Genomic DNA, 72,089 nt, shown 5'->3' with positions numbered 1-72,089 from the left:
GTTTTAAGCATCAATGATGTTCAATTCACCTCTCAAATGGCAAAAGACTTTCTCATCAAGCAGTTTGGTAAATATATCCGCTAATTTCTTATCGGTGCAAACATGCTAAAGATCAATGTCCCCTTTGGCAACATGATCTCGAATGAAATGATGATGAACTTCAATATGCTTAGTTCGAGAATGTTGCACGGGATTGTGAGCAATCTTAATAGCACTTTCATTGTCACAACACAATGGAACATGTTTCACATATATCCCATAATATTTAAGAGTTTGGGTCATCCAAAGTAATTGAGCACAACATGATCCAGCAGCAATGTATTTCGCTTCAGCGGTGGATAAGGATACCGAGTTTTGTTTCTTGGAGGACCAAGACACAAGAGATCTACCAAGAAATTGACAAGTAACCGAAGTGGAGTTTCTATCAACCTTGTCTCCGGCATAGTCCGAATCAGAGTAACCAACAAGATCTAAAGAAGACCTCTTAGGATACCAAATGCCAAAATTTGGTGTGTGTATTAAGTATCTCACTATCCTTTTCACGGCCTTAAGATGGCACTCTTTAGGGGCCGCTTGATATCGTGCACACATGCACACACTTAGCATAATATCAGGACGAGAGGCACATAGATATAACAATGAACCAATCATAGAGCGGTAAACTTTTTGATCAACCGGTTCACCATCTTTGGTCAAATCAAGATGTCCACTAGTAGGCATGGGTTTAGACATACCTTTGCATTCTTGCATATTGAACTTCTTGAATAAGTCCTTGGTGTACTTTGTTTGAGAGACAAAGGTACCTTCCTTAGTTTGCTTGTTTGCAAGCCAAGAAAGAATTTGAGTTCACTCATCATAGACATCTCAAAATTCTCCGACATTAGCTTTCCAAACTTCTCACTAAAATGAGGGTTAGTTGAACCAAATATAATATCATCAACATAAATTTTGCACACAAATAGTTCTCCATTAACCCTTTTAGTAAAAAGAGTAGAATCAATTTTACCAATTTCAAAGCCTTTTTCAATAAGGAACTTGGTCAAGCATTTATACCACGCTCTAGGGGCTTGTTTAAGACCATAAAGGGCTTTGTGAAGTTTGTAAACATGATTAGGTTTCTTAGGATTGACAAAGCCGGGAGGTTGCTTAACGTAAACTTCCTCCTCAATTTCACCATTTAGAAAAGCACTTTTAATGTCCATTTGGTACAAGGATATCATGGTGATTAGCATAAGAAAGTAAGATGCGAATGGACTCAAGTCTAGCAACGGGAGCATATGTCTCACCATAGTCCATACCTTCGACTTGAGTGTAGCCTTGGGCGACTAGGTGAGCTTTGTTGCGGACGACTTGACCATATTCATCTTGCTTGTTGTGAAATAACCATTTGGTACCAATGATGTTGTGGTTGTTGTCGGGCTTCTCAACCAATTTCCACACTTGATTTCTCTCAAAGTTGTGTAGCTCTTCATGCATAGCGTTAATCCAATCGGGATCTTCCAATGCTCCTTCAACCTTCATAGGTTCAATGCTAGAGATGAATGAGTAATGTTCACAAAAGTTAGCCAAACGAGTTTTAGAGCGAGTGATTCTCCCGGTTTGGATATCATGTAGATTTGCTCGACGGGATGATCTTTAGCGATTCTTGCTCGAACTCGTGGAAGCTTTGGCTTGGCTCAGGGTGGAACATCCTATTCATCTTGATCTTCTTCTTGGCCTTCTTCATTGTTGACGTTGTCATTTTCTTGTCGTGGTGGAGAAGCAGGTTGTTGACGTTCATCTTCGTGTACTTCCTCGTTTTCTTCGTCTTGGTGTGCCCCACTTGTGGATGCTTCCGTATCAATTCTTGGTTCACCTTGTCGTGAGGTGGAAGCTTCCACTTGGATGGATGAGGTACACTCCTTCACCTCCGTTGGATGAATCTTGCCAATAGACAAGTCTTGGATTGCTTCCGAAGGGTCTTTCTCTCCTACATCAATTGGCAATTGTTCTACTTGCGAGCCGTTAGAATCATCAAACTTCACATCTACCGTCTCTTCAACCTTTCGGGTGAAATTGTTGTAGACACGGTAAGTGTGAGAGTTTGAGCCATAACCAAGTAGGAAACCTTCATGACATTTAGGAGCAAATTTAGAATGACGATGCTTATCAAGAATGTAGCACTTTGAGCCGAATACTCGAAAGTATCCAACTTGGGGTTTGTTACCGGTGAGGAGCTCGTGTGCCATCTTGCCGAGTAGCTTGTGAAGATACAAGCGATTTTTTTCATGACAAGCTGTCTCAACCGCTTCCTCCCAAAAGTGTTTTGGAGTCTTGTACTCATCAAGCATCGTTCTTGCCATCTCAATAAGAGTCTGGTTCTTCCTCTCAACAGCTCCATTTTGTTGAGGTGTGTACATAGCTGAGAACTCATGTGAAATCCCCTCTTCGTCAAGAAAGGTATCCACATTTGCGTTCTTGAACTCCGTTCTGTTGTCGCTCCGAACCTTCTTGATTTTCATGTCAAATTGATTTTGGGCCTCCCTAGTGAAGTTTTTGAAGATCTTTTGGACCTATGATTTGTCATCAAGAAAGAACACCCACGTAAATCTTAAAAAATCATCAACTATGACTAGACCAAATGAGTTACCACCGAGACTCTTGTAGGTATTGGGACCAAAGAGATCCATGTGAAGTAGCGAGAGTGGTCTTCTCGTGGTCATGATGTTCTTCACACGATGACTTCCTCCAACCTGTTTTCCTGCCTGACAAGCACTACAAAGTCTATCCTTGTCAAATATGACATCTTTTATTCCAAGGATATGATCACCTTTAATAAGTTTATCTAGATTTCGCATACCCACATGACCTAGTCTTCTATGCCACAACCAGCCTTTAGAAGATTTAGCAATTAAGCAAGTTCTAGGTTGATCCTTTTTAGTGAAATCAACAATGTAAAGATCACCTCTACGTATACCGGTAAAGACCATTTTATGATTGTCTCTACGAAACACTTGGCAATCTACCTTAGTAAATAGGACATTGAAATCGAAATCAGCAAGTCTAGATACTGAAAGTAAATTGTACCCAAGAGATTCACGAGCATGACATTTTGTATGGAGCTATCATGTGAGATGGCCACCTTACCTAGGCCAACCACCTTACCCTTTGAGTTATCACCAAAGGTGACATACTTTCGAGGGCCGTCGTTTTCAGCAAGCTCATGGAACATATCTTTATCTCCGGTCATATGATCAGTACATCCACTATCAAGGACCCATTCATTCCCTCCGTCCATGTAGCCGCAAAGATTTTCCATAAGACCAAAGTGTCTCATTGCATCATCAAGATCACAGTCACTATCATCATCCTCATCATAGTATCCATGTTCAACATCATCTTGCGACTGATCAACTCCTAGAGAGGGTAATTCATTAGATAAATGATCATTTCTATGGTTATCTTTATGAATTCTAATAGCTTTGGAAATGATATTGCTAATGATTCCAACATCTCCTTTGGCACTCGTAAGATTTGTAAGCTCAATAAGCAGTCACCAAATTTGGGATCATTGCAATTCATCTTAATCAAGGCAATGGACTTATGAAGAATGTCATCTAAGTTCTTCAAGGAATAGTTTGGAAAACGTTCCTCAAGAAATCTCCATATAGTGTAGGCACAATCAAGAGTAGGCAAACATTCAATCAAGTTTCTAGGTAAGCCTCTAGTGATAAGAATAACAGTTCTAAGGTTGCGGATCATGTCAATAGACTCATCAAGGGTAGGATGCAAAGGATCAACATGAGGTGCACAAGGGCTAGTAATGTACTTGTTCAAATGATATTCATCGAAAATCTCAAGAATTTCATTTTTCCACTCATAGAAGAACTCTCCATCAAGAATAGGTACTCTATGTCTATGACTCCCCAAAGTACACACATCCATCTTCCTCCAAAGGTGTTTAAACCAAGGCAATGGAGACCAATGCTCTGATACCAATTGAAAGGATCGAGAAGAGGTGTCTAGAGGGGGGGTGAATAGACTCTAATCAAGAAAAGTTGCAATTTTTAATTCTTTAGGTTCATGTGGAGTATTAGCACAAGTTTAAACATTCACAATACATATCAAGCAAGCATGCAAGCATACAAAGAGTATATGAGCAGCGGAAAGTAAAGCATGCAAGTTGCAAGAATGTAAAGAGAAGGGGGAGTGTGCAAACGCAATTTGGAGACACGGAGATTTTTGGCGTGGTTCCGATAGGTGGTGCTATCATACATCCACGTTGATGGAGACTTCAACCCACGAAGGGTAACGGTTGCGCGAGTCCATGGAGGGCTCCACCCATGAAGAAGCAACCTTGTCTATCCCACCATGGCCGTCTCCCACGAAGGACTTGCCTCACTAGGGTAGATCTTCACGAAGTAGGCGATCTCCTTGCCCTTATAAACTCCTTGGTTCAACTCCACAATCTTGTCGGAGGCTCCCAAGTGACACCTAGCCAATCTAGGAGACACCACTCTCCAAGAAGTAACAAACAGTGTGTTGATGATGAACTCCTTGCTCTTGTGCTTCAAATGATAGTCTCCCCAACACTCAATTCTCTCTCATAGGATTGGATTTGGTAGAAAGAATATTTGAGTGGAAAGCGACTTGGGGAAGGCTAGAGATCAAGATTTATGTGGTTGGAATGGAATATCTTGACCTCAACACAAGTGTAGGTGGTTCTCTCTCAGAAAATATGTATTTGAAGTGTAGGCATGTTCTGATGGCTCTCTCAACGAATGAAGAGTGGGTGGAGGGGTATTTATAGCCTCCACACAAAATCTAACCGTCACAATCACCAAATTCGGTGGGACCGATCCAGAGAACTCGGTCAGACCGATTTGGTTCATAATGTGACCGTTAGGTGTTTCGGTGGGACCGACTGGATCAACTCGGTGGGACCGATGTGCTAGGGTAGGGTAAATCCAAAACTCGGTTTGACCGATTACTGAAACTTGGTGGGACCGATTTGGGTAATAAGAAAAACATAGAGTTGGCCAAGTAAACTCGGTGGGGCTGATTGTATATCTCGGTGGGACCGAAAATATTGCAATAGGTAACAGAGAGTTTTCAAGCCCATCTCGGTGAGACCGAGATCCTATCGGTGAGACCGAACTAATTAGGGTTTCTGGCAGTGGCTATGTCAACTGAACTCGGTGGCGCCGGATAGAAAGAATCGGTGGGGCCGAGTTGGATATTTGGTGTGGGACATATTTGGAAGTGAGAAAGTGGTTGAGGGCTTTGGAGCATATCACTAAGCACTTTGAGCAAGCAAGCCATTAAGCAACACCTCATCCCTTCTTAATAGTATTGTATTTCCTATGGACTCAATGGGATCTTGGATCACTAAAATAGAAAATGTAGAGTCCTAAGCTTTGAGCTTGAGCCAATTCTTTGTCCTTAGCATATTGAAGGGGTTCCACATCCTCTAGTCCATGCCACTCCATTGTTGAACCTGTCTGAAACATACTAGGTAGAAACATTAGTCCAACAAGAGATATGTTGACATTAATTACCAAAATCACCCAGGGAGCACTTGTGCTTTCACAGGGTCCGGAACCTGACTAGTGGAGGCATGACCGGCAGGATCCCCGAACATAGTCCGGCAGACACTTCTCCTGATAGAATGCGGCGAATGGCATCACGATTTGATGTGGCGATCAGAAGATGGATTCTTCAAAAGAAAGCCTTACCTCTTTGACGAGGGTTCTCCCGTATTATCATTTGCCTTTCTCTTCGAAGATGTGCTCGGCGCAGGCGCCACTCTCCTCGGAGACGCTTCTGGTGCATGTTGTGACGCTGAGCGCCTCCCCTTTGGAACACGAAATAGTATGGTGGGTGAGGCATCGTAAGGAAACTCTTTTAAAGAAGGTGTCTTTTAAATTACTTACATGCAAAGCAGGAAGGAGGCCGGGGTAATCAGCGATGATGGGTAATTCTGTACCATCGTAGCTCGTCTGATAGAATACTCCATCCTCGAGCTCCACAAATATGTCCGGATCTTCTTCGAATCCAGGGTCAAGGTCCCAGTTGTGACCCACTAGCTGGGGGGCGGGGCTATGGATCCCCTCGATAGCCTTTCGCCATTCCTTTTGCGAGTGGATAGGTTACTGTCCATTAAAAATGATTTAGGGAGAGGAGTAAAATGGTGGGATGGGAGCCTACCCAGCTAGGAGGATTATACATGGCAAATCCATCTCGATATTGGAGATGAGTGAAATCCTCCTTCTCCCCTTTGTAAAGTTCAGCCAATATTTTGGCCAAAGCGGTGGGGGTTTTCGGACCCTTCCGACCGCAGCGTGAGGCGTCATCTTCCCCATTATAGTGCCACATGGGAAGCCCTCTGTATTGAAGTGGTTGGACCCCCCCCCCCCCGCACTATGGAGATCGCCATTACCTCGATTATTGACAATCCGGACTGGGCGAGAGTCTTAATCTTGCCCATCAACTGACTGACTTCTACGCTATCCTCCTCGAGGCTCTGAGGATGCCAACTGTGGCGTTTCTTCAACGGAGCGCTTGAAAATTCGGGGAGGCCCATTCGGACTGGGTTAGGAAGAGCGAAGTCATCAATGTAGAACCATTCGGAAGGTCACTCTTCGGAAGCCTTCTTCGACGTGCCGGACAGGTAACCGGTCCCGGTGATACACCACACTTCGGCTCCTCCCACCTCAAATATTGACCCCCCTTGATTACGAGGGACTAGGCAGAACAGTTTTCTCCATAATTCAAAATGGGCCTCACAGCCTAGGAATAGCTCGCATAGAGCAACATAACCCGCGATGTGCAGGATGGAGGCGGGGGTGAAACTGTGTAGTTGGAGGCCATAATACTCCAAAAGTCCTCAGAGGAAGGGATGGATTGGAAATCTGACGCCTCTTTGCAAGAAGGGAACAAAGCATACTCATTCCCCCCTGGACGGATTGGGAAAGTTTTCTTCCTGAGCCCCGCCATTGAAGGACGTCAATCCTGCTCGAATAGGGTCTAGATCCGTGAGAGGAAGAAAGCCATGTTTCTGTAGCTTCTTCAACTGACCATGAGATGCGGAACATCTCTCCCAATCACCCTTTTCGGAGCCGTGGGGACGAGAGGAAGAGCTAGGAGCACTAGCCATGTTGGGGTGGTTCCGCTTAGCAAGCTCTAGGGATTTTTTTGCAATGTGTGGAATGGATCTGAGATCTATTCTCTTTAAATAGGCACCTCTCTAGTATGGTCAGGGTGGTATGTGAAAAAATACCCCGACCTCTCGTATTCGCTTGCAACGTGGAAGCTAAAGTAAGGAAGGCATGGAAGCTGATGGGCGCGACATCAAATGGAAAAGCCGAATACCGCTCTTTAAGTCAGGGACTTTGAAGTAATCGGAGGGGGAACTCGCCTTGCAATGCCGAAGACAATCTGCATGTGGGACACCTCGTCATTGAAGTCTGGTTCGGGGGCTACTGAGGGAGTCCTGTACTAAGGGGTCCCCGAGCGTCTGGCATGTTGGACATGGGCCGGATTATTGGGCCATGAAGATACAAGATGGAAGACTTTTTCTCGTGTCCAGATAGGACTCTCCTTTCCATGGATGGCAAGTCAGGCGGTCGGATATACTATTTCCTTTCTATGTAACCGACTTTGTATAACCTAGTCCCCTCCAGTGTCTATATAAACTGGAGGGTTTAGTCTATAGGCACAATCATAATCGGACAGGCTAGACTTCTAGGGTTTTAGCCATTACGATCTCGTGGTAGATCAACTCTTGTAACCCCCATACTCATCAATATTAATCTAGCAGGACGTAGGGTTTTACCTCCATCGAGAGGGCCCAAACCTGGGTAAACATTGTGTTCCCTGTCTCCTGTTACCATCAACCTCAGATGCACAGTTCGGGACCCCCTACCCGAGATCCACCGGTTTTGACACTGACAGCCACCATGATGAGGAGGGAGTAGTCCACCCTCGGGGCTGAGGGTTTCTACCAGTAGCTATGTGTTTAATCTCTCTATCTCTCGTGTTCTTGAGATGGCACGATCTTGATGTATCGTGGGCTTTGTTAATATAGTCGGATCATATGGTGTTTTCCCCGCTCTATCTTGATGTGATGAATTGAGTCTTTCCTTTGAGATTTCGTTCTTATCTGATTGAATACTTTTATGGATTTGAGAGCACTTGATGTATGTCTTGCTATGGGTACCCGTGGTGACAATGGGGTATCATATTAATTCACATGATATGTGTTTTGGCACTCAACTCACAGATTCCTGAGGTGACATTGGGGTAGTCTATGCATAGGGGTTGATGCACGCTCTCGTCTTTTGTTTCTCTGGTAGAAATCTTGGGGGCACTCTTTGAGGTTCTTCGTGTTGGATTGAGTATTATGAATCTGAATTTGCTTTGGTGTTATTTTAGTACGAAATCTTGATAGATTGATCGGAAAGAATAACTTAGTGTTATTTTTGTACGAAGTCTTGATAGATCGATAGGAAAGAATAACTTGGTGTTATTTTAGTATGAACTCTTGGATAGATCAATCGGAAAGAATAGCTACAAACAATTTCTTCATATGTTCTCCGCTAGATAAGAACTTTGGAGTGATTCTTCATCGCATGTTGAGGGATGATTATATGATCCAATTATATTAGCATTGCTGAGATATTGCAGTAGCGAAAGTACGGATCCTAGGCCTTGTTTTCAAGCATTGCACTACCGTTTGTGATCACTTTTGTTACATGCTACCTTGCTTCTTTTAATTGTCACTATCACAAAAATCAATATCTACTATCATTACTACACTTGTATCACCATCTCTTCGATGAACTAGTGCACCTGTACAAATTACCATTGTATTTGGTGTGTTGGGGACACAAGATACTTTTTATTATTTGGTTGCGAGGTTGTTTGAGAGAGACCATCTTCATCCTACACCTCCCATGGATTGATAGACCTTAGGTCATCCACTTGAGGGAAAATTGCTACTGTCCTACAAAACTCTGCGCTTGGAGGCCCAACACGAGTCTACAAAAATAAAGTTGCATAGTAGACATCATACATCAACATATGTCACATCACGTCTTCACCATATCACATCACAACATGCCCTGCAAAAACAAGTTAGACGTCCCCTACTTTGTTGTTGCAAGTTTTACATGGCGGCTACGGGCTTCTAGCAAGAACTCTTCTTACCTACGCAAAAACCACAACGGTGATTCATCAAGTTTGTTGTTTTAACCTTCTTCAAGGACCGTCCGTAGTCAAATTCGATTCAACTAAAGTAGGAGAAACAAACACCCGCCAGCCACCTTTATGCAAAACTAGTTGCATGCCAGTCGGTGGAACCGGTCTCATGTGCGTGGACATGTAAGGTTGGTCTGGGCTGCTTCATCCCACAATATCGCTAATTCAAAATAAGACATTTGTGGTAAGCAATATGACTATCACCTCCCACAACTCTTTGTGTTCTACTCGTGCATATCATCTATGCATAGACCTGGCTCGGATGCCACTGTTGGGAAACGTTGCATGGAAAACAAAAAAAATTCTATGCACACGCAAGATCTTTCCATGGAGATGCAAAGCAACAAGAGGGAGAGTGTGTCCACGCACCCTCGTAGAACATAAGCAGAAGCATTTAGTAAGGTGGTTGATGTAGTCAAACTTCTTCGGGATCCAACCGATCGAGTACCGAACATACGACACCTCCGCGTTCAGCTCGGTGACGTCCACGCCTCCTTGATCCAGCAAGACGACAAGGTAGTGGATGAGTTCCGGCAGCACGACGGTGTGGTGACGGTGATGGTGATGATATCTCCGCGGGGCTTTCCTAAGCACTACAAAAATAAGACCGAGGGTGTAAACGGTGGAGGGGGCGTCGCACACGGCTAAGAGATTGTCGTGGTTATGTGTGGTGCCCCCTCCCACATATTTATAGGTGGGGGAGGGGAGAGGCCAAGGGGCACCCCAAGTAGGGCCAAATCGTACTTGGGATCTTTCCCTAGCTCCCCCCCTCTTACCATATTTACCGGAGGGGAAAGGAAAGGGGAGAAGAGGGAAGGAAGGGGAAGGTCGACTCCCCCCTTTCCTTCTCTCCCGAAGGGCCGCGGCCTTAGGAGGGGGGCGCCAGCCCCTTGTGGGCTGGTATGCCCCCCCCTTGGCCCATATGGACCATTAACCTCCCGGGGTGTCTGGAACCCCTTTTGGTGACCCGATTTCTACCCGGTACATCCAGAAACTCTTCCGGTGTCCAAATTTCATTGTCCTATATATTGATCTTTACCTCCAGACCATTCCGGAGCTCCTCCTCATGTCTGTGGTCTCATCCGGGACTCTAAACAACATTCGGTCACCAAATCATATAGCTCATTTAACACTATATCGTCAACGAACGTTAAGTGTGTGGACCCTACGTGTTCGAGAACTTTGTAGACATGACCGAGACACCTCCTAGGTCAACAACCAATAGTGGAGCCTGGATGCTCGTATTGGCTCCTACATATTCTACGAAGATCTTTATCGGTCGAACCTTATGACAACATACGTAATTCCCTTTGTCCATCAGTATGTTACTTGCCCGAGATTCGATCGTCGGTATCTTCATACCTAGTTCAATCTCATTACCGGCAAGTCTCTTTACTCGTTTCGTAATACATCATCTTGCAACTAAGCACTTAGTCACTTTGCTTGCAAGGCTTCATATGATGTGTATTACCGAGAGAGCCCAGAGATACCTATTCGATACTCGGAGTGAAAAATCCTAATCTCCATCTATGCCTACTCAATAGACACCTTCAGAGATACCTGTAGAGAATCTTTATGATCACCCAGTTACATTGTGACTTTTGATAGCACACAAGGTATACCTCCGGTATCCGGGAGTTGCATAATCTCATAGTTGAAGGAATATGTATGTGACATTAAGAAAGCAATAGCAATAAACTGAACGATCAATATGTTAAGCTAGCGGATGGGTCTTGTCCATCACATCATTCTCTTAATGATGTGATCACATTATCAAATGACAACACATGTCTATGGTTAGGAAACCGTAACCATCTTTGATCAATGAGCTACTATAGTAGAGGCTCACTAGGGACACGATATTTGTTTATGTATTCACACATGTATTTAAGTTTCCGATCAATACAATTCTAGCATGAATAATAGACCTTTATCATGAATAAGGAAATATAAAATAACAGCTTTACTATTGCCTCTAGGGCATATTTCCTTCAGAAACTCCTCCTAGCGGTCATGGCGGAACGACTTGACAGGAAAGACCAGTTTTGTGGGTGACGAGGAGAGGAACTATGAAGAAATTTTCGAGTGGGTAGTTTTGTTGGGAATGCAATATTTCAAAAATATTCCTACGATCACGCAAGATCTATCTAGGAGATGCATTTCAACAAGAGGCGGAGAGGATGTCTACGTACCCTCCACTACAAAAAATTCATTTCTGTGATGATACGTGTTTGTCATAGTAGGTCGCTTTTTTGTCATGCATGTACATCCATGACAAATTTATGACAGAATCAAGATAGTCATACCTGTGCTGTCGTAGAAGTGTTCCATGACATTACCAAAATTATCATCACGGAAGTGTCCACTTCCATGACGATAAATCGCGCGTCATAGAAGTGCTTTCGTCAAGGGTGACCGACACGTGGCATCCACCGTGACGGAACGCCGTTAAGCTATCGGGTCAGGTTTTGGATCCAATAACCCGTTAACAGCCCGGACTAATGGGTAATTTCCACATGTAAAATTCTTATTGGCCGGACGAAACACGTGTCAGCTCGTCAGTGGGTCAGGTAGGCGCCTATGATATGTCGACACATGGCACGGCCCAACAGTGGCCCATTTAGCTTACAAAGCCGGCCCATTTTACTTGGTCAAAAGTTAACGGGCTGGCCCATGAAAAGCCTGTTAACGGTCTCTTCGCAAATAGCCCATTTTACGGCCCATTAACTCATAGCCCGTTAGGCCCTAAAGGAAATCGGCCCAACAACATCATGTGGGCCGTCGAATATAATACCAGCCCATTTCACTTTCGGCCCATGTACGGCCCATGGCGTCTTTCGGCCCATATGAGGCCTTCGTATCTTTCGGCCCATTACAGGCCCACGGTGAGTCTAGCCCATAATGAACATTAATTTTCTTTATACCCGTTAATGGCCCGTGATTTACATGGGCCGTTTCCAGCCCGTGTTAGCTTTCGGCCTATTGACGGCCCATACGTTCTTGAGCTCCTTTTCGGCCCTCAATTACTTCCGGCCCATTATTGGCCTGTTCCACTAATGGGCCAAATTCGGCCAATGGCAAGAGTCGGCCCGTTACTGGCCTGTTACCCTAATGGGCCAAAATCGGCCCATGGCAAGAGTCGGCCCGTTTCTGGCATGTTAACCCGTTGCCCCGTTTCCAGCCCGTCCTATATTTTGGCCCATTAACGACCCGTTATGCCTGTGACAAAATTAAGCCTTTGTTGTCCTACGGCCTATTAACGGCCTGTTACCGTGCTGGGCCAATACCAATTACGCCCGATTATGGCCCATGTAGACACATTTATCCGACGGCCCGAGGCCCACCGATTACAGGCCCATTTATCGACAGCCCATAGGTGACCCATGGATCCTACGGCTTGTATATGGCCCATGGTAGTTGCGGCCACTAGCAAACCAGGGAAAAAGAAGACTAGGAAATAAATAAGGCCGAAACTAACACTAGGCTATTAAGGCGATTGCACAGATTACATCCACTCGGCATCAAAGATCGCCACCAGTGCAAATATAGGGAACACCCTACACTATACAAAAATGGCTTGCTGTTTTCTTCAGGCGGTGGCTACACGTTAAGAATACATTTTGTATCGCACCAAAACAAATTACAACTATATAACAAAAGGAAGGTTGGCATAAAACTTAACAGTCTAGCAGATAAATGCACCACCAGAAGTTCAGAAGCTCAGTTCATCTGACCTGACTGTTACGTTTTCATGTTGTATTGTCCGATGGAGCACCATAACCCTCGCCTTCATTTCCCCTAGGCTCCTGAACAACATAGCAAATGTTTGATAGTTTGGTTTCAAAACCATGCATATCTTGACAACATTGAGCAATGTTTCTCCTAGTTTCACAAAGGGTCTCTGTTAGGGAATGGACTTGTGTCTGGAGCGCAGATACAACATTGCTTTGAGCTTGCATATCTTGATCATGAGGCAGTTTGGACGATATTGCCTTAACAACCAACCCAGTATTACGTAGGAACGTGCTTTTGGCACTGTTAGTGGACAGGTACTGACCCACTGCAGCAAGAGCTGACATTGCGGTTATAGTTGCCTCGCCACCTTCAGAAGGTGGCGATTCCACCATTTTTTCCATAGCTCGCGGAAAAGTTGAGGTTTTACATTAGTAGTACCAGAACAAAAGATATTAAGGAGGCAGCAAAACCAAACAAAATAGCTTTGGTCTATATACAGAACTTATTCTGGTGAACCCATGTAAAATATTAGTTGTATTTTATTGCAAAGTACATAATAAAACCTGGTTTCAAACATATGACCATGTACCATTGCTAATGTATTGTCTATTTCTTCACATTGTATTGAGGGCTAAGGATGAAGAGACGAATTTTATAATACGGTAAGCATAGTATGACGTCATTCATATCACAAAACAACTGAGAACAGACAAACAGGCAATTGTAACGTTATGTGGGCAAGTCCAGCACGGAACTAGATTACGGGTCAAGATGAAAGGAACATCACTCCTCTCTTTTAAACCTTGTAAGGTGCAATGATACGCTAAGACAATTGTGTATAAAATTGAAAAGAGTAATAGACATTGGCTGCAAACCATGCAGTTCAAGGCACAAGTCACAGTAAGTAGTAGTTAAAAGGCATGAGGATTAAGGACTTACAATAGTGGCTTTGACTGGTGTAGTCATGCCCTTCTTCATGCTGGTGTGACAGTCCTTGAAGATTTCCACAGCATTTGGTTCAGGTACTTTTTGGTCCTTGCGGGCTTTCCTTTGCATTTGGAACAAGTCAATATAGATCTGATAATATGGTACAGCGAAAAGTGTGAAATAGCAGCTAATTACAAGAGCCTCGCAGTGTGCAATATAGCTACGAGATCCTGTCGTATGTTGGAATTTCACTTTCGTACGGTTGGCCTTGTTCTTTGAACAGTTCACCTACAAGAAGATAGATTTGTATGGCACATGCGTAAATAGGACTTCAACATGTGATCTGATGACATATATATAATGTACCTGATACTTCGGATCGGACCAGTGTTTAACGAGGCCTCTCCAGTCTTCATTAGATATATTTTCCACTGGAGATGTTTGGGCAAGTTCACTGTTAGCCTTGCCTTCAAAGTGAGTTTTCCTGAAGTTATACCGATAGTGTCGCAGAGCAGACTTGAAAACATGGGTGCAAGCTTGTCTGGTTGCATCATCTTGGCTATCCAACTTGAACCTCATCTGTTGAAAATTATGGGAGTCTCATTATCAGCAAACTAGAAAGTCTTGGACAGAGCAAGACAATATTACTAGTTTCCATACATAACCATACTTACAGATAAATGGTCGAGGAAGGTGTTGAACTGGGTTTCGTCTTTGTCATTCCTGTACTGAATCCATGTTGGGAGGATACGTACATGACACCTAACAGCAACCGCTGCCTCTGATACTAACTTGGCTGACTCTGTATGAAAGATGCTACAAATATCACTCTGCCAAATTAACAGTGTCTCATCATAAATGGCGTTTAAACAAATGTGAAGCAGTACAAGAAATAAATCATATGAAAGATGCAAACAACTTCACACTACCATGTTAGAGGTCTCTCGTCATTAGTGCCATTGCATATTCACAGCTTATGATGTGTAAACTAAGGAGAAGTGAAAGTGCTAGTGATCGACTAGAGGGGGGGTGAATAGGCAATTTTTATGTAAGTCTTCAAAACATGTGAGTTTCGAAGACAAACGATAGAAATAAACCTATTATCATGCAGCGGAAGGTAGACTACACTAGGAAAACCATAGTCATGTATTCAATGAAGTGAAAGCACAATGACAAATAGCAGCTAGGCAGTAAGGATTAGGTAGGAAGATGTTAAGAAGCCAATCAGTACATGTAATCACTTAGTGAAGTCAAATGGTGATGCTATCGTACAATGACTTCACAAGAACCAACAGTAAGTAAGGGAAGGGAAGGATGAAACCAGTGACTCGTTGAAGACAATGATTTGTTGGACCAGTTCCAGTTGCTGTGACAACTGTACATCTGGTTAGGGCGGATAGGTATTTAAACCTGAGGACACTCAGTCCCGGACAATTAGTCCTGAGCACACAGCTCAGAACACTTAGTCCTCTCCGTATTCCCCATGAGCTAAGGTCACACAGACCTTGCCCAATCACTCTGGTAAGTCTTCAAGGTAGACTTCCAAACCTTCACAGACTTCGTTCACTGGCGATCCACAATGACTCTTGGATGCTCAGAACGCGAGCCTAACCGTCTGGAGGATTCACAGTCCTCAAGTGTAATAAGTCTTCAGATCACACAGACAAGAAGACTTAAGTGATGCTTAACACTCCTTGGCTCTAGGTGGTTAGGGCTTTATCCTCTCAAGGAATTCTCTCTCAAAGGCTTCGAGGTGGGTTGCTCTCAAACGACAAAAGCCGTACTTTAACTCTGAGCGGCCAACCGTTTATGGTTGTAGGGGGTGGGCTATTTATAGCCACTAGGCAACCCGACCTGATTTGTCTGAAATGACCCTGGGTCACTAAGGAACTGACACGTGTTCCAACGGTCAGATTTCAAACACACACGACAACTTTACTTGGGCTACAAGCAAAGCTGACTTGTCCAACTCTGAACAAGATTCGCTCTCATAGTCTTCACTCGAAGACATAGGATTTTGGTTAAGCATCACTTCAGTCATTCTGACTAGTTTTCTTGGACCCCACTTAACAGTACGGTGGTTCCTATGACTCAACAAAGAAGAAAAAGAACTACGAAAGATCTAAGTCTTCGTGCTCCATAGTCTTCATACGATGTCTTCTCTTGTCATAGTCTTCAAGGTAATGTCTTCACTTACCGCCTTTGACTTCAATGTCTTCATACACTTTTAGGGGTCATCTCTGGTAGGAAAACCGAATCAATGGGGACTTCTACCTGTGTTATCCTGCAATTCTCACAAACACATTAGTCCCTCAACTAGGTTTGTCGTTAATACTCCAAAACCAACTAGGGGTGGCACTAGATGCACTTACAATCTCCCCCTTTTTGGTGATTGATGACAAACTAGCTGAAGTTTTCAATGGGGAATATAATATGTGAAATTGTAAAGGATAAGGAATTGTCTTCATAAGTTGCAAGGGCTCCCCCTGAAGATGTGCATATAAGTAATTTGCTTTTGGAATGCAAAAGCACATGGCAGGTTGTACTTGTGGAGATCCTCTTCAACTTATGATGACAATTCATCATGCATGAAGGGTATGTGAAGATAATGACATGCATAATGAAAAATGAACGTCTGCAAAATGATCTAAGTGCGGAATTTATCGTCGCACATGCGGGATTTATCATCGCATCACAAAATAGCAAATAAGTAGCAGACGACCATCGAGTTTAAGTGTTACAACTCAAAGAACGAAATGTATCAAAGCGAGAGTTGTAAACACTAGGCAAAACATAAAGTAACCGCCCATATGGACCTGCTTGAAGACTATCAAACTCATATGCTTCTCCCCCTTTTGTCAGTAGGACCAAAAAGGTTTGAAGACATAGAGCAGCTACTCGTTCCCATGAAGAGTAGGTGAAGCAGCAGGGTCGTCGGTCGTGTTCGGCAGTGCAGAAGAACTTGGGGCAGTGTCGAGGCGTGCAGAAGTAGGGGGTGGTGAAGTGGCATCATCTTCGCCCTCGATCACTCTAGCATTCACAGTTGCCGCAGAGGAAGAAAACTCAAAGTCTTCAAGAGATGGAGTTCGTCGCAGCACAGCCCTTCGGGTAGGTGTGGAGTTAAACTTGAAACGTTCAGAGAAGCCATCCTCTTGAAGATCATCCTCAGAGCACATAAGCGTCAGCCCTTTCCATGTACGCCGACAAGTTTCATGGGCAACAAAGGCATTCTTGGTGGCAAGATTGCGAATGCGGTTGACATCCACCAAGAGGCTTTGCATTTGGCACTTCAGCCGGTCATGATGCCTATCCTGTTTCTGATGAAGAGCAACCAGAAGCTGTCGGTCATTGAGAACACAAGATCGCTTCTTGGGTCATTGGGCAATAGTGCTTTCAGTGGCTTCAGTAAGAGCACGATGAGGTGCACGTGTAGTACCAGCCAGAGGATAAACACGAGTGACTGCTTCAACTCCTTCAATGTTCTGAGTGAAACTTTGATGCTCCGCATTCTGAAGACTAAGAGGTTCCTTGGCAGGCTCTAGATAAATGGCTTCAACGGACATGTCCACGTCAGGCAGAAAGATCTGATGATTGCGAGCAGATGGCTGATATGAGATAGCTGAGTGGAGTTTAATCAGCCGCATTATCCATGGAGCCTAGAAATTCAAGCCAAAAGGATCAGATCCTGATGCAGCAAGTTGGCGGATGAAGAAGTCTTGTGCATTGAAGCATTTGCCATGAAGAATATAGAAGACCAAAGTCTTCATTGCACCTTCCAGCTTTGCATGTGGAGAATGTCCTTTGATGGGCCAGAGAGTTCGCCTTATGATGTGATAGATAGTCCTTGGCAGATACTCAAGGTCTTCAACAAAGAACTCCTTAGGATATGCAGCATCTTGTGGCAAAGGCTTCATCATACTGAGCATCTGACTCATGTTCGGTTCAGGCTTGTGAAAGATGCTCTCCATAGCTTCACTGTGAAGTTAACATCCAAGTTCATAGAGATCTCCAGGAGTGGGCAGACCAGTGAGCTCAATGATATCAAAGGCTTTGGCTTCGTGATGAACATTTCCTGTCATCCACTCCAGGACCCAAGTCTTCGGATCTCTGTTGTAACCATGTATGTGAAGTGTGGCATAAAATTGGAGCAGCAACTCTTCGTTCCAGTGCTCTTGGTCGGTGACGAAAGGCAACAATCCAACCTCTTTGAAGCAATCCAGAGCTTCTTCCAGACAGGGCAGACCAGCTATTGCTTCAGTGTCAAGACGCATATGTCGGAAGATGCGACCTTGACTGTATAGAATGCAGGAGTAATAGCTTCGCTGCGGACAGCTCCAGAACCGATCAGAAGATATTCGTTCCCTTGAGTAGGGGTTCTTGGAGCTATTGAAGAAGGTGTTGTCTGCTTTGAAGCTGTTGTCATTGAATGTTCCAGGTGCTGATGCAGGACCTGGAAACCTGGGCAACCTTGGCATGGGCTTCTATACCTGAGGCCTATGCTCAATATGATAGTCAAACTGAGGACCAGCAGCAGGCGCGGGAACAGAAGCAGTAGCATCATTGGCTTCGCTGACTTCTGGTTCTTGGGTTGGTGCAGGCTCCACATTTGCTTCAGCCATGACAACGTCAGTGCCTTCATTGGTGTTGGTGGTGGCAGCCTCAAGATTTTCTACCTCCACTTGATCAGCTGGAGGGTCGGGCACAAACACGTTCTCCTCGAGAATAGCTTCTTCAGTAGTTGGGGGAGTAGGAACACGTTCTTCTTCTTGGGTGTCATCGGCTGATGTAGCCGGAATGTCTTCAGCAGTTTTAGCTTTAGACTCGGAGACTTGAGACCTTGGTCCTTTGTGAAGCCTGCGTAACGCAGGTGACGCCTTTGGAGATGGAGTTGGCTGGGCCTCAAAGTCATCTTCTTATTCTTGCCGGGGTGGTGTGACTTGTTGTTGTTGTGGGTGATCAGCCCATGTTGCATCCTGAGCAATTCGCGTCAGAGGATGACCAATGCTGATGAGTTCGCTGTGCGTAAGCACAGGCGATGATACTTGTTGGTGCTCGATCTGAGGAAGTACTACATCATCTTCAACATGGTCATGGTGACCAATGTCTTCAGTAGCAGTGGGATCAGCTGCTGGTATGTCTTCAGCTTCATTAGCCTCCGTGAAAGCAGGCTCATGGACAGTCAGTTGACGCTCTTGATGTTCAGCGGCAGGGCGAACCATGGAGATAGGTTCAACAATTAAGGGCTCTGTGGGAGCAGCCCATTCCTTCTTGGTCTTCCGCTTCTTCTTGGAGGGAGAAGCAGCAGAGGCTTCAGGATGTTTCCTCTTTCTGGCTTCAGCCTCAGCAGTCCTCGTCTTCTTCATATCTAAAGCGGTAGACCTGGCTTTTGGCTTCAAGCCAGTTATGCTGGTTGGGAAGACAATGGGATGTGCTTCCTGCCTTGGTGCGTTGGGTTCGGCCATAGCGGGCTTCTTCTTCTAGCTGCTGCTTTGCATCCATCCTGGGGTCAATGCCAGGGCACCCAAGGGCCTTGCGTTTCTCATCCTCATTGTAGGCTTGCACACACTTGTCAGCCAGGTTCTTCATGCGCTCACGAGAACCTTGAGCTTCTTCACGCTTCTTGAGAAAGGCTTATTTGAGCTCGTGCAGCATGATCTTGAAGTTCTTGACCTCTTGCATGCTGAGCTCGGCCATATGCTTCTTGAACTGAGCTTTCTCAAAGTCAATCTTCTGCTTTAGTTCAACGATGCGCTGGGCTATAGCTAACTCTGAAGCAATGGCGCCATGGAAAGCGACACTGAGGCCAATGGGAAGTTGCAGATCTTCAAAGCTTAGGTTGGGCATGTCAAACCACTCATCGATGAAGTCGCGGATGATTGCCACGTCAAAGAGAGGCAAATTGTTGAAGATTTCTGCTTCTTCTTTGCTCTTGATCAGTTGCTCAAGAGCGTCATCTGCAAGATCTTCATCACTGGACAGATCAATGGCATCGTTGCGCAGAATGGCGGCAGCAGTCAGTTCTTGGCTGGTGTGTGGCAGAGGCATCTTGACTCTCGGGGGCTTGGACATACGTGACAGATCTTCAGACTGCACACTGTCTTCAGGAGGTGCAGTAGCCAGTGGCTTCGCCCGTGAGATTTTTGGTGCTGAGGCAGGCTTTGAAGCTTTAGGCAACTTTGGCCTCTGCGGCTTTGGAGTAGGAGCTGGGGCTTCATCAGTGTCAGCATCATCATCAGAATGATCCACTTTGGCACCTTGAACAGAGATGTGGGTGATGAGGCCATCCAGGTTGTAGAATGGACCGACGACATTGGGTTCGGCATCGCGGGTGCCATCTGCACGGGGAGCAGAGGGAACAGGGTTGAAGTCTAGTCCTAATGACTTCTTGTTCTGCTTCGCCGAATTCTGGGCAAACTGGAAGTTGCGCTTGAATAGATTGTCGTCACGACACCAGAGCAGTGATGATGGGTCAGCATCCGCAGGCTGTGGTCCACGGACCATGCAGGGATATAAGCCTTGTTGAATGGCTTCATCTCTGGACCTGGGTTGAAGATTTTTGTATAGGATGTCTCCCCATGGTCGCTTGATGGCATTCTTCTCAGCATATTCCTTTGTTACAAACTTGTACTTGAACCACTGTTCTGCCCAATATCGTCGAATCCATTGGATTCGTGTCTTGCGCTGATTGTAATCCTCTTTTGGATCTGTCTTGTACAGTTCTGAGAGGTCATCAGGCAGATCTCTTGATGTTTCACCTCGACGCTTTCTGCCACCCTTTCTTGTTGATTTCTCTGCATCCATGAACTTTAAACTGAATGGCTTCAATACGTTCAAAGGCTTCAAGGGCTTTCGCTTGCTGGACAAACAGGAACTGGCTTCGGGAGAATTTATGTGATGCTGTAAGAATTCTGCAAATGAATGCAGACTATGAGAACCAAGGGATTCTCCCATGGACATGTACCTATGACAGCATTAAGGTGCGAGGGAAGGCGAAGATGTCATATGCATTCTCAGAAGATTTTGAAGATAAATCAGTTTAGAAGACATTGACCTCATCGTGCGAAGACATTCACTCATAGATAAGGAGTTGGTTCCAGATTTGTACGAATCCACATATCAGTACAAGTGAGGGATCTAACTACTTTGTGAAGCATAGGTGAACATACTAGGCATAATATGAGATGCGGTATGAAGTGGATCCAACTTGTGTGAACAGAAACTGCTTGTGGTAGAAAGTGACGAATCTATAGGATCAAAGAGGCCGTAAAAAGGAAGTTTTATTTACCACACAAGGAACTGCTAGACGGAGTGGAAGAGGAGGCCGAGCAGTTCGATTGTCCGTGCCCTAACTTGGCGATGGAGGACACCTACGGCGACGGCGGAGAAGACGATGTCCGCGGCCAGCGTGAAGACGGCGTCGGAGAGGTCGCGGCAGCTAAGCGCTTCATTGCCGGCGTCGTCGAGGGCTAGCGGTGGCGCTAGGGTTCGTGCGAGAGTGGAAGAGAGGATAATGACTGTGGTGAGGCATGTATTTATAGGGACAGGGATGGCACAGCATTATTACACAGGTGCCCCTGGCGATTCACCTCTGAAGAACACGTGGCCATCATGTAGCATATCAGAGGTTGTTCCACGTTCCCACGCACGCCTGGATTGTCGGGTGGTCATTCCCACTTCTTCGGGTTTCAGGTGAAGGAATTGGCATTGAAAACGGACTTAATGTTTGTCTCTGTATCTTCTGCTGACAAGGATGCAGAGAAGACATTCGACAGTTTCAATAGAATGCATATGATTTGGAGAGATAGAGTTTGAGATAGAAAGCATAGAGAGGTTAGGGTCCGATCACATTCACTTAGTTCAAAGGATTCAACAAGAAGACATAGCTATAAGTGAATGTTGTAGAGGACAGAACACTAGTATATATATATATATATGATCAACATAATGAAGATAATCATGAAGACATGTTGAGATTGAAGCCAAATCAAATGTGAAGACACAGCAAATGTAACACCATGGGTAAAACACTTCAAACAGACGAATTTTGTGGTGGTGTTACCCACCGTATAGGAAGTATTAGACCCAGACACGGCGCACAATTATCGTGGCGCTCCGAAGTCAAATTCCACATTAATGTATTCACACTTAGAATGTATGTCTTCATTGATTGAAGATATACTTTACTCCGTGTGTTGCACATCTAAGTCAACAATATGCATAAGTGTTAGGATGTGTGCCTGATCACAGGACATTTGAGGATTCCAAGATATTCAGCTCACACCGTAACTTGCAAAATCTCTTCTCATCCAAGGGCTTGGTGAAGATATCTGCCAATTGCTCTTTAGTGTTGACGTGTATGATATCAATATCTTCCTTCACAACATGATCTCTGAGAAAGTGATGATGAATTTCAATTTGCTTTGTCTTCGAGTGCTGAACTAGGTTGTTGGCAATCTTGATGGCGCTTTCGTTGTCGCAGTAGAGTGGCACTTGCTTCAGATGAATGCCATAGTCTTTGAGGGTTTGCTTCATCCACAGAAGCTGAGCGCAGCAAGATCCAGCAGCAATGTATTCAGATTCAGCAGTGGAGAGAGATACACAGTTCTGCTTCTTTGAAGACCAACATACAAGTGATCGTCCCAGAAAATGACATGTGCCTGATGTAGACTTGCGATCCACCTTGTCACCAGCATAATCAGCATCCGAGAATCCAACCAGATCAAACTCTAAGCCCTTTGGATACCATAATCCTAGAGTTGGGGTGTAAGCCAAATATCGAAGAATTCGCTTCATAGGTAAGTGATGCGATTCCTTTAGTGCCGCTTGGAATCGAGCACACATGCAAACACTAAGCATAATATCTGGCCTAGATGCACATAGATAAAGTAAAGAACCAATCATGGATCGGTATACCTTTTGATCGAACTCTTTACCATTGTCGTCGGGACCCAGATGATGTTTGGCTGGCATTGGCGTCGTGAAGCCTTTGCAATCTTGCATACCAAACTTCTTCAGGCAATCTTTGAGATACTTATCTTGAGATATAAAGATGTCGTTGCGTTGCTGACGTATTTGAAGACCAAGGAAGAACTTCAGCTCACCCATCATGGACATCTGATATTGCTCTTGCATCATATATCCAAACTCTTCACTGTATTTCTGATTGGTGCAGCCAAAGATAATGTCATCCACATATATTTGGCACACAAACAGTTCACCATCATATGTCTTCGTGAAGAGAGTGGGGTCGAGGGAACCAGATTTGAAGCCTTTGCTCTTCAGGAAGTCTTTGAGTGTGTCATACCAAGACCGAGGGGCTTGTTTCAGGCCATACAGTGCCTTGTTGAGCTTGTATACCATGTCAGGATGTTTTGGATCTTCAAAGCCAGGTGGTTGTGAGACATACACTTCTTCAATCTTGCCATTGAGAAAAGCGCTCTTCACATCCATTTGATACAGAAGTATGTTATGATGATTTGCATAGGCCAGCAATATGTGTATGGCTTCAAGTCTAGCCACAGGAGCAAATGTTTCATCGAAGTCAATCCCTACAACTTGAGTGTATCCTTGAGAAACGAGACGAGCTTTGTTTCTGACAACTTGACCATGCTCATCTTGCTTGTTGCGATATATCCATTTGGTGCCTATTATATTGTGCTTCCGAGGATCAGGACGCTTAACCAGTTCCCATACATTATTCAGCTCAAACTGTTGAAGCTCTTCTTGCATAGCTTGAATCCATTCAGGTTCCTTGAAGGCTTCTTCAACTTTCTTGGGTTCTATTATTGAGACGAATGCGAAGTTCCCACAAAAATTTGCTAGCTGTGTTGCCCTTGAACGAGTGAGTGGACCTGATGCATTGATGCTATCAATTATTCTCTCAATCTGCACTTCATTTGCAACACGAGGATGTACAGGACCAAGATTTTGCTCTTGCTGATCATTATCATTGTTAGAGGGATTGTCTTCAGGCTGAGCATTGTCTTCAGGCTGATCAGGTGCGGAGATGATAAGTTCTTCTTCGGGTTGAGCTTCAGAAGGTATGATTTCTCCAGTTCCCATAAGTTTGATTGATTCACTGGATGGAACTTCATCTAGCACATTTGGCAGTTGCTCTCTTTGTGAGCCGTTAGTTTCATCGAACCGCACATCCACTGTTTCCACCACTTTGTAATGAAAGAGATTGAAGACTCTGTAGGAGTGCTAATCCTTTCCATATCCAAGCATAAAGCCCTCATGTGCTTTTGGTGCAAATTTTGAAGTGTGATGTGGATCCTTGATCCAGCACTTGGCGCCAAATACTCTAAAGTAACTGACATTTGGCTTCTTGCCAGTAAGGAGTTCATAGGATGTCTTGTTCAGAAGCTTGTGAAGATAAACACGGTTGATGATATGGCATGCAGTGTCAATGGCTTCAGGCCAGAATTTTCTTGGAGTCTTGTATTCATCAAGCATCGTCCGAGCCATCTCAATAAGTGTTATGTTCTTGCGTTCGACGACGCCATTCTGCTGTGGTGTGTACGGAGCTGAGAATTCGTGTGTGATGCCCAAAGTATCAAGATATGTATCAAGGCCAGTGTTCTTGAATTCAGTGCCATTGTCACTTTTGATGTGCTTTATCTTGGCGCCATAGTTGTTCATTGCTCAATTGGCGAAGCGTCTGAAGACATCCTGCACTTCAGTCTTGTAAAGGATTATATGCACCCAAGTATATCTTCAATAATCATCAATAATGACAAAGCCATAGAGACAAGCAGTAGTAGTAAGAGTTGAGTAATGAGTGGGACCGAAAAGATCCATGTGTAGTAGTTCGAAGGGTTGAGTCATTGTCATGATTGTCTTCGAGGGATGCTTGGCCCTCGTCATCTTTCCTGCTTCACAGGCACCACATAAGTGATCCTTCTTGAACTTTACGCCCTCGATGCCTATGCCATGCTTTTTCCTTGCAAGGGTGTGGAGGTTCCTCATGCCAGCATGCCCTAGACTTCGATGCCAGAGCCAGCATTCAGAAGCTTTTTCTAGAAGACATACTGCAAGTTGTGGTCCTGCTGAGAAATCTACAACATACAAATCATCTTTTCGATACCCTTCAAACACTAGAGACTTGTCAGATTCCATTAGTACAAGGCAACGATATTTTCCAAACATCACAATCATGTTTAAATCACAAAGCATTGAGACAGACATTAAGTTGAAACCAAGGGATTCAACAAGCATGACTTTATCCATGTGTTGATCCTTTGAGATTGCAACTCTACCTAGACCCAATACCTTGCTTTTACCAGTGTCAGCAAATGTGATGTGACTTTTGTCTGATGGACGTAAAGTTGAGTCCATGAGAAGGCTTCGCTTGCCAGTCATGTGATTTGTACACCCACTATCAATAATCCATTCTGAAGCAGCTGGTGTCGTACCCTACAGTGCAGTTAGGGGGATAGGCTTCACGAAGAGAATTGTGAAGCAAAAACATTTGACGAACTAGTGGATTATTAAAGCTTAGATCAAGATTAGGACTGATAGGGCAGGCTGCAAGCGATTCAGAAACAAAGTACATAGTAGGACCATTTGGGCATTTGATCTTGCGCCCTACAAGATGTTTAAGGTCCCCAGCAATAGTGTCAGACGATTTTGGTTTTCGGCTGGAGACCTTTTCCTGCAAAAGAGAGTTAAGCTTTCTTAGCCACCCACATCTTCAGGGGTGGCTTCGAAGCAATAAGTCTAAACATCTGAGAACTTTGGCTTTGGAGCCCTAGCAAAAAGTCTTGCAGGTGGACAATAGTATTATAAGAATAAGCAGAATAGTTCTTGGTCTTACGAACATGGCGGTTTGTTGAACTGCGCTCATATTCATAGGCCTGAGTATGGCTTCCATACAAAACATTTGCGTTAGTTTGACTAAGGTGAGTCCTCTGTCTGTATGAAGCCTTTGGACCGTATGAGGCCTGTGGTCTGGGGTTTGTCTTCTTCACCTGTGGTGTCATGATGACATTCACAGGAAGATTCTCCAAACACCTTTTCGGCACCCAGATCTTCTTCATAGGCGGTCCATTCCTGCAGTTAGTACCAATATACCTGGTACACACTTCACCATTCTGATTCTTAAACAGTTTATAGTTTGCATCAAAGGATTCATCAATAATAATGGGGTTAGTACAAGTGAAGCCAAATAGAGTGGATGGATCTGCTGAAGGTTCTTTTGCAGCAACCCATGTGGTTTTGGGGTACTGCTCAGGTTTCCAGTAAGAGCCATCAGCATTCATTTTCCTTATGAACCCAACACCCTCTTTCCTAGGGTTTCGGTTCAGGATCTGCCTTTTAAGGACATCACATAGTGTCTGATGCCCTTTGAGACTTTTGTACATCCCTGTTTCAAGCAGTGTCTTCAACCTAGCATTCTCATCAGCAATAGCAGTGGTGTCCTCAGCAGAGGGGTTAGTTTCCACATCAACAGTTGAAGATATTGCAACAGTAGCAGCAATAGAACATTCAGCAACAGAAGTAGCATTATCACGCTCAATACATTTAAGACATGGTGGTTCAAATCCTTCCTGCGCTGAACTGATCTATTTGGCGCGAAGTGCCTCGTTTTGTTTTTGAAGATCTTAATGAGCCGCTCTCAATTTCTCAAGATCTTGCTTCCTTTGAAGATAATCATAGGAAAGCCTTTCATGAGCTGTTGAGAGCGTTTCATGACGACTTTCAAGTTCCTCATACTTAACGTGAAGATTTTTTATGTCTTCAATTAAGGACTGAGATCGAGTCATTTCAGCGTCTAACAGATCATCGCTTTTGTCTAACAGTTTTTGAATGTGTTCCATGGTTTTCTGTTGTTCAGTTGCAATTTTAGCAAGTGTTTTGTAGCTGGGTTTGGAAACACAATCAGAGTCATCGTCACTAGATGTTTGATAGTGGGTAGTGCGTGTGTTTACCTTGGCACCACGTGCCATGAAGCAGTAGGAAGGAGTGGAGTAGTCCTTGTCATTTGCATCGGTGTCGGTGATGAAGTCATTTTCTTCAGTGTTGAAGATGGACTTGGCAACGTATGCTGTAGCCAGACTTGCAATGCCAGAATCGGACTCCTCCTCAGACTCCACCTCCGCCTCCTCAGATGCGGACTCATCCTCAGAGTCCATTTCCTTGCCAACAAACGCACGTGCCTTGCCATATGAGCTCTTCTTGTGTGATGAAGACTTGGAGGAAGACTTGGAAGAAGATTTTGAGTATTTCTTCTTCTTCTTGTCATCAGAGTCATACTCCTTGCTCTTCTTCTTCTTGTTGTTCTCATTGTCCCACTGTGGATACTCAGAGATGTAGTGGCCAGGTTTCTTGCACTTGTGACATGTTCTCTTCTTGTAGTCATGAGCAGAAGCTTCATCATTCCTTGAGCTTGATCGTGAAGAATTTCGGAAGCCTTTCTTCTTGGTGAATTTTTGGAACTTCTTCACAAGCATAGCAAGCTCCCTTCCAATGTCTTCAGGATCATCAGAACTGCTGTCAGACTCTTCTTCATATGAGGAGACAGCCTTTGCCTTCAAGGCACGAGTTCGCCCATAGTTGGGACCGTAGATGTCTCTTTTCTCAGAAAGCTAAAACTCGTGTGTTGAGCCTTTCAAGTATGTCAGACGGATCGAGTGTCTTGAAATCAGGACGTTCTTGAATCATCAGGGCTAGGGTGTCAAATGAGCTGTCAAGTGATCTCAGGAGTGTCTTGATGACTTCATGCTTGGTGATCTCAGTAGCGCTGAGGGCTTGAAGCTCATTTGTGATGTCAGTGAGTCGATCGAACATGATCTGGACATTCTCATTGTCATTTCTCTTGAAGCGGTTGAAGAGGTTGCGAAGGACACTGATTCTCTAATCTCTCTGGGTTGAGACGCCTTCGTTGACCTTGGATAGCCAGTCCCAGACTAGCTTAGATGTTTCCAAAGCACTCACGCGGCCATACTGTCCTTTGGTCAGATGACCACAGATGATATTCTTGGCAGTAGAGTCCAGTTGAACGAACTTCTTGACATCAGCGGCAGTGACACCTTCTCCAGCCTTGGAAACGCCGTTCTTGACGACATACCATAGGTCGACATCAATGGCTTCAAGATGCATGCACATCTTATTCTTCCAGTAGGGATATTCAGTTCCATCAAAGACGGGGCACGCAGCGAAGACTTTAATTATCCCTGCAGTCGACATAGCTAAAACTCCAGGTGGTTAAACCGAATCACACAGAACAAGGGAGTACCTTGCTCTGATACCAATTGAAAGTGCTAGTGATCGACTAGAGGGGGGGTGAATAGGCGATTTTTATGAAAGTCTTCAAAACATGTGATTTTCGAAGACAAACGATAGAAATAAACCTATTATCATGCAGCGGAAGGTAGACTACACTAGGCAAACCATAGTCATGTATTCAATGAAGTGAAAGCACAATGACAAATAGCAGCTAGGCAGTAAGGATCAGGTAGGAAGATGTTAAGAAGCCAATCAGTACATGTAATCACTTAGTGAAGTCAAATGGTGATGCTATCATACAATGACTTCACAAGAACCAACAGTAAGTAAGGGAAGGGAAGGATGAAACCAGTGACTCGTTGAAGACAATGATTTGATGGACCAGTTCCAGTTGCTGTGACAACTGTACGTCTGGTTAGGACGGATAGGTATTTAAACCTGAGGACACTTAGTCCTGAGCACACAACTCAGAACACTTAGTCCTCTCCGTATTCCCCTTGAGCTAAGGTCACACAGACCTTGCCCAATCACTCTGGTAAGTCTTCAAGGTAGACTTCCAAACCTTCACAGACTTTGTTCACTGGCGATCCACAATGACTCTTGGATGCTCAGAATGCGACGCCTAACCAGCTGGAGGATTCACAGTCCTCAAGTGTAATAAGTCTTTAGATCACACAGAAAAGAAGACTTAAGTGATGCCTAACACTCTTTGGCTCTGGGTGGTTAGGGCTTTATCCTCTCAAGGAATTCTCTCTCAAAGGCTTCGAGGTGGGTTGCTCTCAAACGACAAAAGTCGTACTTTAACTCTGAGCAGCCAATCGTTTATGGTTGTAGGGGGTGGGCTATTTATAGCCACTAGGCAACACGACCTGATTTGTCCGAAATGACCCTGGGTCAGTAAAGAACTGACACGTGTTCCAACGGTCAAATTTCAAACACACACGGCAACTTTACTTGGGCTACAAGCAAAGCTGACTTGTCCAACTCTGAACAAGATTCGCTCTCATAGTCTTCACTCGAAGACATAGGATTTTGGTTAAGCATCACTTCAGTCATTCTGACTGGTTTTCTTGGACCCCATTTAACAGTATGGTGGTTTCTATGACTCAACAAAGAAGAAAAAGAACTACGAAAGATCTAAGTCTTCGTGCTCCATAGTCTTCATGCAATGTCTTCTCTTGTCATAGTCTTCAAGGTGAATGTCTTCACTTACCACCTTTGACTTCAATGTCTTCATACATTTTTAGGGGTCATCTCTGGTAGGAAAACCGAATCAATGGGGACTTCTACCTGTGTTATCCTGCAATTCTCACAAACACATTACTCCCTCAACTAGGTTTGTCGTCAATACTCCAAAACCAACTAGGGGTGGCACTAGATGCACTTACAAGAAGGCATTTCAACAAATTAGAAGCAATGAAAGCTAGACACCATATGAAATATGCAACGAATATCACTCTATCAAGTTAAAATTGTCTCGTCATAAGTGCCATTTCAACAAATTAGTAGTACAAGCTAGAAAAGAATGTGATATGTAACCTATATCACACTCCGAAGTCAAACGTGTCTTATGATAAGTGATTGTTCCAGGTTACACAATAGTAGTGATGTGATGTAAGAACATGGTGTGATAGACAGACATTGTATGTTCTAGAAACAGGAACACGTGTCTTACTCAAGTATAATGTGTAAAGTAAGCAGATGGAATTCAACAAAATTAGAAGCAATACAAGCTAGACATCACACATAACATGCAACCACATATAACAGTGCCAAGTTAGAGGGAGCACCGGTGATGCTTGTAACGCCCTCGATGCGGCTATATCTCCCACGTGTCGAAGCACGACTTAGAGGCATAACCGCATTGAAAGCAATGTCGCAAGTGAGGTAATCATCACACAACCCATGTAATACATAAGGGAAAGAGATACATAGTTGGCTTACAATCGCCACTTCACACAATTACATGAATAAAGCATTACATCATCCAAGTACAATCAAGGTCCGACTACAGAACCAAAATAAAAGAAGAACCCCAAATGCGACACGGTCCCCGATCGACCCCAACTGGGCTCCACTACTGATCAACTAGAACGAAACAACACAAAGGACAAGATCTTCATCGAGCTCCTCTATGAGCTTGGTTGCGTCATCTGCACGGTTCAACGGCACCTGCAAGCTGGTTTGGAAGTATCTATGAGTCACGGGGACTCAGCAATCTCGCACCCTCGCGATCGAGACTATTTAAGCTTATGGGTAAGGTAAAAGGTATGAGGTGGAGCTGCAGCAAGCGAGTAGCATATATGGTGGCTGACATGTGCAAATGAGAGCGAGACAAGAAGGCAAAGCACGGTCGATAAAAGTATGATCAAGAAGTGATCCTAGAACAACCTACGTCAAGCATAACTCCAACACCGTGTTCACTTCCCGGACTCTGCCGGAAAGAGACCATCACGGTTATACACGCAGTTGATTCATTTTAATTAAGTTAAGGTTCAAGTTATCTACAACCGGACATTAACAAATTCCCATCTGCCCATAACCGCGGGCACGACTTTCGAAAGTTCAAATCCCTGCAGGGATGTCCCAACTTAGCCCATGACAAGCTCTCACGGTCAACAAAGGAATAGACCTCCTCCCAAGACATTCCGATCAGACTCAGTATCCCGGTACTACAAGACATCCTCGACAATGGTAAAACAAGTCCAGCAAGACCACCCGCTGTGCCGACAAATCCCGATAGGAGCTGCACATATCTCGTTCTCAGGGCACATCGGATAAGCTAAGTGTACAGGAGCCGACGTAACCCAAGTTGCCAAGGGATGGCCCTGCACGGTGCTCTGGGTTGGACCAACACTCAGAGGAGCACTGGCCCGGGGCGGTTAAAATAAGATGACCCTTGGGCTGGCCTAACCCAAGGGAAAAAGAGGCTAGGTGGCAAATGGTAAAACCAAGGTTGGGCCTTGCTGGAGGAGTTTTATTCAAAGCAAACTGTCAAGGGGTTCCCATTATAACCCAACCGCGTAAGGAACGCAAAATCCGGGAACATAACACCGATATGACGGAAACTAGGGCGGCAAGAGTGGAACAAAACACTAGGCATAAGGCCGAGCCTTCCACCCTTTACCAAGTATATAGATGCATTAATTAAATAAGATATATTGTGATATCCCAACAAGTAAACATGTTCCAACAAGGACCAACATCTCCATGTTCCAACAAGGAACAAACTTCAATCTTCACCTGCAACTAACAATGCTATAAGAGGGGCTGAGCAAAGCGGTAACATAGCCAAACAACGGTTTGCTAGGACAAGGTGGGTTTGAGGCTTGGTTCAACAATATGGGAGGCATGATAAGCAAGTGGTAGGTATCGAAGCATACGCATAGCAAAAGAGCGAGCAACTAAGCAAGCAAAGATAGAAGTGATTTCGAGGGTATGATCATCTTGCCTGAAATCCCGCAAGGAAGAAGAACGAGTCCATGAAGAAGACAAACGTACGTAGTCGAACGAATCCTCACAACACGACGTTATCGGAACCAACCCGAAGAAGCAACACCGGAAAGAAGCAAACAATCATGGTGAACAAACATCACATAAGCATGGCACGATGCGCAAACAAGTATGATGCATGTCCGGTTTAATGAAGCATGGCATGGCAAAATGCACAAACAATCCTACAAATTAAGTGGAGCTCAACATGCAACTCCGTTGCATATTGATGAAACACCACATGACTTATTTAGTTCTCTCTCGTTAGGTACTCAACAATATTAAATGTTGTTTAAACATGGCAAGAGGTGAAGCATAACAAAACTATATCATCTAAACAATTTAAATGGGGCCGGACATAACAAATAACAAATCCGGTAAATCCCCATATGCCTTAGTAATTTAATGAACAACAATTTAAACATTTTAATTGTTGTTATCATGATGCAGACGACATGAACAAGTTTATGCAATTTTTTTATTAAAACTTGACAAGAGCATTATTATGAAGCATTTGACATCGTGGTGGAAAGGAAAAGGGTGCCACGACGACGAATCCGAAAATGATGCCACGACAACATATCGGTTATCCGGTAGCCCACAGGGATACCGGTGCAAAAGGAAGTGACGGGAGCGTGTCATGCCAGGATGGTGGGGTGCTCCCGATTACGGGGTTCCCACATGTCGGTGGCAAGGCAAAAGAGGGGCAACGTGCACCGAACAACTCCGACACGGAGCAAACATGAGCATTTCATACAACATATGCATTCGGTCCACGGGTCATCGTCTCGGCGGTTATACCTTCGAAGGGTGCATTATCGGAACGGATCAAGTTCGTAGAGGAAAGTAGGCATTCTCGCAATGGCGGTAGTGGGAGTAGTCATTCACGTTCGTTCGGAGAGGTACTTGATGACTCCAACGTCTTCGGAGCGACGGTAGTTATACACGGTCCACGAGACGTTGATCGTTCGGGGTCCGACTTGCGGTTCTTGCCGACATGAGTGGTACTTGGCATTTTCGTGTAGACGAACTTGGCGCATCCTAAGCGTCACACTCGTCGTCGTGGGAACTTGGTGAATCCGAGGTCTTCGAGCGTCGTGGTACTTGTCGGATCATCATGTAGACGTTTTTTTCAAAGAGGAACTTGTCGCGTCCCAAAGTGAGTAAGGCAAAAGCCCTCGTTCAACGAAGCTCGAACTTGACGAAATCCACAAACAGGACTTGGCGCATCCTGGTCTTGGAGAGGCCTATGGAAAAGAACTTGGCGAAAACCCCTGAAGGCGCTGCTCGTTCGTTGAAAGCGAAAGAAAACAACGGCAGCAGCAGGCATCGCAGACACCGGGCGTGGTCGCCTGTAGCCGGCCGGAGATGCAGCAGCAAAAGCAAAACAGCGGCGGCTCCCGAAACTTGACAGTGCGTGGAGGGGGGACGTCGAGGACGCAAGCAGGGCAGTGGTGCTGGCAACGGTCGAGGATGACGCCTCCGGTCAGCGAAGCACGGGTGCAGGAAAGGAGGAGTTCCTGCTCGGGGAGGCGCAGGTGATGGTCGCCGTGGTGCTCTGCTGCAGGGTGCCATGGCGGGGAGGCGACGAAGAGGATGGTGCTCTGGGCGCAGGACAGGAGGTCGAGCTGCGAGGCCATGAGAGACGCGGCGCGAAGGACTCGGGCTCCTGGCGCGAGCAGGGACGGGAAGACCGGCGCGGCTCCGGGGTAGCGTGCAGAGGAAGGAGTAGCTCCGGCAGTGGCGGTCGCTGGCCGGCGCAGCAGCGGCATGGGAGGTGAGGAGGCGGCGGAGCAGTCTCGTGGTGCTGAGAGGAAGGCGAGGTTGCGCGGCGGCCAAGGGGCAGCACTCGGCGGCGTTCGCGGGAGGAGCTGGGGATGGGGGTTGCGTGGGATCGGGAGGAAAAGGGGTCGAGAGGATCTGGATCGAGCCGAGGGCTCTGCTCCTCTCTCTAGAGATGTGTGTGGAGGCGGTGCAGGAGGGAGAGGTCGATGGGGAAAGAAGGGAACAAGCAGGGAATGATAGGGTTACAGCGGGGGTGCGGCTGGGCCATGGGCCACTGGCTGCGGGGAAGGTTGGGCCGAGCGTGGGAGGCCTTGTCCAAATGGGCCACGGGAAAGCAGGCCGCCTGACCGCTAGGATCTGCTCTCTTCTCTCTCCCTCTAATTTGCTTTAACATGAAAACAAATAGAGAGAAGAAAATAAATAAAGAGAGGGTTAGGGAAAGAATATTTCAGAAAAATAAAATATTCTAGGAGCGCCGGAACTTTGCACAAATATAATAAAATGGTTTGGCGATATTTTAGAGATAGAAAAATAATTCAAGTTTGAATTAGATTCAACTTGAGCCATTTTTTAATCCAACCAAAACAAGTCCAAAGGATCTGAAAATTGGAGGAGGTGGTCCTGGCACGGTCTAGAATTTATAGGAAAAGAATGGACATTAATAGAGAAGGGAAAACGGGACTAGCATAAGACAGGAAATAGAAGGAAAAGAGAAGGAGATGAGGCATGGGACGAAGGCATGGGGAAATATTTTGCAAGTGTGTTAAGGTAATTCCACATAATTGGAATATTGACTATAGCTCTCTAAATATCGAGAGGATATGTTGTAAAGAGAATCACCATGTGAATTCCCTCAGTTTAAATGGATCAAAGATCCATGCCATTTATTTAGTTGAGTTAAGAAAAGAAATGACATGATGGCATGATGACATGATGCAATGCACATGATGAAATGATGAAATGCAACGGAACAAAAGAAACACATGAAGAAACCCGAAAACCCTGGAAGGCATCTGAAGCTCCGGTCTTGGGGCATTACAACACTCCACCACTACGAGAGGATCTCGTCCTGAGATCTAGAATGGCACCGGGGAAAACGGAAAAGAAAGAGAAGAGGTAAAACCAAGTTGCTCCTTTGACAAACGAGTGAGACCAAAGAACCTTGAAAAGGTTAAGTCATTTCGAGAAAAGAATAAAACAGAGGTGAACGAACTTGAAAACACTCCGTTAGAAAAGAGGAACAAGGAAGAACAAATTCAGGCAGCACTCCGGTTGAAAGGAGATGCAAGGCTTGATAAGGCGAAAAGAACTTGAGCAAAAAGGCACAACACTCCGGTTAAATGGATAAGCACGAAAAGAACATGGTCTTTGACAAAAACGAGATGATGGGTTGAAAAGCGCAACATGACAATGCCTCCGGAACAAAGAACAGAAGATAGATAATTGAAATAGGGGAATGGAGAAGAAAAATGTCAACTTCTGCCACAAAAGAGCTAGAAAAGGCACCTTTATGAGAAGGGTTGAACGGAGTTATTGGAAAGCCAACAATGAAAAGAATAAGCTTGATATGGTCTTATGGAGTACATATCAAATTATGAGGTGACAACCTGCCACTCACGGAAAAAATTTGATTGGATTTATATTACAAGGAGACGAGAAGCTATTTCACTCGGAGGATAAACGAACTTGAGTCATTTATGAGCACCATAATAGCAACAATCCTTAGGGAAGGCTTTTGGTGAAAATATTACCCAAGATAACTCAAATGACGAGATTGATGGATTTAAAATATCTCATTCCTGACAACTTGCGAATCATGAAACACGAAAGAAATTATCAAGAATGACATAATACCACCTCCAATGATACGGTAGACAGAATAACACACCGGATTGCAATGATGAATAAAGCTTGAACTCCTCTGAAAAGAATCTTGATGAACACTTCGGAAAGGAATTAAATCCTTTATGAACCATCATGTAGAACCTCCATGAAGAACTTCAGTAAACAAAAGAATGAACAAACGGAAGGAAAGAGAAGTTGAAAACACAAGGTGAATCCTTGTACCGATTTAAATGAATCTCCGTGGTGAAGTAATTGAAAAAGGTTGGAACTCCGGGAAAAATAGAAGATGAAACAAAGAAACCGAGAATTTTTCAATGAACCTTCAGAATAAGGAATTAATCACTTGGATGAACAATAATAAGAATTATGTTATGCTTATCCTTCACCAATTTAAATTGATGACAATCCACGGATTTGGCATACTACTTATTCTCGTAGAAAGGATGAAGATGGATATAGCTCAACTTGAGAAGGTCTTCAACGATCCACCGGTAGAATTTGGAAAGCACGAATGCATTGATATGATAAACGAAGGAAGAAGAATCTTGGAAGAACCACTGTAAGAATTTAAAATGGACGAAGAAAAGATAAAGAAACACCGGGAAGAATTAGCAAATGAACAAAGATGCTTGAGATGATTTAGATACAAGAGAACGAAGGGATCACAAACTGATTAGAGATCACTTGAATGAAGCACCGGTAAGATTGGAGAACGATAACTGAAAGCTAGGAAATGAATAATTATGAGATGATGGGCTCCGGAGAACAAACTGAAAAGAATCTTGAATTGCTCCGGATGGGTGAAAAGAATTTCCACAATCGCAAATAATTATGAGAGGATGGCAACAAGCTAGAATCGCGAATCTTGAAGAGAATGGAGTAAGATTTACGGGAAACTCTTCTTCGGTCTTCAAAATCTGAGAATGACGATGATTACCACCAGTGAGAATTTTTTAGGCCCTCCAGAATGAAGAATGGAAAAGGTTGAGCCAAAGATGAAAAGAATTTTGAAAGATCTTGAAGAAAGACATTTGACTGATGACAATTCATTCTTACGTCAAACTTGAAAAAGAATTACAGAATAACTCCGGAAAGATTAGAAGAGTCGGGTAAGATCCTGGGAAAAGACCTGTGGGTTAGGGCCCACTCAAAAGAAACACCATTGAAAGATTTGAAAGAGAGGTTGCACCGGTTGAATTAAATGACTTGAATGTGATAACAACCTCGAAATAGATTTAACTGATCTTGAATGAAAAAAAAACGATCCTTCTGAGATATCTTGAGCACTTCGGGACAATAGAATAGCGAGAGGTGAATGATTAAGAATTGCACCAGCATGAGAAAACATTGAAATACGAAAAAGAATATGATCAACATCGAAAGCTTGAATTGGTTCCACCGGAGAAGAAAACGAGTGAAGAGTAACGAACTTGAAGCTCCATTAGAATCTTCCTGAGAATTACCGGATAAGAACATTGATAGAAAAGGAATGAAGAGGCCTCGAATCAATAAGATGAATACTTGATTAAGAAATATGAGTCCTTGAGGAAAAAGGGTGGGTTGGCGGGAAAAACAAAGGCAACTTGGAGATGGATGACACAAATACCGTTGAGATGAACTGATAAATGATCTTGCGAATGTTGAAGTGATCGGATCCACTTGAAGAGAGACACACCGGTTGAAAAGAAATTGGCATGACAATCTCGATTATCATGAAGGATTGGTATTCACATAGGAGTATGAGAACACCGTTTAGAGAAGGTATGGAATCAACATTTGACTTCAAAGGAACTCGAATACCACAACTGAACAGAAAACAAAGGATTGGCTTGCAGAATAAGCCGGAACAAACATATGATAGAGATTTCGTCCGAAGTTTTCGTGGTGGGGCCTACACGGGCTCGATTGTACAACACCATCATGTACAAGGCAGTGCACATGACATACGAAGTGTCCCCGAGTCGGCATAGCCAAGGACTCTTTAACACACAACGAGACCACTGTAAAACCGACCGTGAATAGGCGGACCACTAGACGTCGAACCCCAATTTCATATCATACATCTGTCGGGAAGATATCCTAAGAGCTACTTGAATTCCCACCTATGAAACTCCCGAAATTTTCCGGTTATGCAATCAGGTGTTGGGGATACAGGGGAAGGATAATATCTCACCCAAACCTAGCAAATCCTACATCCAGCTGTATCCATCCTTCAACACATAACCAAGAAACCTTCGAAAATCATCTACCTCAACCTTCGAAAAGCATCGGTTATACGAGTTATGGCAATACTCCCGAACTCCCGCCCCAGTACTAGGTGGCGTCGAGGTTATCTCACCAACGAACTGCATAAAAGAGATTTTCGATGTCGGCGAAACTACACTCAGGTATTCCAGAACTGCAACGATAAATTAAGACGACAACACCTCAGAGCTCAACTCCCCGGGACACTTCCACAAAACCCCTGACAGGAGGCACCAAGACAATGTTCTCATCATAAAACCATCGGAACGATTCCAAGATACCCGCGTGATCCTAAATTTTTTTAGTGAAATTTGAGAAGAGAAGAGTCAAAACTCTACGTCAGGATGCCTTACCAGAGCCATGAGGAGAGTGGGGAGTAAAAAGAATTCCTAAACTCTCCGATATATAATTCCTAAATGACTCAAAACATTTTTCTAGACACAACTCGGCTGCTAAAAATGATCAAGCAATGGGGCTCCTAAGGTCAGGGAAGGCTCTGATTACCAACTTGTAACGCCCTCGATGCGGCTATATCTCCCACGTGTCGAAGCACTACTTAGAGGCATAACCGCATTGAAAGCAATGTTGCAAGTGAGGTAATCATCACACAACCCATGTAATACATAAGGGAAAGAGATACATAGTTGGCTTACAATCGCCACTTCACACAATTACATGAATAAAACATTACATCATCCAAATACAATCAAGGTCCGACTACGGAACCAAAATAAAAGAAGAACCCCAAATGCGACACGGTCCCCGATCAAACCCAACTGGGCTCCACTACTGATCAACTAGAACGAAACAACACAAAGGACAAGATCTTCATCAAGCTCCTCTATGAGCTTGGTTGCATCATCTGCACGGTTCAACGACACCTGCAAGCTGGTTTGGAAGTATCTGTGAGTCACGGGGACTCGGCAATCTCGCACCCTCGCGATCGAGACTATTTAAGCTTATGGGTAAGGTAAAAGGTATGAGGTGGAGCTGCAGCAAGCGACTAGCATATATGGTGGCTGACATACGCAAATGAGAGCGAGACGAGAAGGCAAAGCACGGTCGATAAAAGTATGATCAAGAAGTGATCCTAGAACAACCTACGTCAAGCATAACTCCAACACCGTGTTCACTTCCCGGACTCCGCCGGAAAGAGACCATCACGGTTACACACGCAGTTGATTCATTTTAATTAAGTTAAGGTTTAAGTTATCTACAACCGGACATTAACAAATTCCCATCTTCCCATAACCGCGGGCACGGCTTTCAAAAGTTCAAATCCCTGCAGGGGTGTCCCAACTTAGCCCATGACAAGCTCTCACGGTCAACGAAGGAATAGACCTCCTCCCGAGACATTCCGATCAGACTCGTTATCCCGGTACTACAAGACATCCTCGACAATGGTAAAACAAGTCCAGCAAGACCACCCGTTGTGTCGATAAATCCCGATAGGAGCTGCACATATCTCGTTCTCAGGGCACACCGGATAAGCTAAGCGTACAGGAGCCGACGTTACCTAAGTTGCCAAGGGATGGCCCTACATGGTGCTCTGGGTTGGACCAACACTCAGAGGAGCACTGGCCCGGGGGGTTTAAAATAAGATGACCCTTGGGCTGGCCTAACCCAAGGGAAAAAGAGGCTAGGTGGCAAATGGTAAAACCAAGGTTGGGCCTTGCTGGAGGAGTTTTATTCAAAGCGAACTGTCAAGGGGTTCCCATTATAACCCAACTGCATAAGGAACGCAAAATCTGGGAACATAACACCGATATGACAGAAACTAGGGTGGCAAGAGTGGAACAAAACACTAGGCATAAGGCCGAGCCTTCCACCCTTTACCAAGTATATAGATGCATTAATTAAATAAGATATATTGTGATATCCCAACAAGTAAACATGTTCCAACAAGGACCAACATCTCCATGTTCCGACAAGGAACAAACTTCAATCTTCACCTGCAACTAACAACGCTATAAGAGGGGCTGAGCAAAGCGGTAACATAGCCAAACAACGGTTTGCTAGGACAAGGTGGGTTTGAGGCTTGGTTCAACAATATGGGAGGCATGATAAGCAAGTGGTAGGTATCGCAGCATAGGCATAGCAAAAGAGCGAGCAACTAAGCAAGCAAAGATAGAAGTGATTTCGAGGGTATGATCATCTTGCCTGAAATCCCGCAAGGAAGAAGAACGAGTCCATGAAGTAGACAAACGGACTTAGTCGAACGAATCCTCACAACACGACGTTATCGGAACCAACCCGAAGAAGCAACACCGGAAAGAAGCAAACAATCATGGTGAACAAACATCACATAAGCATGGCACGATGCGCAAAAAAGTATGATGCATGTCCGGTTTAATGAAGCATGGCATGGCAAAATGCACAAACAATCCTACAAATTAAGTGGAGCACAACATGCAACTCCGTTGCATATTGACGAAACACCACATGACTTATTTAGTTCTCTCTCATTAGGTACTCAACAATATTAAATGTTGTTTAAACATGGCAAGAGGTGAAGCATAACAAAACTATATCATCTAAACAATTTAAATGGGGCCGGACATAACAAATAACAAATCCGGTAAATCCCCATATGCCTTAGTAATTTAATGCAACAACAATTTAAACATTTTAATTGTTGTTATCATGATGCAGATGACATGAACAAGTTTATGCAATTTTCTTATTAAAACTTGACAAGAGCATTATTATGAAGCATTTGACATCGTGGTGGAAAGGAAAAGGGTGCCACGACGACGAATCCGAAAATGATGCCACGACAACATATCAGTTATCCGGTAGCCCACGGGGATACCGGTGCAAAAGGAAATGACGGGAGCGTGTCATGCCAGGATGGTGGGGTGCTCCCGATTACGGGGTTCCCACATGTCGGTGGCAAGGCAAAAGAGGGGCAACATGCGCCGAACAACTCCGACATGGAGCAAACACGAGCATTTCATACAACATATGCATTCGGTCCACGGGTCATCGTCTCGGCGGTTATACCTTCTAAGGGTGCATTATCAGAACGGATCAAGTTCGTAGAGGAAAGTAGGCGTTCTCGCGACGGCGGTAGTGGGAGTAGTCGTTCACGTTCGTTCGGAGAGGTACTTGATGACTCCAACGTCTTCGGAGCGACAGTAGTTGTACACGGTCCACGAGGCGTCGATCATTCGGGGTGCGACTTGCGGTTCTTGCCAACATGAGTGGTACTTGGCATTTTCGTGTAGACGAACTTGGCGCATCCGAAGGGTCACACTCGTCGTTGTGGGAACTTGGTGAATCCGAGGTCTTCAAGCATCGTGGTACTTGTTGGATCATCATGTAGACGTTTTTTTCGAAGAGGAACTTGTCGCGTCCCAGAGTGAGTAAGGCAAAAGCCCTCGTTCAACGAATCTCGAACTTGACGAAATCCACAAACAGGACTTGGCGCATCCTGGTCTTGGAGAGGCCTATGGAAAAGAACTTGGCGAAAACCCCTGAAGGCGCTGCTCGTTCGTTGAAAGGGAAAGAAAACAACGGCAGCAGCAGGCATCGCAGACACCGGGCGTGGTCGCCTGTAGACGGCCGGAGATGCAGCAGCAAAAGCAAAATAGCGGCGGCTCCCGAAACTTGACAGCGCGTGGAGGGAGGAGGTTGAGGACGTAAGTGGGGCAGTGGTGCTGGCGACGGTCGAGGACGACGCCTCCGGTCAGCGAAGCACGGGTGCAGGGAAGGAGGAGTTCCTGCTCGGGGAGGCGCAGGTGATGGTCGCCGTGGTGCTCTGCTGTAGGGTGCCATGGCGGGGAGGCGACGAAGAGGATGGTGCTCTGGGCGCAGGACAGGAGGTCGAGCTGCGAGGCCATGACAGACGCGGCGCGAAGGACTCGGGCTCCTGGCGCGAGCGGGGACGGGAAGACCGGCGCGGCTCCGGGGTAGCATGCAGAGGAAGGAGTAGCTCCGGCAGTGGCGGTCGCTGGCCGGCGCAGCAGCGGCATGGGAGGTGAGGAGGCGGCGGAGCAGTCTCCTGGTGCTGGGAGGAAGGCGAGGTTGCGCGGCGGCCAAGGGGCAGCGCTCGGCGGCGTTCGCGGGAGGAGCTGGCGATGGGGGTTGCGTGGGATCGGGAGGAAAAGGGGTCGAGAGGATCTGGATCGAGCCGAGGGCTCTGCTCCTCTCTCTAGAGATGTGTGTGGAGGCGGCGCAGGAGGGAGAGGTCGATGGGGAAAGAAGGGAACGAGCAGGGAATGATAGGGTTACAGCAGGGGCGCGGCTGGGCCTTGGGCCACTGGCTGCGGGGAAGGTTGGGTCGGGCGTGGGAGGCCTTGTCCAAATGGGCCACGGGAAACCAGGCCGCCTGACCGCTAGGCTCTGCTCTCTTCTCTCTCCCTCTAACTTGCTTTAACAGGAAAACAAATAGAGAGAAGAAAAAAATAAAGAGAGGGTTAGGGAAAGAATATTTCAGAAAAATAAAATATTCTTGGAGCGTCGGAACTTTGCACAAATATAATAAAATGGTTTGGCGATATTTTAGAGATAGAAAAATAATTCAAGTTTGAATTAGATTCAACTTGATCCATTTTTGAATTCAACCAAAACAAGTCCAAAGGATCTGAAAATTGGAGGAGGTGGTCCTGGCATGGTCTAGAATTTATAGGAAAAGAATGGACATTAATAGAGAAGGGAAAACGGGACTAGCATAAGACAGGAAATAGAAGGAAAAGAGAAGGAGATGAGGCATGGGACGAAGGCATGGGGAAATATTTTGCAAGTGTGTTAAGGTAATTCCACATAATTGGAATATTGACTATAGCTCTCTAAATATCGAGAGGATATGTTGTAAAGAGAATCACCATGTGAATTCCCTCAGTTTAAATGGATCAAAGATCCATGCCATTTATTTAGTTGAGTTAAAAAAAGAAATGACATGATGGCATGATGACATGATGCAATGCACATGATGAAATGATGAAATGCAACGGAACAAAAGAAACACACGAAGAAACCCGAAAACCCTGGAAGGCATCTGAAGCTCCGGTCTTGGGGCATTACAATGCTGCACTAGGGGAGACGTGCTCATCATAAACACAACTTTGTTGAGTGTTTATGCATGTGTTGTTCTTGAAATCATCTTGGGGGTGTGGAGGAGTAGAAACTGTAGAGGCCCTCCGTTCAAAAGGAGCACCTTTATCCGCTGCATGATACTGACAGTAAAATTGTCAAGTAAAATTGTCAAGTAAAACCAAAAAGAAAAAGCAATAAAATTGTCTCTTCAGAACTCATTCATGCATGATACTGACAATCACTACTTTGATGTAAGGAAAACACATGATACCAGGATGGAATATGTACGAAAAACAGGACAGCATGGCATGTTCACAACTGTTTGTGTAAACTAAGCAGAAACCATTCCAGCAAATAAGAAGCAATGCAAGCTAGACACCACATGAAAGATGCAACCAATATGACTCTGCCAAGTTAAAAGCGTCCCATCATAAATGGAATTTCAACAAATTAGAAGCAGCGCATGCTATAAATCATATGAAAGATGCAACTAATATCGCACTGCATATACTAAAGGTGTCTCGTCATGTTCATTGATGCCGGATACAAAAAAACAATTGTTTTATGTAAGGACATGCTTAATAGACAGATGTACTATGTACTAAATACAGGAAGGCATGTCACATTAACAGGTATAATGTATAAGCTAAGCAGACTAGCACATGCAGTTTAACCAGATTGGAAGAATTACAATCTAGACACCATATGCAACATGCAACCACATATCACGCTGCCAAGTTAGAGCAAGCACCTGCGATGCTAGTGTAGGGGAAATGTTGTAATCAACTACAGCTACGTTCACTATCTTCATGTAGCATTTCTGTTTCTTGAGAATCATATCGGGAGGCTGACGCTGCATTCTTTAAATGAGGAGTAGTCCCCTTGCCTGCCTGCCTCGTCATAAGTGATTGATGAGGGATACACAAGAACATTAGTTTGATGTAAGAACATGGTTAATACACAGATGTACTAGTATGTACCAAAAACATAAAGGCATGTCATATTCAAAGGTATAATGTGTAAGCTAAGAAGATGCAATTTAACCAAATTGGAAGCAATACAAGCTAGACATCCGGCCGGAGTGGTGAGCATGATCATCTAGGACCTAAGAGCCTGGTGGGAGTCAGGCTGCTTCGCCACCATCACAGCTTTTTAGTTGGCTTCCAGGTGATGCCTATGTTTGCTGGGCTTGTCACTGGCTCAGCCAGTGCCCTGACTAGCTATTTGTCTTATGGTGCTCACGGGATGGTGGTTCATGTAAAAAATATCTTTCCTTATCTTATCGACTTCAGCCTTTCAAATACAAGCTAGACACCATATAGAACATGCAACCACATATGACACCGTGAAGTTAAAGAAAGCACCTGGGATGGTGGTTCATTGTGAGCGAGGTCATCAACTCCAGAGCTACGTTCCCCGTCTCCATCTGCTGACACTACACCCATTAAAGCGTTGAAACGTGTCTTGCCTAGCCACACAACAAGCTGGAGCGACTTATCTCTTCTATTTTTGGCTTCTCTCATGGCAGTAGAGTCTGAAAGACCCTTGCATAAAAACACAACAGTGAGAGTAAGGGTGAAGTGTGTGCAGAACTAGTGCACTGTAAAAGTAGCAGATAGCAGGTGGCTGAAAAAATAAATGACAGGAGACATATGATAGCTCTACAACAAAATTAGATTCTACTCCGTATGATTTTGTAATATATGAGCACAGGAAATGCAGGTACTCCTCCAGCACACCACCACATGTGGTCATATCTAAGATAACAGTCAACTGAAAATAAATAGTTCAGTCGATTTTTTAATGAACCGTCCGATCTATAAGGAACGGACAAATGGCCTTCGTCTACCTCCCGCCAATCACTGTTGACGATCTTTCTCGAACGGCCAGCGACCACCGGCCCAGACCCCTGCCTCCGCCACCCCGCCCTCCCATCGACATCACACCACCGCCGTGCTTGGCAGCGCCCCCAAGCCATCCCTTTAATCCCGGCCGACCTCCAGATCGGGCGCCAATAGCTCTAGGCCGCACACGCCCCTATGATAAACACCAAGGCGCTGCTTCCCCGGTGTAATATGCGTACTAGTGCCTGTTACGCCGGGGAATGCTTCCGTTAATTGGGAATCAAGTGGCCAGAAATTGAAATTCAGGGGGGCGACGGACCTCTAGCTAAGGTGAAATAGTATATGAGGAGAAACCTTGTGCATCGTGAGTTACTAGGAACATCTAGTATCAAGAAGAAGCGGTCAACTAGTGTCTTCTGTGGGATGAATACCGTGCAAGCAGAGACGTAAGATTTGCACGAATAAGGGAAGAGGAGTACCTTTTTCGGTTGCCGGTGTGGTCACCCCCACATGTCGCGCCGATGTTCTTGTTTTTACCAGGGAAACCGATGTTCTGGAGGGTGCATACTTGGACGAACCCATGGCTAAATTGTTGACTGTGTTGCCGTGGCCGTATGTCGGTGGAGGGGAAGCAGATCCGAGGCGGAGAAGGACGGCGTAGCAAGAACAGCTCCGGTGCGGTGGAGGGTGGCGAAGTTGGAGCGGCAGCGGTGAGGCGCAGGATGGCATGGTTGAACTGGCTCGGGTACGGACGGCTCGGCCTCGGCTTCAACTACTAGCCGTGGAGGGCATTGCGGTTGAGGTTGCGGTGGACGACGACGTCGGGGTATCGGCTCCGGCGTAATGGAGGAGGGCGGCGGTTGATGGGTGGGATGGGGTGGCGGACGGAGGACACCGGGGTTTCGCGGCTGGTGGAGAGGTAGTTTTGGCGCCCATGGAGTACGAATGGGGAATCGGACGGGTGGGGGGGACAATGTTTCGGTCTGGGACGCGCTTGTTTTTGGCTTTTTTGAACAGAAGATGGGATGCTCTTGTTTGAAATTTGGGGAAAGTACAAACTTTGCCCCCCTCTTAAATTTGGGACCTACTGCGCGTTGGGGGTAGGATGGTAATCCCAGGTGTCCCAAATAGTGGGCGGGAGCGATTTCGGCCGCGTGCATGTGTGCTTAGGCGGCATTGTGTATGAATGTTTTTCGGATGTGGTTGCATGGCGTCTAGATGAAGCTACAAACCTACCCCGGTTTAGACCCTTGGACGTCGGGCCGGTAGGTTTCACGGGTCGGAGTTATTAGAAAAGTAATTTCCTTGTACTACCAAACATTGGTCTCACACGGTTTCGGGCGAGTAGAGGCTCTTTTGGCGCTTCGTTCGAAATTTTGAAACACAAGCATTCACGTTTAGAGTACTCTTGAACTATGAGGATTGACCTAAATATACAACGTTATATTTGACCTTGTATGTTTGAAAACCTCATTAAATTATCCGCTTCTTTTTGAAATTTTGACACTTGAAAATCCTATAACTACGATTATTTTGGAATGGAGGAGCTAAATTTGAATATATTTTGTACACGACTACATATGCTATTATGTACAAAATCAGAGCAAAGATTGGTGCCCCCATAATTTAGGTATGGTTTACAAATGCCATGATATCAAATTCAAATAATTGAATGGACTTCATGTTGAATTCGATTTTTTAAAACCACCTTAAGTTGAATTCAAATGTATGCTAGTTCATAGGTAGTAGCTATTTATAATGTCCATTGTGTAACTTTCATATGTATAATGTGCTTTACACACACAACATGAACTATACTCACGTTTATATTCGATTGCTAAAGTGATGCATTGTCCGGAGTTCAAAATACCAACTATGTGGATCAATTGTGTCAAATAATAACATAGACATGCTCAAATTCGATAGAATCTAGAAGTTTGATGGATCAATGACCGCTCCTTACGCGAATTGCAAATATCATGATCCCATCCTAATATTTGGATACAATTTATATCTTTAATCAATGTGTAGAGCAGTCTTTTACGTGTAGTTTCACTCTCCATCGGTGGTCTCTCACACATGCTCACACACTCTCTCTCGAGGTGTCTTTCTCGCACACATGCTCTAGATATAACCCTCCCTCTCTCTCGTAACCATTTACAATTGTTTTCACTAACCTTTATCACAAGCACTCTTCCTCTCGCAAATATACACACACATAATCCTCATCGACCCTTTCTATATACATGGACCTGCCTACGAGTCTCATGTACGCACATTATCTTTACGCCTGTCTCTCACGCATTGTCTCACACCTCACTTCCTAATCGACGAGTATGATTCTATCACAGCATTCTGTAGGATGCCCCCTAAAGTTAGGTTGGATGAATAGTAATATTAGAGATTGTAAGTGCATCTAGTGCCACCCCTAGTTGGTTTTGGAGTATTGACGACAAACCTAGTTGAGGGACTGATGTGTTTGTGAGAATTGCAGGATAACGCAGGTAGAAGTCCCTCATTATTTCGGTTTTCCTACCAGAGATGACCCCTAAAAATGTATGAAGGCATTATGTCAAAGGTGGTATATGAAGATATTCACATTGAAGACTATGACAAGAGAAGACATCGCATGAAGCCTATGGAGCTCGAAGACATAGATCTTTCATAGTTCTTTTTCTTCTTTGTTGAGTCATAGGAAACACCGTACTGTTAAGTGGGGTCCAAGTGAACCAGTCAGAACGACTGAAGTGATGCTTAACCAAAACCTATGTCTTTGAGTGAAGACTATGAGAGCAAATCTTGTCCAGAGGCGGACAAGTTAGCTTTGCTTGTAGCCCAAGTAAAGCTGTCGCGTGAGTTTGAAATCTGACCATTGGAACACATGTCAGTTCCTTAGTGACCCAGGATCATTTCGGACAAATCAGGTCGGGTTGCCTAGTGGCTATAAATAGCCCACCCCCTACAACCATAAACGGTTGGCTGCTCAGAGTTAGAGTACGGCTTTTGTCGTTTGAGAGCAACCCACCTCGAAGCCTTTGAGAGAGAATTCCTTGCGAGGATAAAGCCCTAACCACCCAGAGCCAAAGAGAGTTAGGCATCACTTAAGTCTTCTTGTATGTGTGATCTGAAGACTTATTACACATGAGGATTGTGAATCCTCCAGCCGGTTAGGCGTCGCGTTCTGAGCATCCAAGAGACATTGTGGATCGCCGGTGAACAAAGTCTGTGAAGGTTTGGGAGTCTACCTTGAAGACTTACCAGAGTGATTGGGCGAGGTCTGTGTGACCTTAGCTCAAGGGGAATATGGTGAGGACTAGGTGTCCTGAGCTGCGTGTTCAGGACTGGGTGTCCGGGACTGTGTGTCCTCAGGTTTAAATACCTAGCCGCCCTAACCAGATGTACAGTTGTCATAGCAACTGGAACTGGTCCAACAAATCATTGTCTTCAACGAGTCACTGGTTTCATCCTTCCCTTCCCTATACTTACTGTTGGTCCTTGTGAAGTCATTGTATGATTGAACTATCTTCTGTCTTCACTGAGTGATTGCGTGTTCTGTTTGGCTTCATAATATCTTCCTACCTGATCCTTACTACCTAGCTGCTATTAGTCATTGTGCTTTCACTTCATTGAATACTTGACTATGGTTTGCCTAGTGTAGTCTACCTTCCATTGCATGGTAATAGATTTATTTCTATCGTTTGTCTTCGAAACTTCCACGTTTTGAAGACTTACATAAAAATCGCCTATTCACCCTCCTCTAGTCGATATAACGCACTTTCAATTGGTATCAGAGAAAAGTACTCCCTTGTTCTGTGTGATTCGGTTTAACCACCTAGAGTTTTAGCTATGTCGACTGCAGGGATAATTAATGTCTTCGCTGCGTGCCCCGTCTTCGATGGAACTGAATATCCCTACTGCAAGAATAAGATGCGCATGCATCTTGAAGCTATTGACGTTGACCTATGGTATGTCATCAAGAACGGCGTTCCCAAGGCTGGAGAAGGTGTCACTGCTGCTGATGTCAAGAAGTTCGTTCAACTGGACTCTACTGCCAAGAATATCATCTGTGGTCATCGGACCAAAGGACAATATGGCCGTGTGAGTGCTTTGGAAACATCTAAGCTAGTCTGGGACTGGCTCTCAAAGGTCAACGAAGGCGTCTCAACCCAGAGAGATCAGAGAATCAGTGTTCTTCGCAACCTCTTCAACTGCTTCAAGTGAAATGACAATGAGAATGTCCAGCTCACGTTTGATCGACTCACTGACATCACAAATGAGCTTCAAGCCCTCGGCGCTACTGAGATTACCAAGCATGAAGTCGTCAAGACACTACTGAGATCACTTGACTGTTCGTTTGACACCCTAGCCCTGATGATTCAAGAACATCCTGATTTCAAGACACTCGATCCGTCTGACATACTTGAGAGGCTCAACACACATGAGTTTCAGCTTTCTGAGAAAAGAGATATCTATGGTCCAAACTATGGGCGAACTTGTGCCTTGAAGGCAAAAGTTGTCTCCTCATCTGAAGAAGAATCTGACAGCAGTTCTGATGATCCTGAAGACATTGGAAGGGAACTTGCTATGCTTGTGAAGAAGTTCCAAAAATTCACCAGGAAGAAAGGTTTCAGAAAGTCTTCACGATCAAGCTCAAGGAATGATGAAGCTTCTGCTCATGACTACAAGAAGAAAACATGTCACAAGTGCAAGAAACCTGGCCACTTCATCTCTGAGTGTCCGCAGTGGGACAATGAGAACAAAAAGAAGAAGAAGAGCAAGGAATATGACTCTGACGACAAGAATAAGAAGAAATACTCAAAGTCTTCTTCCAAGTCTTCCTCAAAGTCTTCATCACACAAAAAGAGCTCATCTGGCAAGGCACGTGCGTTTGTTGGCAAGGAAATGGATTCAGAAGAGGAGTCCGCTTCTGAGGAGGTGGAGGTGGAGTCTGAGGAGGAGTCCGATTCTGGCATTGCAAGTCTGGCTACAGCATACATTGCCAAGTCCATCTTCAACACTGAAGACAATGACTTCATCACCGACACCGATGCAAATGACAAGGACTACTCCGCTCCTACCTACTGCTTCATGGCACGTGGTGCCAAGGTAAACACACGCACTACTCACTATCAAACATCTAGTGACGATGACTCTGATTGTGGTTCAAAACCCAGCACAAAACACTTGCTAAAATTGCAACTGAACAACAGAAAGCCATGGAACATATTCAAAAACTGTTAGACAAAAGCGATGATCTGTTAGGTGCTGAAATGACTCGATCTGAGTCCTAAATTGAAGACATAAAAAATCTTCACATTAAGTATGAGGAACTTGAAAGTCATCATGAAACACTCTCAACAACTCATGAAAAGCTTTCCTATGATTATCTTCAAAGGAAGCAAGATCTTGAAAAATTGAGAGCGGCTCATGAAGATCTTCAAAAGGAAAATGAGTCACTTCGCGCCAAACAGGTCAGTTCCGCTCAGGAAGGATTTGAACCACCATGTCTTAAATGCATCGAGTGTAACAACGCTACTTCTGTTGCTGAGTGTTCTACTGCTGCTACTGTTGCAATATCTTCAACTGTTGATGTGGTAACTAACCCCTCTGCTGCTGAGGATACCACTGCTATTGCTGATGAGAATGCTAGGTTGAAGACATTGCTTGAAACAGGGATGTACAAAAGTCTCAAAGGGCATCAGACACTATGTGATGTCCTCAAAAGGTAGATCCTGAACCGAAACCCTAGGAAAGAGGGTGTTGGGTTCCTAAGGAAAATGAATGCGGATGGCTCTTACTGGAAACCTGAGCAGTACCCCAAAACCACATGGGTTGCTACAAAGGAACCTTCAGCAGATCCATCCACTCTATCTGGCTTCACTTGTGCTAACCCCATTGGCATTGATGAATCCGATGATGCAAACTATAAACTGTTTAAGAATCAGAATGGTGAAGTGTTTGCCAGGTACATTGGTACTAACTGTAGGAATGGACCGCCTATGAAGAAGATCTAGGTGCCGAAAAGGTGTTTGGAAAATCTTCCTGTGAATGTCATCATGACACCACAGATGAAGAAGACAAACCCCAGACCATAGGTGATAGAGGCATGTCCTCATCAACAGGCTTCATACGGCCCAAAGACTTCATACAGACAGAGGACTCGCCTGAGTCGCACTAACGCAAATGTTTTGCAGGGAAACCATACTCAGGCCTATGAATATGAGCGCGGTTCATCGAACCGCCATGTTCATAAGACCAAGAACTATTCTGCTTATTCTTATGAGTACTATTGTCCGCCTGCAAGACTTTTTGCTAGGGCTCCAAAGCCAAAGTTCTCAGACGCTGCACTTAGACTTATTGTTTCTAAGCCACCCTTGAAGATGTGGGTGGCTAAGAAAGCTTAACTCTCTTTTGCAAGGAAAGGTCTCCAGCAGAAAACCAAAATCATCTGACGCTATTGCTGGGGACCTTAAACATCTTGTAGGGCGCAAGATCAAATGCCCGAATGGTCTTACTATGTACTTCATTCATGAATCGCTTGCTACTCTCCCTATTTGTCCTAATCTGGATCTAAGCTTTCATAACCCACTGGTTCGTCAAATGTTTTTGCTTCACAATTCTCTTCGTGAAGCCTATCCCCCTAACTACACTATAGGGTACGAAACCAGCGTCTTCAGAATGGATTATTGATAGTAGGTGTACCAATCACATGACTGGCAAAAGAAGCCTTCTTATGGACACAACCTTACGTCCGTCCAGCAAGAGTCATATCACATTTGCTGACACTGGTAAGAGTAAGGTATTGGGTCTAGGTAGAGTTGCAATCTCAAAGGATCAACACATGGATAAATTCATGCTTGTTGAATCCCTTGGTTTCAACTTACTGTCTGTCTCAATGCTTTGTGATTTGAACATGATCATAATATTTGGGGAGACATCCTATACAAGAATCTTCTACCCAGGTCCAGAGATGAAGCCATTGCTCAAGGCTTCTATCCCTGCATGGTTCGTGGGCCACAGCCTGCTGATGCACACCCATCGTCACTACTATGGTGTCGTGACGACAATCTGTTCAAGCGCAACTTCCAGTTTGCCCAGAACTCAGCGAAGCAGAACAAGAAGACTTTTGGGTTAGACTTCAACCCTGGTCCCTCAGCACCAAGGGCAGATGGCACACGAGATGCTGAACCCAATGTCATTGGTCCCTTCTACAACCTTGAAGGCCTCATCACCCGCATCTTAGTTCAAGGGACTGTAGGGAATGAGCCTGCAGCTGACGATGAATCAGAAGAAGCTCCTGCAGCGCCGAAGACAAAGAAGATAAAGAAGCCTAAAGCTTCAAACCTGCCCCCTCACCAAAAATCTCAAGGGCGAAGCCACTGGCAACTGCACCTCCTGAAGACAGTGTGCAGTCCGAAGACTTATCTCGCATCTCCAAGCCCTAGAAGGTCAAGATGCCTCTGCCTCACACCGGACAAGAGCTAACTGCTGCTGCCATTCTGCGCAATGACGACATTGATCTGTCAAGTGATGAAGATCTAGCAGATGACGCTCTTGAGCAACTCATCAAGAGCAAAGAAGAAGCAGAAATTTTCAATGATCTGCCTCTCTTTGATGTAACCATCATCCACAACTTCATTGAGGAGTGGTTTGACACGCCAAACATTGGCTTTGAAGATCTGCAGCTACCAATTGGCCTCAGTGTCGCCTTCCAAGGCGCCATTGCTTCAGAACTCGCTATTACCCAGCGCATTGTTGAACTGAAGCAAAAGATTGACTATGAAAAGGCTCAGTTCAAGAAGCATATGGCCAAGCTCAGCGTGCACGAAGTGAAGAACTTCAAGAGTATGATGCACGAGCTCAAAGAAGCCTTTGTAAAGAAACATGCAAAAGCTCAGGGTTCGTGTGAGCGCATGAAGACTCTGGCTGACAGATGTGTGCAAGCATACAATGAGGCTGAGAAGCGCAAGGCCCTTGGGCGTCCTGGCATCGACCCCAGGATGGCCGCAAAGAAGAAGAAGAAGTCTCCTATGGCTGAACCTGACGCACCAAGGCAGGAAGCAGTTCCGATTGTCTTCCCAACTATACTGACTGGCTCGAAGCCAAAAAGCCGGCCAACCGCTTCAGAGCTCAAGAAGACAAGGACTGCTGAGGCTGAAGCCAGGAAGAGGAAACATTCTGAAGCCTCTCCAACTGCCCCCTCCAAGCGGAAGAGGAACACCAAGAAAGATCGGGCTGCTCCCACAGAGCCCTTGATAGTTGAACCCATTTCTATGGTCTATCCTGAAGCTGAACGCCAAATGACTATCCATGAGCCTGCTTCCACAGAGGCTCATGAAGCTGAAGACTTTCCAGCAGCTGATCCCATCGCTGCTGAAGACATTGGTCAACATGACCATGTAGAAGATGGTGCAGTCCTTCCTCAGAACAGCGAACTCATCAGCATTGGTCGTCCACTGACGCCAATTGCACATGATGCTTCATGGGCGGATCGCCCACAAGAGGAAGAAGACTTTGAGGCCCAGCCAACTCCAACTCCACAGGCGTCGCCTGCGTTGCGCAGGCTTTGCAAAGGTCCAAGGCCTCAAGTCTCTGCTGAAGACAATCCAGCTGCATCAGCCGTGGAAGATGAATTCCCACAAGTTGCCACTCCACTGTCCCACCAAGAAGTAGTTCTCAAGGAGAACGTGCTTGAAAATCTTGCGGCTGCCACAACCACCAATAAAGCTAATGTGGAGCCCTCCCCAACGGAATAAGTAGACAACGAAGCCACTGATCCCGTCACTTCTGTTCCTGAGTCTGCTGCCGGTCCCCAGTTCGACTATCATGTTGAGCATAGGCCTCAGGTACAGAAGCCAATCCCAAGATTGCCAAGGTTCCCAGCTCCTGCATCAGCACCTGACTCCTTCAATATCAATGGCTTCAGGGCAGACAACACATTCTTCGATAGCTCCAGGAACCCCTACTCAAGGGAAAGGATATCATCTGATAGGTTCTGGAGCTATCCTCAGCGAAGCTATTACTCATGCATTCTTTACAACCAAGGTCGCATCTTCCCGCACAAGCGCCTTGACATTGAAGCCATAGCTGGTCTGCCCTGTCTGGAAGAAGCTTTGGATTGCTTCAAGGAAGTTGGACTGCTGCCGTTTGTTACTGACCAAGAGCATTGGAATGAAGAGCTTCTGCTCCAATTCTATGCCACACCTCACATCCGCGGGTACAGCAGAGATCCGAAGACTTGGGTCCTGGAGTGGATGACCGGAAACGTTCATCACGAAGCCAATGCATTTGAAATCATTGAGCTCACTAGTTTGCCCACTCCTAGCGATCTCTACGAGCATGGCTGTCAGCTGCATAGTGAAGCTATTGAGAGCATCTTTAAGAGGCCGGAACCTGATATGAGTCAGATGCTCAGCATGATGAAGCCATTGCCCCAAGATGATGCTTATCCAACAGAGTTCCTCGTTGAAGACCTTGAGTATCTGCCAAGAACCATCTATCACATCATCAGGAGAACTCTCTGGCCCATCAAAGGGCACTCTCCAAATGCCAAGCTTGAGGGTGCAATGAAGACTTTGGTCTTCTATATTCTTCATGGAAAATGCTTCAATGCACAGGACTTATTCATCTGCCAACTTGCTGCATCAGGCTCTGATTTGTTTGGCTTGAAATTCGACGCCCCATGGGTAATGCGGCTAATTAAACTTCACTCCAATATCTCATATCAGCCATCTGCTCGCAATCATAGGATTTTTCTGCCTGATGTGGATATCTCTACTGAAGCCATCTATCCTGAGCCTGCAAAGGAACCTCTAAGTCTTCAGAATGCAGAGCATCAGAGTTTCTCACAGAACATTGAAGGAGTTGAAGCAGTCACTCGGGTGTATCCTCTGGCTGGCACTACACATGCACCACACCCTGTGTCTACTGAAGCCACTGATAGTACAACTGCTCCAAGACCCAAGAAGCGCACTCGTGTTCTCAACGACCGAGAGCTTCTTGTGGCTCTCCATCAGAAACAAGATAGGCATCATGACTGGCTGAAGCGTCATATGAAAAGCCTCTTGGTGGATGTTAATCGCATTCGCAATCTTGCCACCAAGAATGCTTTCGTGGCCCATGAAACCTGTCACCGCACATGGAAAGGGCTCACGATGATGTGTTCTGAAGCTGATCTTCAAGAGGATGGCTTCACTGAGCGATTCAAGTATGACTCCACACCTCCTCGAAGGGCTATGCTGCGAGGAACTCCATCCCTTGAAGACTCTGAGTTCTCTTTATCTGCTGCAACAGTGACTGCCAGAGTTATTGAGGATGAAGATGATGCTACTTCATCATCACCTCCTTCAACACGCGTCAACTCTGCTCCAAGCTCTTCAGCACCGCCAAACACCACCAACGACCCTGCTACTTCACCTACTCCGCATGGGAACGAGTAGATGCTCTATGTCTTCAAACCTTTTTGGTCCTTACTGACGAAAGGGGGAGAAGCATATGAGGTTGATAGTCTTCAAGCGGGTCCATATGGGCGGGTGCTTTATATTTTGCTTCGTGCTTACAACTCTCGTTTTGCTACATTTGGTTCTTTGAATTGTAACACTTAAACTCAATGGTCGTCTGCTACTTATCTGCCACTTTGTTTTGCGATGATAAATTCCGCATGTGCAACGATAAATTCTGCACTTAGATCATTCTGCAGACGTCCATTTTCCATTATGCATTGTCATTATCTTCATATACTTTCACATGCATAGTGGATTGTCATCATAAGTATAAGTGGATCTCCACAAGTACAACCTGCCATGTGCATTTGCATTCCAAAAGCAAATTACTTATATGCACATCTTCAGGGGGAGCCCTTGCAACTTATGAAGACAATTCCTTATCCTTTACAATTTCACAGATTATATTCCCCGTTGAAAACTTCAACTAGTTTGTCATCAATCACCAAAAAGGGGGAGATTGTAAGTGCATCTAGTGCCACCCCTAGTTGGTTTTGGAGTATTGACGACAAACCTAGTTGAGGGACTAATGTGTTTATGAGAATTGCAGGATAACACAAGTAGAAGTCCCTCATTGATTCGGTTTTCCTACCAGAGATGACCCCTAAAAATGTATGAAGACATTGAAGTCAAAGGTGGTATATGAAGATATTCACATTGAAGACTATGACAAGAGAAGACACCACATGAAGCCTATGGAGCTCGAAAACTTAGATCTTTCGTAGTTCTTTTTCTTTTGTGTTGAGTCATAGGAACCACCGTACTGTTAAGTGGGGTCCAAGAGAACCAGTCAGAATGACAGAAGTGATGCCTAACCAAAAACCTATGTCTTCGAGTGAAGACTATGAGAGCGAATCTTGTCCAGAGTCGGACAAGTCAGCTTTGCTTGTAGCCCAAGTAAAGTTGCCGTGTGAGTTTGAAATCTGACCGTTGGAACACGTGTCAGTTCCTTAGTGACCTAGGGTCATTTCGGAGAAATCAGGTCGGGTTGCCAAGTGGCTATAAATAGCCCACCCCCTACAACCATAAACGGTTGGCTGCTCAGATTGAGAGTACGGCTTTTGTCGTTTGAGAGCAACCCACCTCGAAGCCTTTGAGAGAGAATTCCTTGCGAGGATAAAGCCCTAACCACCCAAAGCCAAAGAGAATTGGGCATCACTTAAGTCTTCTTGTCTGTGTGATCTGAAGACTTATTACACTTGAGGACTGTGCATCCTCCAGCTGGTTAGGCGTCACGGTCTGAGCATCCAAGAGACATTGTGGATTACCGGTGAATAAAGTCTGTGAAGGTTTGGGAGTCTACCTTGAAGACTTACCAGAGTGATTGGGCGAGGTCTGTGTGACCTTAGCTCAAGGGGAATACGGTGAGGACTGGGTGTCTTGAGCTGCGTGTTCAGGACTGGGTGTCCGGGACTGTGTGTCCTAAGGTTTAAATACCTAGCCGCCCCAACCAGACGTACAATTGTCACAGCAACTGGAACTGGTCCAACAAATCATTGTCTTCAATGAGTCACTGGTTTCATCTTCCCTTCCCTTTACTTACTGTTACTCCTTGTGAAGACATTGTATGTTTGCACTATCTTTTGTCTTCACTGAGTGACTGCGTGTTCTGTCTGGCTTCACAATATCTTCCTACCTGATCCTTACTACATTGCTGCTATTAGTCATTGTGCTTTCACTCTATTGAATACTTGACTATGGCTTGCCTAGTGTAGTCTACCTTCTGCTGCAGGGTATTAGGTTTATTTCTATCATTTGTCTTCATAGCTCCCACGTTTTGAAGACTTTCATAAAAATCGCCTATTCACCCCCCCCCCTCTAGTCGATATAACGCACTTTCAATTGGTATCAGAGCAAGGTGCTCCCTTGTTCTGTGTGATTCAGTTTAACCACCTGGAGTTTTAGCTATGTCGACTGCAGGGATAATTAAAGTCTCCGTTGCGTGCCCCGTCTTCGATGGAACTAAATATCCCTACTGGAAGAATAAGATGCGCATGCATCTTGAAGCCATTGACGTCGACCTATGGTATGTCATCAAGAACGGCGTTCCCAGGGCTGGAGAAGGTGTCACTGCTGCTGATGTCAAGAAATTTGTTCAACTGGACTCGACTGCCAAGAATATCATCTGTGGTCACCTGACCAAAGGACAGTATGGCCGTGTGAGTGCTTTGAAGACATCTAAGCTGGTCTGGGACTGGCTCTCCAAGGTCAATGAAGGCATCTCAACCCAGAGAGATCAGAGAATCAATGTCCTTCGCAACCTCTTCAACCGCTTTAAGTGAAATGACAATGAGAATGTCCAGCACACATTTGACCGACTCACTGAAATCATAAATGAGCTTCAAGCCCTCGGCGCTACTGAGATCACCAAACATGAAGTCGTCAAGACACTACTGAGATCACTTGATAGTTCGTTTGACATCCTAGCCCTGATGATTCAAGAACGTCCTGATTTCAAGACACTCGATCCGTCTGACTTACTTGAGAGGCTCAACACACATGAGTTTCAGCTTTCTGAGAAAAGAGATATCTACGGTCCAAACTATGGGCGAACTCGTGCCTTGAAGGCAAAAGCTGTCTCCTCATCTGAAGAGGAATCAGACAGCAGTTCTGATGATCCTGAAGACATTGGAAGGGAACTTGCTATGCTTGTCAAGAAGTTCCAAAAATTCACCAAGAAGAAAGGCTTCAGAAAGTCTTCCTGATCAAGCTCAAGGAATGATGAAGCTTCTGCTCATGACTACAAGAAGAAAACATGTCACAAGTGCAAGAAACTTGGCCACTTCATTTCTGAGTGTCCATAGTGGGACAATGAGAACAAAAAGAAGAAGAAGAGCAAGGAATATGACTCTGACGACAAGAAGAAGAAGAAATACTCAAAGTCTTCTTCCAAGTCTTCCTCAAAGTCTTCATCACACAAGAAGAGCTCATCTGGCAAGGCACGTGCGTTTGTTGGCAAGGAAATGGATTCAGAGGAGGAGTCCGCTTCTGAGGAGGCGGAGGTGGAGTCTGAGGAGGAGTCCGATTCAGGCGTCGCAAGTCTTGCTACAGCATACGTTGCCAAGTCCATCTTCAATACTGAAGACAATGACCTCGTCACCGACGCTGATGCAAATGACGAGGACTACTCCGCTTCTACCTACTGCTTCACGGCACGCGGTGCGAAGGTAAACACACGCACTACTCACTATCAAACATCTAGTGACGATGACTCTGATTGTGATTCAAGACCCAGCTACAAAACACTTGCTAAAATTGCAACTGAACAACAGAAAGCTATGGAACATATTCAAAAACTGTTAGACAAAAGCGATGATCGGTTAGGTGCTGAAATGACTAGATCTGAATCCTTAATTGAAGATATAAAAAATCTTCACGTTAAGTATCAGGAACTTGAAAGTCTTCATGAAACTCTCTCAACAACTCATTAAAAGCTTTCCTATGATTATCTTCAAAGGAAACAAGATCTTGAGAAATTGAGAGCGGTTCATGAAGATCTTCAAAAGGAAAACGAGTCACTTCGCGCCAAATAGATCAGTCCCGCTCAGGAAGGATTTGAACCACCATGTCTTAAATGCATTGAGCGTGATAATGCTACTTCTGTTGCTGATTGTTCTACTGCTACTACTATTGCAATATCTTCAACTGTTGATGTGGTAACTAACCCCTCTGCTGAGGATACCACTGCTATTGCTGATGAGAATGCTAGGTTGAAGACATTGCTTGAAACAGGGATGTACAAAAGTCTTAAAGGGTATCAGACACTATGTGATGTCCTCAAAAAGCAGATACTGAACCGAAACCCGAGGAAAGAGGGTGTTGGGTTCGTAAGGAAAATTAATGCTGATGGCTCTTACTGGAAACCTGAGCAATACCCCAAAACCATGTGGGTTGCTGCAAAGGAACCTTCAGCAGACCCATCCAATCTATCTGGCTTCACTTGTGCTAACCCCATTATCATTGATGAATCCTTTGATGCGAACTATATACTGTTTAAGAATCAGAATGGTGAAGTGTTTGCCAGGTACATTGGCACTAACTGCAGGAATGGACCGCCTATGAAGAAGATCTGGGTTCCGAAAAGGTGTCTGGAGAATCTTCTTGTGAATGTCATCATGACACCTCACGTGAAGAAGACAAACCTTAGACCAAAGGCTTCATTCGGTCCAAAGGCTTCATACAGACAGAGGACTCACCTGAGTCGCACTAAGGCAAATGTTTTGCAGGGAAACCATACTCAGGCATATGAATATGAGAGCGGTTCATCAAACCACCATGTTCATAAGACCAAGAACTATTCTGCTTATTCTTATGAGTACTATTGTCCGCCAGCAAGACTGTTTGCTAGGGCTCGAAAGCCAAAATTCTCAGATGCTGCACTTAGACTTATTGCTTCTCAGCCACCCTTGAAGATGTGGGTGGATAAGAAAGCTTAATTCTCTTTTGCAGGGAAAGGTCTCCAGCAGAAAACCAAAATCGTCTGACGCCATTGCTGGGGACCTTAAACATCTTGTAGGGCGCAAGATCAAATGCCTGAATGGTCTTACTATGTACTTCGTTCCTGAATCGCTTGCTACTCTCCCTATTAGTCCTAATCTGGATCTAAGCTTTCATAACCCATTGGTTCATCAAATGTTTTTGCTTCACAATGCTCTTGGTGAAGCCTATCCCCCTAACTGCACTGTAGGGTACGACACCAGTGTCTTCAGAATGGATTATTGACAGTGGGTGTACAAATCACATGACTGGCAAAAGAAGTCTTCTTATGGACTCAACCTTACGTCCATCCGATAAGAGCCACATCACATTTGCTGACACTGGTAAAAGTAAGGTATTGGGTCTAGGTAGAGTTGCAATCTCAAGGGATCAACACATGGATAAAGTCATGCTTGTTGAATCCCTTAGCTTCAACTTAATGTCTGTCTCAATGCTTTGCGATTTGAACATGATCGTAATATTTGGAAAATATCATTGCCTTGTACTAATGGAATCTGAAAAGTCTCTAGTGTTTGAAGGGTATCGAAAAGATGATCTGTACGTAGTAGATTTCTCAGCAGGACCACAGCTTGCCGTATGTCTTCTAGCAAAAGCTTCAGAATGCTGGCTCTGGCATCGGAGGCTTGGGCATGCTGGCATGAGGAACCTCCACACCCTGGCAAAGAAGAAGCATGTCATAGGCATCGAGGGCGTCAAGTTCAAGAAAGATCACTTATGCGGTGCCTGTGAAGCAGGGAAGATGACGAGGGCCAAACATGCCTCGAAGACAATCATGACCACTACTCGACCCTTCGAACTGCTTCACATGGATCTTTTTGGTCCCACTCATTACTCAACTCTTACTACTACTGCTTGCCTCTATGGCTTCGTTATTGTTGATGATTATTCAAGATACACTTGGGTGCACATAATCCTTTACAAGACGGAAGTGCAGGATGTCTTCAGACGCTTCGCAAATCGAGCTATGAACAATTATGGCGCCAAGATAAAGCACATCAGAAGTGACAATGGCACTAAATTCAAGAACACTGGCCTTGATACATATCTTGATACCTTGGGCATCACACATGAATTCTCAGCCCCGCACATGCCACAGTAGAATGGCGTCGTCGAACGCAAGAACAGAACACTCATTGAGATGGCCAGAACGATGCTAGATGAATACAAGACCCCAAGAAAATTCTGGCCTGAAGCCATTGATACTGCATGCCATACAATCAATCGTGTTTATCTTCACAAGCTTCTGAACAAGACATCTTATGAGCTCCTTACTGGCAAGAAGCCAAATGTCAGTTACTTCAGAGTATTTGGCTCAAGGTGCTGGATCAAGGACCCACATCACACCTCAAAGTTTGCACCAAAAGCACATGAGGGGTTTATGCTTGGATATGGAAAGGATTCACACTCCTATAGAGTCTTCAATCTCTTTCATTACAAAGTGGTTGAAATAGTGGATGTGCGGTTCGATGAGACCAATGGTTCACAAAGAGAGCAACTGCCAAATGTGCTAGATGAAGTTCCATCCAGTGAATCAATCAAGCTAATGGGAACTGGAGAAATTATACCTTCTGAAGCTCATCCTGAAGAAGAACTTATCATCTCAGCACCTGATCAACATGAAGACAATGCTCAGCCTGAAGACATTCCTTCTAACAACGACAATGATCAGCAAGAGCAAAGTCTTCGCCCTGTACATCCTCGCGTTGCCAATGAAGTGCAGATTGAAAGAATAATTGATAGCATCAATGCACCCAGTCCACTCACTCTTTCAAGGACAACTCAGCTAGCAAATTTCTGTGGGCACTTCGCATTCGTCTTAATAACAGAACCCAAGAAAGTTGAAGAAGCCTTCATGGAACCTGAATGGATTCAAGCTATGCAAGAAGAGCTTCAACAGTTTGAGCTGAATAATGTATGGGAACTAGTTAAGCATCCTGATCCACGGAAGCACAATATAATAGGCACCAAATGGATATACCGCAACAAGCAAGATGAGCATGGTCAAGTTGTCAGAAACAAAGCCCGTCTTGTTGCTCAAGGATATACTCAAGTGGAAGGCATTGACTTCGATGAAACATTTGCTCCTGTGGCTAGACTTGAAGCCATATGCATACTGCTGGCCTATGCAAATCATCATAACATACTTCTATATCAAATGGATTTGAAGAGTGCTTTTCTCAATGGCAAGATTGAAGAAGAAGTGTATGTTGCACAACCGCCTGCCTTTGAAGATCCAAAACATCCTGACATGGTATACAAGCTCAACAAGGCACTGTATGGCCTCAAACAAGCCCCTCGGGCCTGGTATGACACACTCAAATACTTCCTGAAGAGCAAAGGCTTCATACCTGGTTCCCTAGACCCCACTCTCTTCACGAAGACATATGATGGTGAACTGTTTGTGTGCCAAATATATGTGGATGACATTATCTTCGGCTGCACCAATCAGAAGTACAGTGAAGAGTTTGGATATATGATGCAAGAGCAATATCATATGTCCATGATGGGAGAGCTGAAGTTCTTCCTGGGTCTGTAAATACGACAACAACACAACGGCATCTTCATATCTCAAGAGAAGTATCTCAAAGATTGCATGAAGAAGTTTGGTATGCAAGACTGCAAAGGCTTCACAACATCAATGCCAGCCAAACATCATCTGGGTCCCGACGACAATGGTAAAGAGTTCGATCAAAAGGTATACCGCTCCATGATTGGTTCTTTACTTTATCTATGTGCATCTAGGCCAGATATTATGCTTAGTGTTTGCATGTGTGCTCGATTTCAAGCGGCACCAAAGGAGTCGCATCACTTAGCTGTGAAGCGAATTCTTCGTTATTTGGCTCACACCCCAACTCTAGGATTATGGTATCCAAAGGGCTCAGAGTTTGATCTGGTTGGATTCTCGGATGCTGATTATGCTGGTGACAAAGTTGATTGCAAGTCTACATCAGGCACATGTCACTTTCTGGGACGATCACTTGTATGTTGGTCTTCAAAGAAGCAGAACTATGTATCTCTCTCCGTTGTTGAATCTGAATACATTGCTGCTGGATCTTGCTGCGCTCAGCTTCTGTGGATGAAGCAAACACTCAAGGACTATGGAATTCATCTGAAGCAAGTGCCACTTTACCGCGACAACGAAAGCGCCATCAAGATCGCCAACAACCCAGTTCAGCACTCGAAGACAAAGCACATTGAAATTCGTCATCACTTTCTCAGAGATCATGTTGTGAAGGAAGATATTGATATCATACACGTCAACACTGAAGAGCAATTGGCAGATATCTTCACCAAGCCCTTGGATGAGAAGAGATTTTGCAAGTTACGGTGTGAGCTAAATATCCTGGAATCTTGAAATGTCCTGTGATCAGGCACACATCCTAACCGTAATGCATATTGATGACTTAGATGTGCAACACACGAAGTAAAGTATATCTTTAATCAATGAATACATACATTCTAAGTGTGAATACATTAATGTGGAATTTGACTTCGGAGCGCCACGATAATTGTCCGCCGTGTCTGGGTCTAATACTTCCTATACGGTGGGTAACGCCACCACCAAATGTTCTATTTTGAAGTGTTTCACTTATGGCGTTACCTTGCAATGTCTTCACATTTGGTTTGGCTTCGATCTCAACATATCTTCATGATTATCTTCACTATGTTGATTATATATATATATATATATATATATATATATATATATATATTAGTGTTCTGTCCTCTACAGCATTCACTTATAGCTATGTCTTCATTGTTGAATCTTTTGAACTAAGTGAATGTGATCGGACCCTAACCTCTCTATGCTTTCTATCTCAAATTCTATCTCTCCAAATCATATGCATTCTATTGAAACTGACGAATGTCTTCTCTGCGTCCTTGTCAGCAGAAGATACAGAGACAACCATTAAGTCTGTTTTCAATGCTCATTCCTCCACATGAAACCCGGAGAAGTAGGAACTACCACCCGACAATCAAGGCGTGCGTGGGACGTGGAACAAACCCCAAAATTCCGCATAATGGCCACGTGTTCCTCAGACGCGAATCGCCAGGGGCACCTGTGTAATAGCGCAGTGCCGCCCATGTACCTATAAATACACACTTCAGAGCGGTCATTATCTCTTATTCCACTCTCGCACGAACCCTAGCGCCACCGCTAGCCCTCGACGACGCCGGCGACGAAGCGCTTCGCTGCCGCAACCTCTCCGTCGCCGTCTTCACGCCAACCGTGGACATTGTCCTCTTCGCCGTCGCTGTAGGTGTCCTCCGTCGCCAAGTTAGGGCACGGAAGATCGAACTGCTTGGCCTCATCTTCCACTTCGTCTAGCAGTTCTTAGTGTGGTAAATAAAACTTCCTTTTTATAGCACCGTTGATCCTATGGATTTGTCACTTTCTACCACAAGCAGTTTCTATTCACACTAGTTAGATCTCTCTCATACTGCATCTCATAATATGCCTAGTATATTCACTTACGCTTCACAAAGTAGTTAGATTCCTCACTTGTACTGATCTGTGGATTCGTACAAATCTGGAACCAACTCCTTATCTATGAGTGAATGTCTTCGCATGATGAGGTCAATGTCTTCTAAACTGATTTATCTTCAAAATATTCTGAGAATGCATATGACCTCTTCCCCTTCCCTCGCACCTTAATGATGTCACAGGTACATGTCCATGGGAGAATCCTTTGGTTCTCATAGTCTGCATTCATTTGCAGAATTCTTACAGCATCACATTAATTCTCCCGAAGCCAGTTCCTGTTGGTCCAGCAAGCGAAAACCTTTGAAGCCTTTGAACATGTTGAAGCCTTTCAAGTTAAAGTTTATGGCTTCAGAGAAAGCAACAAGGAAGGGTGGCAGAAAGCGTCGTGGAGAAACATCCAAAGATCTGCCAGCTGAACTCTCAGAACTGTACAAGACAGATCCTGAAGAGGATTACAATCAGCGCAAGACCCGAATCCAATGGATTCGAAGATATTGGGCAGAACAATGGTTCAAATACCAATTTGTAACCAAGGAATATGCTGAGAAAAACGCCATCAAGAGACCTTGGGGAGACATGCTATACAAGAATCTTCTACCCAGGTCCAGAGATGAAGCCATTGCTCAAGGCTTCTATCCCTGCATGGTCCGTGGGCCACAGCCTGCTGATGCACACCCATCGTCACTACTATGGTGTCGTGATGACAATCTGTTCAAGCACAACTTCTAGTTTGCCCAGAACTCAGCGAAGCAGAACAAGAAGACTTTTGGGTTAGACTTCAACCCTGGTCCCTCAGCACCAAGGGCAGATGGCACACGAGATGCTGAACCCAATGTCATTGGTCCCTTCTACAACCTTGAAGGCCTCATCACCCGCATCTTAGTTCAAGGGACTGCAGTGAATGAGCCTGCAGCTGACGATGAATCAGAAGAAGCTCCTGCAGCGCCGAAGACAAAGAAGATGAAGAAGCCTAAAGCTTCAAAGCCTGCCCCCTCACCAAAAATCTCAAGGGCGAAGCCACTGGCAACTGCACCTCCTGAAGACAGTGTGCAGTCCGAAGACTTATCTCGCATCTCCAAGCCCCAGAAGGTCAAGATGCCTCTGCCTCACACCGGACAAGAGCTAACTGCTGCTGCCATTCTGCGCAATGACGACATTGATCTGTCAAGTGATGAAGATCTAGCAGATGACGCTCTTGAGCAACTCATCAAGAGCAAAGAAGAAGTAGAAAGTTTCAATGATCTGCCTCTCTTTGATGTAACCATCATCCACAACTTCATTGAGGAGTGGTTTGACACGCCAAACATCAGCTTTGAAGATCTGCAGCTATCAATTGGCTTCAGTGTTGCCTTCCAAGGCGACATTGCTTCAGAACTCGCTATTGCCCAGCGCATTGTTGAACTGAAGCAAAAGATTGACTATGAAAAGGCTCAGTTCAAGAAGCATATGGCCAAGCTCAGCGTGCAGGAAGTGAAGAACTTCAAGAGTATGATGCACGAGCTCAAGGAAGCCTTTGTAAAGAAACGTGCAGAAGCTTAGGGTTCGCGTGAGCGCATGAAGACTCTGGCTGACAGATGTGTGCAAGCCTACAATGAGGCTGAGAAGCGCAAGGCCCTTGGGCGTCCTGGCATTGACCCCAGGATGGCCGCAAAGAAGAAGAAGCCTGCTACGGCTGAACCTGACGCACCAAGGCAGGAAGCAGTTCCAATTGTCTTCCCAACTAGACTGACTGGCTCGAAGCCAAAAAGTCGGTCAACCGCTTCAGAGCTCAAGAAGATAAGGACTGCTGAGGCTGAAGCAAGGAAGAGGAAACATTCTGAAGCCTCTCCAACTGCCCCCTCCAAGAAGAAGAGGAAGACCAAGAAAGATCAGGCTGCTCCCACAGAGCCCTTGATAGTTGAACCCATTTCTATGGTCTATCCTGAAGCTGAACGCCAATTGACTATCCATGAGCCTGCTTCCACAGAGGCTCATGAAGCTGAAGACTTTCCAGCAGCTGATCCCATCGCTGCTGAAGACATTGGTCAACATGACCATGTAGAAGATGGTGCAGTCCTTCCTCAGAACAGCGAACTCATCAGCATTGGTCGTCCACTGACGCCAATTGCACAGGATGCTTCATGGGCGGATCGCCACAAGAGGAAGAAGACTTTGAGGCCCAGCCAACTCCAACTCCATAGGCGTCGCCTGCGTTGCGCAGGCTTCGCAAAGGTCCAAGGCCTCAAGTCTCTGCTGAAGACAATCCGGCTGCATCAGCCACGAAAGATGAATTCCCACAAGTTGCCACTCCACTGTCCCACCAAGAAGCAGTTCTCAAGGAGAACGTGCTTGAAAATCTTGCGGCTGCCACAACCACCAATGAAGCTAATGTGGAGCCCTCACCAACGGAAGAAGCAGACAGCGAAGCCACTGATCCCGTCACTTCTGTTCCTGAGTCTGCTATCGGTCCCCAGTTCGACTATCATGTTGAGCATAGGCCTTAGGTATAGAAGCCAATCCCAAGATTGCCAAGGTTCCCAGGTCCTGCATCAGCACCTGGCTCCTTCAATATCAATGGCTTCAGGGCAGACAACACATTCTTCGATAGCTCCAGGAACCCCTACTCAAGGGAAAGGATATCATCTGATAGGTTCTGGAGCTATCCTCAGCGAAGCTATTACTCATGCATTCTTTACAACCAACGTCACATCTTCCCGCACAAGCGCCTTGACATTGAAGCCATAGCTGGTCTGCCCTGTCTGGAAGAAGCTTTGGATTGCTTCAAGGAAGTTGGACTGCTGCCATTCGTTACTGACCAAGAGCATTGGAATGAAGAGCTGCTGCTCCAATTCTATGCCACACCTCACATCCGCGGGTACAGCAGAGATCCGAAGACTTGGGTCCTGGAGTGGACGACCGGAAACATTCATCACGAAGCCAATGCATTTGACATCATTGAGCTCACTGGTTTGCCCACTCCTAGCGATCTCTACGAGCATGGCTGTCAGCTGCATAGTGAAGCTATTGAGAGCATCTTTAAGAGGTCGGAACCTGATATGAGTTGGATGCTCAGCATGATGAAGCCATTGCCCCAAGATGCTGCTTATCCAACAGAGTTCCTCGTTGAAGACCTTGAGTATCTGCCAAGAACCATCTATCACATCAACAGGAGAACTCTCTGGCCCATCAAAGGGCACTCTCCAAATGCCAAGCTTGAGGGTGCAACGAAGACTTTGGTCTTCTATATTCTTCATGGAAAATGCTTCAATGCACAGGACTTATTCATCCGCCAACTTGCTGCATCAGGCTCTGATCTGTTTGGCTTGAAATTCTACGCCCCATGGGTAATGCGGCTAATTAAACTTCACTCCGATATCTCATATCAGCCAACTGCTCGCAATCATAGGATTTTTCTGCCTGATGTGGATATTTCTACTAAAGTCATCTATCCTGAGCCTGCAAAGGAACCTCTAAGTCTTCAGAATGCAGAGCATCAGAGTTTCTCACAGAACATTGAAGGAGTTGAAGCAGTCACTCGGGTGTATCCTCTGGCTGGCACTACACGTGCACCACACCCTGCGTCTACTGAAGCCACTGATAGTACAACTGCTCCAAGACCCAAGAAGCGCACTCATGTTCTCAACGACCGAGAGCTTCTTGTGGCTCTCCATCAGAAACAGGATAGGCATCATGACTAGCTGAAGCGTCAGATGAAAAGCCTCTTGGTGGATGTTAATCGCATTCGCAATCTTGCCACCAAGAATGCTTTCGTTGCCCATGAAACCTGTCGCCGCACATGGAAAGGGCTCACGATGATGTGTTCTGAAGCTGATCTTCAAGAGGATGGCTTCACTGAGCGATTCAAGTTTGACTCCACACCTCCTCGAAGGGGTGTGCTGCGAGGAACTCCATCCCTTGAAGACTTTGAGTTCTCTTCATCTGCTGCAATAGTGACTGCCAGAGTTATCGAGGATGAAGACGATGCTACTTCACCATCACCTCCTTCAGCACGCGTCAACTCTGCTCCAAGCTCTTCAGCACCGCCAAACACCACCAACGACCCTGCTACTTCACCTACTCCGCATGGGAACGAGTAGATGCTCTATGTCTTCAAACCTTTTTGGTCCTTACTGACAAAAGGGGGAGAAGCATATGAGGTTGACAGTCTTCAAGCGGGTCCATATGGGAGGGTGCTTTATATTTTGCTTCATGCTTACAACTCTCGTTTTGCTACATTTGGTTCTTTGAGTTGTAACACTTAAACTCGATGGTCGTCTGCTACTTATCTTCCACTTTGTTTTGCGATGATAAATTCCGCAAGTGCGACGATAAATTCCGAACTTAGATCATTCTGCAGACGTCCATTTTCCATTATGCATTGTCATTATCTTCATATACTTTCACATGCATAGTGGATAGTCATCATAAGTTGAAGTGGATCTCCACAAGTACAACCTACCATGTGCATTTGCATTCCAAAAGCAAATTACTTATATGCACATCTTCAGGGGGAGCCCTTGCAACTTATGAAGACAATTCCTTATCCTTTACAATTTCACAGATTATATTCCCCATTGAAAACTTCAACTAGTTTGTCATCAATCACCAAAAAGGGGGAGATTGTAAGTGCATCTAGTGCCACCCCTAGTTGGTTTTGGAGTATTGACGACAAACCTAGTTGAGGGACTAATGTGTTTATGAGAATTGCAGGATAACACAGGTAGAAGTCCCTCATTGATTCGGTTTTCCTACCAAAGATGACCCCTAAAAATGTATGAAGACATTGAAGTCAAAGGTGGTATATGAAGATATACACATTGAAGACTATGATAAGAGAAGACACCACATGAAGCCTATGGAGCTCGAAGACATAGATCTTTCATAGTTCTTTTTCTTTTGTGTTGAGTCATAGGAACCACCGTACTGTTAAGTAGGGTCCAAGAGAACCAGTCAGAATGACTGAAGTGATGCCTAACCAAAAACCTATGTCTTCGAGTGAAGACTATGAGAGCGAATCTTGTCCAGAGTCGGACAAGTCAGCTTTGCTTGTAGCCCAAGTAAAGTTGCCGTGTGAGTTTGAAATCTGACCGTTGGAACACGTGTCAGTTCCTTAGTGACCCAGGGTCATTTCGGACAAATCAGGTCGGGTTGCCAAGTGGCTATAAATAGCCCACCCCCTACAACCATAAACGATTGGCTGCTCAGATTGAGAGTACGGCTTTTATCGTTTGAGAGCAACCCACCTCGAAGCCTTTGAGAGAGAATTCCTTGCGAGGATAAAGCCCTAACCACCCAGAGCCAAAGAGAATTGGGCATCACTTATGTCTTCTTGTATGTGTGATCTGAAGACTTATTACAATGGTAAATAGTTTGATCAAAAGGTATACCGCTCCGTGATTGGTTCTTTACTTTATCTATGTGCATCTAGGCCAGATATTATGCTTAGTGTTTGCATGTGTGCTCGATTCCAAGCGGCACCAAAGGAGTCACATCACTTAGCTGTGAAGCAAATTCTTCAATATTTGGCTCGCACCCCAACTCTAGGATTATGGTATCCAAAGGGCTCAGAGTTTGATCTGGTTGGATTCTCGGATGCTGATTATGCTGGTGACAAGGTGGATCGCAAGTCTACATCAGGCACATGTCATTTTCTGGGACGATCACTTGTATGTTGGTCTTCAAAGAAGCAGAACTGTGTATCTCTCTCCACTGTTGAATCTGAATACATTGCTGCTGGATCTTGCTGCGCTCAGCTTCTGTGGATGAAGCAAGCACTCAAGGACTATGGCATTCATCTGAAGCAAGTGCCACTCTACTGCGACAACGAAAGCGCCATCAAGATTGCCAACAACCCAATTCAGCACTCGAAGACAAAGCACATTGAAATTCGTCATCACTTTCTCAGAGATCATGTTGTGAAGGAAGATATTGATATCATACACGTCAACACTGAAGAGTAATTGGCAGATATCTTCACCAAGCCCTTGGATGAGAAGAGATTTTGCAAGTTACGGTGTGAGCTAAATATCTTGGAATCCTCAAATGTCCTGTGATCAGGCACACATCCTAACACTTATGCATATTGATGACTTAGATGTGCAACACACAAAGTAAAGTATATCTTCAATCAATGAAGACATACATTCTAAGTGTGAATACATTAATGTGGAATTTGACTTTAGAGCGCCACAATAATTGTGCGCCGTGTCTGGGTCTAATACTTCCTATACGGTGGGTAATGCCACCACCAAAGGTTCTGTTCGAAGTGTTTCACTCATGGCACTACATTTGCTATGTCTTCACATTTGGTTTGGCTTCAATTTCAACATGTCTTCATGATTATCTTCACTATGTTGAATATATATATATATACTAGTGTTCTGTCCTCTACAACATTCACTTATAGCTATGCCTTCATGTTGAGTCTTTTGAACTAAGTGGATGTGATCGGGCCCTAACCTCTCTATGCTTTCTATCTCAAACTCTATCTCTCCAAGTCATATGCATTCTATTGAAACTGTCGAATATATTCTCTGTGTCCTTGTCAGCAGAAGATACAGAGACAAACATTAAGTCCGTTTTCAATGCTCGTTCCTTCACCTGAAACCCGGAGAAGTGGGAACGACCACCCGACAATCCAGGCGTGCGTGGGACGTGGAACAACCTCCGACATGCTGCATGATGGCCACGTGTTCCTCGGATGTGAATCGCCAGGGGCACCTGTGTAATAACACTGAGCCGCCCATGTCCCTATAAATACATGCCTCACCGCAGTCATTATCTCTTCTTTCACTCTCGCACGAACCCTAGCACCACCGGTAGCCCTCGACGACGCCGGCGATGAAGCGCTTCGCTGCCGCAACCTCTCCGAGCCGTCTTCACGCCGACCGCGGACATCATCTTCTCCGCCGTCGCCGTAGGTGTCCTCTGTCGCCAAGTTAGGGCACGGAAGATCGAACTGCTCGGCCTCCTCTTCCACTCCGTCTAGCAGTTCTTCGTGTGGTAAATAAAACTTCCTTTTTACAGCCCCCTTGATCATATAGCTTCGTCACTTTCTACCACAAGCAGTTTTTGTTCACACAAGTTGGATCTCTTTCATACTGCATCTCATAACATGCCTAGTATATTCACTTATGCTTCACAAAGTAGTTAGATTCCTCACTTGTACTGATCTCTGGATTCATACAAATCTGGAACCAACTCCTTATCTATGAGTGAATGTCTTCGCACGATGAGGTCAATGTCTTCTAAACTGATTTATCTTCAAAATCTTCTGAGAATGCATATGACCTCTTCCCCTTCCCTCGCACCTTAATGCTGTCACATGTACATGTCCGTGGGAGAATCCCTTGGTTCTCATAGTCTGCATTCATTTGCAGAATTCTTACAGCATCATATAAATTCTCCCGAAGCCAGTTCCTGTCTGTCCAGCAAGCGAAAACCTTTGAAGCCTTTGAATGTATTGAAGCCTTTCAGTTTAAAATTCATGGCTTCAGAAAAATCTGTCAGGAAGGGAGGCAGACAGCGTCATGGCGGAACATCAAGAGATCTGCCTGATGACCTCTCAGAACTTTACAAGACAGATCCTGAAGAGGATTATAATCAGCGCAAGACCCGAATCCAGTGGATTCGAAGATATTGGGCAGAACAATGGTTCAAATACCGGTTTGTGACCCATGAATATGCTGAGAAAAACACCATTAAGCGACCGTGGGGAGACATCCTATACAAGAATCTTCAACCCAGGTCCAGAGAAGAAGCCATTGAACAAGGCTTCTATCCCTGCATGGTCCGTGGGCCACAGCCTGCAGATGCACACCCATCGTCACTGCTATGGTGCCATGACGACAATCTGTTCAAGCACAACTTCCAGTTTGCCAAGAACTCAGCGAAGTAGAACAAGAAGTCTTTGGGATTAGACTTCAACCCTGGTCCCTCTGCTCCCCGTGCCGATGAAACTCACAAAGCTGAACCCAATCCTCTTGGGCCCTTCTACAACCTTGAAGGTCTCATAACCCATATCGTGGTTCAAGGGACTGCCGTAAATGAGCCTGCAGATGACGCTGAATCAGATGAAGTGCCTACAACGCAGAAGCTAAAGAAGCTGAAGCAGCCAAAAGCTTCAAAGCCTGCCTCTGCACCAAAAATCTCACGGACGAAGCCACTGGCCACTGCACCTCCTGAAGACAGTGTGCAGTCTGAAGATTTGTCACGCATCTCCAAGCCCCAGAAGATCAAGATGCCTCTGCCACA

The sequence above is a fragment of the Triticum aestivum genome, chromosome 3A (genome assembly GCF_018294505.1).
Source record: "Triticum aestivum cultivar Chinese Spring chromosome 3A, IWGSC CS RefSeq v2.1, whole genome shotgun sequence".
Lineage (NCBI taxonomy): Eukaryota > Viridiplantae > Streptophyta > Magnoliopsida > Poales > Poaceae > Triticum > Triticum aestivum.
The sequence above is the reverse complement of the archived record's forward strand: the minus strand, read 5'-3'. Positions refer to the sequence as shown.